Here is a 72,089-nt window from a genome sequence, read left to right as displayed (position 1 = left end):
CACATTTAAAAAAATCATAGCGTGAAAACCGTGGGTTCGATCCGCGTGCCGCTCGAAGGCGATTACAGGGGAGATGCAGCCCTTTCCAAAGAGCCATGAACAGACTTTCTACACCCAATGAGACAAGAGATATTAAGCCGCAAATACGTCCTACGCGCGTCTTTTCTACGCCGCGCACCACATTTAAAAAATCGTAGCGTAAGAACGGTGGGTCCGATCCGCGTGCCGCTTAAAGGCGATTACAGGGGAGATGCAAACCTTTCCAAAGAGCCATGAAAAGACTTTCTACTCCCAAGGAGACAAGAGATATTAAGCCGCAATGACGTCCGACGCGCGCATTTTCTCCGACGCGCAACACATTTAAAAAAATCATAGCGTGAAAACCGTGGGTTCCATCCGCGTGCCGCTCGAAGGCGATTACAGGGGAGATGCAGCCCTTTCCAAAGAGCCATGAACAGACTTTCTACTCCCAATGAGACAAGAGATATTAAGCCGAAATTACGTCCGACGCGCGCATTTCCTCCGCCGCGCACCACATTTAAAAAAATCATAGCGTGAAAACCGTGGGTTCGATCCGCGTGCCGCTCGAAGGCGATTACAGGGGAGATGCAGCCCTTTCCAAAGAGGCATGAACAGACTTCCTACTCCCAAGGAGCCCAAAGATATTAAGCCGCAAATACGTCCTACGCGCGTCTTTTCTACGCCGCGCACCACATTTAAAAAATCGTATCGGAAGAACGGTGGGTCCAATCCGCGTGCCGCTTAAAGGCGATTACAAGGGAGATGCAAACCTTTCCAAAGAGCCATGAAAAGACTTTCTACTCCCAAGGAGACAATAGATATTAAGCCGAAATGACGTCCGACGCGCGCATTTTCTCCGCCGCGCACCACATTTCAAAAAATCATAGCGTGAAAACCGTGGGTTCGATCCGCGTGCCGCTCGAAGGCGATTACAGCGGAGATGCAGCCCTTTCCAAAGAGCCATGAACAGACTTTCTACACCCAATGAGACAAGAGATATTAAGCCGCAAATACGTCCGGCGCGCGTCTTTTCTCCGCAGCTCACCACATTTAAAAAAATCATAGCGTGAAAACCGTGGGTTCGATATAGTATACATACAGAGTATATAGTTTGACCAAAAGATCGTGCTGATCTTTGATCTCCTGGTTCTTCATCTCCAGCGCCACTTTCAGACTCATAATGTCCTCCTCTATGGGCTGGTATAACACAGACACGAATCATCACTACAGCCAGTACAATGGAAAGGTGGGAATGTGTACTGAATGTGTACTGACGTTATAAGTGAGAGGTGGTGGTACTGGTGGATGTGTACTGACACTATAAGGGATCTCTACCTGCAGTGACAGTCTGAGCTTCTCAAGTTCTTCCTCCAGAGATTTCTTCTCCTGTTCACAGGCCATTTTCATATCTGCCAGAGCATGTATCATTACTGCTGGATATAACACAGATTGTATATACTACATAATTACTACTGAATATATAAAATATAATATATATAGTACTATACATATATTAGTATCACTTTTATTGGAGCCTAAAGGCTAACATTCATTATTAGTTATATTAGTATTATTGCATTTCCATAGTACTTACTCTTGATGGACCTGTTATGCTCCTCCTCCTCCTGCTGTTTCTGCAGGAGCTCTGTCTCCTCTTGCTGCTTGTGTTTCAGCATCTCCTGAAGAACCTGCAGCTCTTTCTGCTTCTGCAACCTCAACTCCTTCAGCTGCTCCAACAAATTGTTCTCCAACTCCTCCTTCTCACACTGCAAACACTCCAATCGGGCCACAGGCCCCACTAGTGACACAGAACCACACACACACACACACACACACACACACAGAGAGAGATAAACATGTATAAATGTATAAGAATTTGTGGATAAAATTATTATGAGATTATTTATAATCAAACGACTACACTACACAACCACATCTTCCTTTTATTTACATATTATACAGATATTTAGAGATATTTACATTTTATTTACCCGCGTGCGTCTCTCTTCTCCAAGGTAGCGGAGAGATATGAAAGGATAAAAGGGGAAAAGAATAAAATGCACGTCAGTTTTAAATTCGCAGGCTACCTGCGCTGAATGCGTGGAAAACGAGCACGTGACGGAAAGGCTTCCGTACCCGATGGGTCCAAATCACATGCCCAGCAAAGTAGCCTTAAACCTGGACACACAATGGAGACCATTTGACCCTTTAAAATCATACTACAACCAGACTTCCAGGCCCGAGAGGTCACACAGTCATGCCCAGCAAAGTAGCTCTGGGCCTGGGCACACTTCACGCAGTTTGACCGTTTAAATAAAACTAGAAACAGACTTCCTGGCCCAAGAGGTCACACAGTCATGCCCAGCAAGGTTGCTTTAAACGTGGGCACACTTCAGACCGTTTCACTCTTTAAATCATTCAATGCACCACATTTCAAGGCCCAAGAGGTCACAGAATCATGCCCATCAAAGTAGCTCTGGGCCTGGGCACACTTTACGGAGTTTGACCCTTTAAATAATACTACAACCAGACACATACAGGTGCGCACATATACACAGATACACATTCTGTTTAATTTCTTCACATCTGCAGACTAGAGTAAGCTGAGGGTATAGTGTTAAACCAGGAGCTACATAAACAGAATATAGTATATATAAAGAGGATATAGTGTTAAACCAGGTACTACATACAGAGTATATAGTATACATACAGAGTATATAGTTTGACCAAAAGATCGTGCTGATCTTTGATCTCCTGGTTCTTCATCTCCAGCGCCACTTTCATACTCATAATGTCCTCCTCTATGGGCTGGTATAACCCACACATACGAATCATCACTACAGCCAGTACAATGGAAAGGTGGGAATGTGTACTGAATGTGTACTGACGTTATAAGTGAAAGGTGGAGGTACTGGTGGATGTGTACTGACACTATAAGGGATCTCTACCTGCAGTGACAGTCTGAGCTTCTCAAGTTCTTCCTCCAGAGATTTCTTCTCCTGTTCACAGGCCATTTTCATATCTGCCAGAGCAAGTATCATTACTGCTGGATATAACATAGATTGTATATACTACATAATTACTACTGAATATATAAAATATAATATATATAGTACTATACATATATTAGTATCACTTTTATTGGAGCCTAAAGGCTAGCATTCATTATTAGTTATGTTAGTATTATTGCATTTCCATAGTACTTACTCTTGATGGACCTGTTATGCTCCTCCTCCTCCTGCTGTTTCTGCAGGAGCTCTGTCTCCTCATGCTGCTTGTGTTTCAGCATCTCCTGAAGAACCTGCAGCTACTTCTGCTTCTGCAACCTCAACTCCTTCAGCTGCTCCAACAAACTGTTCTCCAACTCCTCCTTCTCACACCGCAAACACTCCAATCGGGCCACAGGCCCCACTAGTGACACAGAACCACACACACACACACACACACAAAGAGAGAGATAAACATGTATAAATGTATAAGAATTTGTGGATAAAATTATTATGAGATTATTTATAATCAAACGACTACACTACACAACCACATCTTCCTTTTATTTACATATTATACAGATATTTAGAGATATTTACATTTTATTTACCCGCGTGCGTCTCTCTTCTCCAAGGTAGCGGAGAGATATGAAAGGATAAAAGGGGAAAAGAATAAAATGCACGTCGGTTTTAAATTCGCAGGCTACCTGCGCTGAAGGCGTGGAAAACGAGCACGTGACGGAAAGGCTTCCGTACCCGATGGGTCCAAATCACATGCCCAGCAAACTAGCCTTAAACCTGGACAAACAATGGAGACCATTTGACCCTTTAAAATCATACTAAAACCAGACTTCCAGGCCCAAGAGGTCACACAGTCATGCCCAGCAAAGTAGCTCTGGGCCTGGGCACACTTCACGCAGTTTGACCCTTTAAATAATACTACAACCAGACACATACAGGTGGGCACATATACACAGATACACATTCTGTTTAATTTCTTCACATCTGCAGACTAGAGTAAGCTGAGGGTATAGTGTTCAAGCAGGTACTACATAAACAGTATATAGTATATATACAGAGGATATAGTGTTAAACCAGGTACTACATACAGAGTATATAGTATACATACAGAGTATATAGTTTGACCAAAAGATCGTGCTGATCTTTGATCTCCTGGTTCTTCATCTCCAGCGCCACTTTCAGACTCATAATGTCCTCCTCTATGGGCTGGTATAACACACACACGAATCATCACTACAGCCAGTACAATGGAAAGGTGGGAATGTGTACTGAATGTGTACTGACGTTATAAGTGAAAGGTGGAGGTACTGGTGGATGTGTACTGACACTATAAGGGATCTCTACCTGCAGTGACAGTCTGAGCTTCTCAAGTTCTTCCTCCAGAGATTTCTTCTCCTGTTCACAGGCCATTTTCATATCTGCCAGAGCAAGTATCATTACTGCTGGATATAACATAGATTGTATATACTACATAATTACTACTGAATATATAAAATATAATATATATAGTACTATACATATATTAGTATCACTTTTATTGGAGCCTAAAGGCTAGCATTCATTATTAGTTATGTTAGTATTATTGCATTTCCATAGTACTTACTCTTGATGGACCTGTTATGCTCCTCCTCCTCCTGCTGTTTCTGCAGGAGCTCTGTCTCCTCATGCTGCTTGTGTTTCAGCATCTCCTGAAGAACCTGCAGCTCCTTCTGCTTCTGCAACCTCAACTCCTTCAGCTGCTCCAACAAACTGTTCTCCAACTCCTCCTTCTCACACCGCAAACACTCCAATCGGGCCACAGGCCCCACTAGTGACACAGAACCACACACACACACACACACACAAAGAGAGAGATAAACATGTATAAATGTATAAGAATTTGTGGATAAAATTATTATGAGATTATTTATAATCAAACAACTACACTACACAACCACATCTTCCTTTTATTTACATATTATACAGATATTTAGAGATATTTACATTTTATTTACCCGCGTGCGTCTCTCTTCTCCAAGGTAGCGGAGAGATATGAAAGGATAAAAGGGGAAAAGAATAAAATGCACGTCGGTTTTAAATTCGCAGGCTACCTGCGCTGAAGGCGTGGAAAACGAGCACGTGACGGAAAGGCTTCCGTACCCGATGGGTCCAAATCACATGCCCAGCAAACTAGCCTTAAACCTGGACAAACAATGGAGACCATTTGACCCTTTAAAATCATACTAAAACCAGACTTCCAGGCCCAAGAGGTCACACAGTCATGCCCAGCAAAGTAGCTCTGGGCCTGGGCACACTTCACGCAGTTTGACCCTTTAAATAATACTACAACCAGACACATACAGGTGGGCACATATACACAGATACACATTCTGTTTAATTTCTTCACATCTGCAGACTAGAGTAAGCTGAGGGTATAGTGTTCAAGCAGGTACTACATAAACAGTATATAGTATATATACAGAGGATATAGTGTTAAACCAGGTACTACATACAGAGTATATAGTATACATACAGAGTATATAGTTTGACCAAAAGATCGTGCTGATCTTTGATCTCCTGGTTCTTCATCTCCAGCGCCACTTTCAGACTCATAATGTCCTCCTCTATGGGCTGGTATAACCCACACACACGAATCATCACTACAGCCAGTACAATGGAAAGGTGGGAATGTGTACTGAATGTGTACTGACTTTATAAGTGAAAGGTGGAGGTACTGGTGGATGTGTACTGACACTAGAAGGGATCTCTACCTGCAGTGACAGTCTGAGCTTCTCAAGTTCTTCCTCCAGAGATTTCTTCTCCTGTTCACAGGCCATTTTCATATCTGCCAGAGCAAGTATCATTACTCCTGGATATAACACAGATTGTATATACTACATAATTACTACTGAATATATAAAATATAATATATATAGTACTATACATATATTAGTATCACTATTATTGTAGCCTAAAGGCTAACATTCATTATTAGTTATGTTAGTATTATTGCATTTCCATAGTACTTACTCTTGATGGACCTGTTATGCTCCTCCTCCTCCTGCTGTTTCTGCAGGAGCTCTGTCTCCTCCTGCTGCTTGTGTTTCAGCATCTCCTGAAGAACCTGCAGCTCCTTCTGCTTCTGCAACCTCAACTCCTTCAGTTGCTCCAACAAACTGTTCTCCAACTCCTCTTTCTCACTCCGCAAACACTCCAATCGGGCCACAGGCCCCACTAGTGACACAGAACCACACACACACACACACACACACACACACACACACACACACACACACACACACACACACACACACACACAAAGAGAGAGATAAACATGTATAAATGTATAAGAATTTGTGGATAAAATTATTATGAGATTATTCATAATCAAACGACTACACTACACAACCACTTCTTCCTTTTATTTACATATTATACAGATATTTACAGATATTTACATTTTATTTACCCGCGTGCGTCTCTCTTCTCCAAGGTAGCGGAGAGATATGAAAGGATAAAAGGGGAAAAGAATAAAATGCACGTCGGTTTTAAATTCGCAGGCTACCTGCGCTGAAGGCGTGGAAAACGAGCACGTGACGGAAAGGCTTCCGTACCCGATGGGTCCAAATCACATGCCCAGCAAACTAGCCTTAAACCTGGACAAACAATGGAGACCATTTGACCCTTTAAAATCATACTAAAACCAGACTTCCAGGCCCAAGAGGTCACACAGTCATGCCCAGCAAAGTAGCTCTGGGCCTGGGCACACTTCACGCAGTTTGACCCTTTAAATAATACTACAACCAGACACATACAGGTGGGCACATATACACAGATACACATTCTGTTTAATTTCTTCACATCTGCAGACTAGAGTAAGCTGAGGGTATAGTGTTCAAGCAGGTACTACATAAACAGTATATAGTATATATACAGAGGATATAGTGTTAAACCAGGTACTACATACAGAGTATATAGTATACATACAGAGTATATAGTTTGACCAAAAGATCGTGCTGATCTTTGATCTCCTGGTTCTTCATCTCCAGCGCCACTTTCAGACTCATAATGTCCTCCTCTATGGGCTGGTATAACCCACACACACGAATCATCACTACAGCCAGTACAATGGAAAGGTGGGAATGTGTACTGAATGTGTACTGACTTTATAAGTGAAAGGTGGAGGTACTGGTGGATGTGTACTGACACTAGAAGGGATCTCTACCTGCAGTGACAGTCTGAGCTTCTCAAGTTCTTCCTCCAGAGATTTCTTCTCCTGTTCACAGGCCATTTTCATATCTGCCAGAGCAAGTATCATTACTCCTGGATATAACACAGATTGTATATACTACATAATTACTACTGAATATATAAAATATAATATATATAGTACTATACATATATTAGTATCACTTTTATTGTAGCCTAAAGGCTAACATTCATTATTAGTTATGTTAGTATTATTGCATTTCCATAGTACTTACTCTTGATGGACCTGTTATGCTCCTCCTCCTCCTGCTGTTTCTGCAGGAGCTCTGTCTCCTCCTGCTGCTTGTGTTTCAGCATCTCCTGAAGAACCTGCAGCTCCTTCTGCTTCTGCAACCTCAACTCCTTCAGTTGCTCCAACAAACTGTTCTCCAACTCCTCTTTCTCACTCCGCAAACACTCCAATCGGGCCACAGGCCCCACTAGTGACACAGAACCACACACACACACACACACACACACACACACACACACACACACACACACACACACACACACACACACAAAGAGAGAGATAAACATGTATAAATGTATAAGAATTTGTGGATAAAATTATTATGAGATTATTCATAATCAAACGACTACACTACACAACCACTTCTTCCTTTTATTTACATATTATACAGATATTTACAGATATTTACATTTTATTTACCCGCGTGCGTCTCTCTTCTCCAAGGTAGCGGAGAGATATGAAAGGATAAAAGGGGAAAAGAATAAAATGCACGTCGGTTTTAAATTCGCAGGCTACCTGCGCTGAAGGCGTGGAAAACGAGCACGTGACGGAAAGGCTTCCGTACCCGATGGGTCCAAATCACATGCCCAGCAAAGTAGCCTTAAACCTGGACACACAATGGAGACCATTTGACCCTTTAAAATCATACTACAACCAGACTTCCAGGCCCAAGAGGTCACACAGTCATGCCCAGCAAAGTAGCTCTGGGCCTGGGCACACTTCACGCAGTTTGACCCTTTAAATAATACTACAACCAGACTTCCAGGCACAAGAGGTCACACAGTCATGCACAGCAAAGTAGCTCTGGGCCTGGGCACACTTCATTCACTTTGTACCTTTAAATCATACTACTACTACTACCAGACTTCCAGGCCCAAGAGGTCACACAGTCATGCATAGCAAAGTAGCTCTGGGCCTGGGCACACTTCATTCACTTTGTACCTTTAAATCATACTACTAGTACTACCAGACTTCCAGGCTCAAGAGGTCAAACACAGTCATGCACAGCAAAGTAGATCTGGGCATGGGCACACTTCAATCAATTTGTGCCTTTAAATCATACTACTACTACCAGACTTCCAGGGCCAAGAGTTCACACAGTCATGCACAGCAAAGTAGCTCCGGGCCTGGGTACACTTCACGCAGTTTGACCATTTAAATAAAACTAGAAACAGACTTCCTGGCCCAAGAGGTCACACAGTCATGCCCATCAAAGTAGCTCTGGGCCTGGGCACACTTCACGCAGTTTGACCCTTTAAATAATATTACAACCAGACACATACAGGTGCGCACATATACACATTCTTTTTAATTTCTTCACATCTGCAGACTAGAGTAAGCTGAGGGTATAGTGTTAAACCATGTACTACATAAACAGTATATAGTATATATACAGAGGATATAATGTTAAACCAGGTACTACATACAGAGTATATAGTTTGACCAAAAGTTCGTGCTGATCTTTGATCTCCTGGTTCTTCATCTCCAGCGCCACTTTCAGACTCAATGTCCTCCTCTATGGGCTGGTATAACACACACACGAATCATCACTACAGCCAGTACAATGGAAAGGTGGGAATGTGTACCAAATGTGTACTGACGTTATAAGTGAAAGGTGGAGGTACTGGTGGATGTGTACTGACACTATAAGGGATCTCTACCTGCAGTGACAGTCTGAGCTTCTCAAGTTCTTCCTCCAGAGATTTCTTCTCCTGTTCACAGGCCATTTTCATATCTGCCAGAGCAAGTATCATTACTGCTGGACATAACACAGATTGTATATACTACATAATTACTACTGAATATATAAAATATAATATATATAGTACTATACATATATTAGTATCACTTTTATTGGAGCCTAAAGGCTAACATTCATTATTAGTTATGTTAGTATTATTGCATTTCCATAGTACTTACTCTTGATGGACCTGTTATGCTCCTCCTCCTCCTGCTGTTTCTGCAGGAGCTCTGTCTCCTCTTGCTGCTTGTGTTTCAGCATCTCCTGAAGAACCTGCAGCTCCTTCTGCTTCTGCAACCTCAACTCCTTCGGCTGCTCCAACATATTGTTCTCCAACTCCTCCTTCTCACACCGCAAACACTCCAATCGGGCCACATGCCCCACTAGTGACACAGAACCACACACACACACACACACACACACACACAGACACACACACACACACAGAGAGAGAGATAAACATGTATAAATGTATAAGAATTTGTGGATAAAATTACTATGAGATTATTTATAATCAAACGACTACACTACACAACCACTTCTTCCTTTTATTTACATATTATACAGATATTTAGAGATATTTACATTTTATTTACAAGCGTGCGTCTCTCTTCTCCAAGGTAGCGGAGAGATATGAAAGGATAAAAGGGGAAAAGAATAAAATGCACGTCGGTTTTAAATTCGCAGGCTACCTGCGCTGAAGGCGTGGAAAACGAGCACGTGACGGAAAGGCTTCCGTACCCGATGGGTCCAAATCACATGCCCAGCAAAGTAGCCTTAAACCTGGACACACAATGGAGACCATTTGACCCTTTAAAATCATACTACAACCAGACTTCCAGGCCCAAGAGGTCACACAGTCATGCCCAGCAAAGTAGCTCTGGGCCTGGGCACACTTCACGCAGTTTGACCGTTTAAATAAAACTAAACCAGACACATACAGGTGCGCACATATACACAGATACACATTCTGTTTAATTTCTTCACATCTGCAGACTAGAGTAAGCTGAGGGTATAGTGTTAAACCAGGTACTACATAAACAGTATATAGTATATATACAGAGGATATAGTGTTAAACCAGGTACTACATACAGAGTATATAGTATACATACAGAGTATATAGTTTGACCAAAAGATCGTGCTGATCTTTGATCTCCTGGTTCTTCATCTCCAGCGCCACTTTCAGACTCATAATGTCCTCCTCTATGGGCTGGTATAACCCACACACACGAATCATCACTACAGCCAGTACAATGGAAAGGTGGGAATGTGTACTGAATGTGTACTGACGTTATAAGTGAAAGGTGGAGCTACTGGTGGATGTGTACTGACACTATAAGGGATCTCTACCTGCAGTGACAGTCTGAGCTTCTCAAGTTCTTCCTCCAGAGATTTCTTCTCCTGTTCACAGGCCATTTTCATATCTGCCAGAGCAAGTATCATTACTGCTGGATATAACACAGATTGTATATACTACATAATTACTACTGAATATATAAAATATAATATATATAGTACTATACATATATTAGAATCACTTTTATTGGAGCCTAAAGGCTAACATTCATTATTAGTTATGTTAGTATTATTGCATTTCCATAGTACTTACTCTTGATGGACCTGTTATGCTCCTCCTCCTCCTACTGTTTCTGCAGGAGCTCTGTCTCCTCCTGCTGCTTGTGTTTCAGCATCTCCTGAAGAACCTGCAGCTCCTTCTGCTTCTGCAACCTCAACTCCTTCAGCTGCTCCAACAAACTGTTCTCCAACTCCTCCTTCTCACACCGCAAACACTCCAATCGGGCCACAGGCCACACTAGTGACACAGAACCACACACACACACAGACACACACAGACACACACAGACACACACACACACACAAAGAGAGAGATAAACATGTATAAATGTATAAGAATTTGTGGATAAAATTATTATGAGATTATTTATAATGAAACGACTACACTACACAACCACTTCTTCCTTTTATTTACATATTATACAGATATTTAGAGATATTTACATTTTATTTACAAGCGTGCGTCTCTCTTCTCCAAGGTAGCGGAGAGATATGAAAGGATAAAAGGGGAAAAGAATAAAATGCACGTCGGTTTTAAATTCGCAGGCTACCTGCGCTGAAGGCGTGGAAAACGAGCACGTGACGGAAAGGCTTCCGTACCCGATGGGTCCAAATCACATGCCCAGCAAAGTAGCCTTAAACCTGGACACACAATGGAGACCATTTGACCCTTTAAAATCATACTACAACCAGACTTCCAGGCCCAAGAGGTCACACAGTCATGCCCAGCAAAGTAGCTCTGGGCCTGGGCACACTTCACGCAGTTTGACCGTTTAAATAAAACTAAACCAGACACATACAGTTGCGCACATATACACAGATACACATTCTGTTTAATTTCTTCACATCTGCAGACTAGAGTAAGCTGAGGGTATAGTGTTAAACCAGGTACTACATAAACAGTATATAGTATATATACAGAGGATATAGTGTTAAACCAGGTACTACATACAGAGTATATAGTATACATACAGAGTATATAGTTTGACCAAAAGATCGTGCTGATCTTTGATCTCCTGGTTCTTCATCTCCAGCGCCACTTTCAGACTCATAATGTCCTCCTCTATGGGCTGGTATAACACACACACGAATCATCACTACAGCCAGTACAATGGAAAGGTGGGAATGTGTACTAAATGTGCACTGACGTTATAATTGAAAGGTGGAGGTACTGGTGGATGTGTACTGACACTATAAGGGATCTCTACCTGCAGTGACAGACTGAGCTTCTCAAGTTCTTCCTCCAGAGATTTCTTCTCCTGTTCACAGGCCATTTTCATATCTGCCAGAGCAAGTATCATTACTGCTGGATATAACACAGATTGTATATACTACATAATTACTACTGAATATATAAAATATAATATATATAGTACTATACATATATTAGTATCACTTTTATTGGAGCCTAAAGGCTAACATTCATTATTAGTTATGTTAGTATTATTGCATTTCCATAGTACTTACTCTTGATGGACCTGTTATGCTCCTCCTCCTCCTGCTGTTTCTGCAGGAGCTCTGTCTCCACCTGCTGCTTGTGTTTCAGCATCTCCTGAAGAACCTGCAGCTCCTTCTGCTTCTGCAACCTCAACTCCTTCAGCTGCTCCAACAAACTGTTCTCCAACTCCTCCTTCTCATACCGCAAACACTCCAATCGGGCCACAGGCCCCACTAGTGACACAGAACCACACACACACACACACACACACACACACACACAAACACACACACACACACACACACACACACACACACACAAAGAGAGAGATAAACATGTATAAATGTATAAGAATTTGTGGATAAAATTATTATGAGATTATTTATAATCAAACGACTACACTACACAACCACTTCTTCCTTTTATTTACATATTATACAGATATTTAGAGATATTTACATTTTATTTACCCGCGTGCGTCTCTCTTCTCCAAGGTAGCGGAGAGATATGAAAGGATAAAAGGTGAAAAGAATAAAATGCACGTCGGTTTTAAATTCGCAGGCTACTTGCGCTGAAGGCGTGGAAAACGAGCACGTGACGGAAAGGCTTCCGTACCCGATGGGTCCAAATCACATGCCCAGCAAAGTAGCCTTAAACCTGGACACACAATGGAGACCATTTGACCCTTTAAAATCATACTACAACCAGACTTCCAGGCCCAAGAGGTCACACAGTCATGCCCAGCAAAGTACCTCTGGGCCTGGGCACACTTCACGCAGTTTTACCGTTTAAATAAAACTAGAAACAGACACATACAGGTGCGCACATATACACAGATACACATTCTGTTTAATTTCTTCACATCTGCAGACTAGAGTAAGCTGAGGGTATAGTGTTAAACCAGGTACTGCATAAACAGTATATAGTATATAAACAGAGGATATAATGTTAAACCAGGTACTACATACAGAGTATATAGTTTGACCAAAAGATCGTGCTGATCTTTGATCTCCTGGTTCTTCATCTCCAGCGCCACTTTCAGACTCAAAGTCCTCCTCTATGGGCTGGTATAACACACACACGAATCATCACTACAGCCAGTACAATGGAAAGATGGGAATGTGTACTGAATGTGTACTGACGTTATAAGTGAAAGGTGGAGGTACTGCTGGATGTGTACTGACACTATAAGGGATCTCTACCTGCAGTGACAGTCTGAGCTTCTCAAGTTCTTCCTCCAGAGATTTCTTCTCCTGTTCACAGGCCATTTTCATATCTGCCAGAGCAAGTATCATTACTGCTGGATATAACACAGATTGTATATACTACATAATTACTACTGAATATATAAAATATAATATATATAGTACTATACATATATTAGTATCACTTTTATTGGAGCCTAAAGGCTAACATTCATTATTAGTTATGTTAGTATTATTGCATTTCCATAGTACTTACTCTTGATGGACCTGTTATGCTCCTCCTCCTCCTGCTGTTTCTGCAGGAGCTCTGTCTCCTCCTGCTGCTTGTGTTTCAGCATCTCCTGAAGAACCTGCAGCTCCTTCTGCTTCTGCAACCTCAAATCCTTCAGCTGCTCCAACAAACTGTTCTCCAACTCCTCCTTCTCACACCGCAAACACTCCAATCGGGGCACAGGCCCCACTAGTGACACAGAACTATACACACACACAGACACAAACACACACACACACACACACAGAAAGAGATAAACATTTATAAATGTATAAGAATTTGTGGATAAAATTATTATGAGATTATTTATAATCAAACGACTACACTACACAACCACTTCTTCCTTTTATTTACATATTATACAGATATTTACAGATATTTACATTTTATTTACCCACGTGCGTCTCTCTTCTCCAACGTAGCGAAGAGATATGAAAGGATAAAAGGGGGAAAGAATAAAATGCACGTCGGTTTTAAATTCGCAGGCTACCGGCGCTGAAGGCGTGGAAAACGAAGACGTGACGGAAAGGCTTCCGTACCCGATGGGTCCAAATCACATGCCCAGCAAAGTAGCCTTAAACCTGGACACACAATGGAGACCATTTGACCCTTTAAAATCATACTACAACCAGACTTCCAGGCCCAAGAGGTCACACAGTCATGCCCAGCAAAGGTGCTCTGGGCCTGGGCACACCATCACATTTGACCCTTTAAATCATACTACAACCAGACTTCCTGGCCCAAGAGGTCTCACAGTCATGCCCAGCAAAGTAACTCTGGGCCTGGGCACACTTCACGCAGTTTGACCGTTTAAATAAAACTAGAAACAGACTTCCTGGCCCAAGAGGTCACACAGTCATGCCCAGCAAGGTTGCTTTAAACTTGGGCACACTTCAGACCGTTTCACTCATTAAATCATTCAAAGCACCACATTTCAAGGCCCAAGAGGTCACAGAATCATGCCCATCAAATTAGCTCTGGGCCTGGGCACACTTCACGCAGTTTGACCCTTTAAACCCACTTGTGGTGGAAATTCAGCAAACCAGGAGTCAGATGTGGATAAGAAGATTTTATTGAGTTATTAGTTTCAAAAAATGAGCGTGCCTATTTCCTTCGCTCCCCTTTGGGTGATTTCCCTCCCCTTATATAATAGCCGTAGCGTTCGAGAGAACGAGGGAGGGTTTGCTTCTGTTGAGACCAGATAACTCCTTGGAAGGAGTGTATTTCTTCAAGGACGTTCTCTAGGGAACGTCCTGTTCTTCTAATCTTATGCTAAGCTTTCTCACGCTTTACAATGATAGAGAAAGAAACACAACAATATTTCCTTCACACTTCCCCCCTTTGATTCTTTGTCAATCATCAACATCATCTAGACTTTAATTTTCAATGAATAGTGCCTGGAGGTCATTAAATTCCTCAGAATCCTCATCCACCCCCTCTGGCAGTTCTTGCAACAGTTGATACTGTACACGAGTAAGATTAGTCACCCAGGTGACACAACAATTCATAATACATGGCAGGAAACACATAACCATCAATACGACAATGAGCACAGGAAAAAGCACCGTCATTGCCCAGTGTCCCCACGGGCCCAGGGCCGAGGTGAACCATGAGAACCATGAATTGTCTGCTGGGGACGGCTCCTGGATGTCCTGTTTCATATGTGTAATCAGGTCTGTTATATTATCATAATAATCTGGGATGTGAAAACAACATGATACATTTATCTTCTTACACACCTCACCTTCCTCGGCTAGGAGCAAATCTAAGGCCATTCTATTCTGCAGGACTACTTGGCGAATCTGGTGCAATTCTTGGTTTAGGAGTGTAAAAATCGTCTCAGTCCTATTGGCCAGAGTTAGGACTTGCCACGCTAAACCGTTAATCTTATTCAAGGCTGCAGTGGTGCCTCCTCCCAGAAATATAGACCAACCTATTGCCGATGCAGGGGTGGTCCATGGGTCGGCCAGGGTATAGCCATTGTATTTAGCGGGGTGCTGCTTGCCAGTGCCTCGTTTATGTATGGTGTGTGCATGTGCCCCACGTAGTTTGAAAATAGACACTGGCGGGGTTAGGAGTACTGGTGTGCAACATCCTGACCACTGGAACTCATAGTTCTTTCCAGTTTTCTTCCAATTACCCACCCAGCCGGGTATTTTCATCGAGCTTATGATTTCTCTAGATAAATTATAGAGCTGTCCTGTTAGCCTATCTAGTTCACATGTAGTCTTATTGGTCATCTGGGTCGCCATGTCGTGGGTGATGGGTATGGGCGTCCATGGCACCTGAAAGGGGTGACACACTAGGCAAGACTGGTTTGGCTTGGCAGTGGTTGCCGTCACCACTGCCATTGCACAAGCGATATTGCCTTTGCATCTTTCCTCTGGCAGGAGTTGTCGTCCCGCGATCGGGGCGAGAGTAGTGAGTAGGATAGTGACAAACAGAGAATTCATCATGAGTCCTCAGGTCGTTCTGGCGCCTTCTTGCAATGAGTGTGGTGTATCCACGTTGCTCGTCCGTCGGTTTTGACGGCGGTGTTAGTCGTCAGCAGCACTTGGAATGGTCCTCTCCACCTGGGCTGGTTCCACCGCTTCCTTCTGAAGTCCTTTATCAGCACCCAATCACCTGGTTGGTGGGTGTGGAGTGGAGTATCCGTCACCTCGGGAAGAACTGCCTTCACCTGCTTAGACACATGGGAGAGAGATTTGTGCAGAGACACACAATACTGCAAAAGTGATTCATTGGTCAGGTTAGTATCCCAGTCCGGCGGACCCACCCCCGTGTTGGGAGGCTGTCCAAACACTATTTCAAAAGCTGATAACCCTGTTCGTGCCTGTGGTCTGGTTCGACATTGCCACAGGACGAGGGGAAGGCATTTTACCCAATTCATGCCTGTTTCCTGCGTTACTTTAGCTAGACCTCCTTTAATGGTGCCGTTTGTCCGTTCTATTGCCCCTGCACTAGCAGGGTGGTAACTGCAGTGTTTTCTCATATCTACCCCTAGGTATTTAGTCAAAGCTTTTAGTCCTTCGTGTACGAAGGGTGTCCCATTGTCACTGGTCACTCGTTGTGGTAACCCCCACAGGGGAATAATTTCTCTCAATAGCGCTTTTGCTACTGCCTCACTATCTTGTTTTCCCGTTGGGAAGGCCTCCACCCACTTACTAAACATGCACACACACACAAGCATGTATCTCTTTCCTTCAGCTGGTGTCAGTTCTACGAAATCTATTTGCCAATGTTGAAAAGGCTCACTAGGCGGCGGGTGTCCGGCGGGTGCGTGTTTGGTATGATTGTCTCCGTGTGGTGTGTTTTGTGCACATACCAAGCATCGGGAACAAATTTTTTTTTTTTGGGTATGTGTGTTTATTCCTGGTACATACCAATGTCTTGTTATGCTCTCCACTATCCCCCCTTTGCTCATGTGACTTCTCCCATGAGCAATCTCAATTGGTCCTTTCATATAAGAAGTGGGGAGACATGGTTTGTTCAAATGATTTATTGGGATCTGGAATGCCTAAAGCAGGTATGACCTGTAATAACTGCTTCAGTGCTGTAAAGGCCGCTTCAGCTTCTGGCGCCCATTCTAACTGAGAGGAATTCGATCCCTTGGTCCGTATTATATTTCTGAGTGGCCCCTCATGCTCTGCATAAGATGGTATGAATGTTCTACAATAGGAACACGTGCCTAAGAAGGACAGCAGTTGTTTTTTCGTCGTGGGTCTTGGTATAGTCAAGATGGCATTCACTCGGTCTTTAGTCAGCATGCGCGTTTGTTCAGTGATGTCATGTCCTAAAAAATGCACTTGCTGCTTACAAAACTGTAATTTGGATTTGGATGCCTTGTGGCCTTCCTCTGCTAAATGATGTAGCAGTGCCACCGTGGCTTGTTTACACGCTTCTCGTGTTCTCCCACAAATTAAAAGATCATCAACGTATTGCAGCAAGGCTGTTCCTTCGAGGAGCTCTAAAGCTTCTAGGCTTCAGTGTAAGGCGGCATTGTAAATGGTTGGTGATTCACAATACCCCTGACACAGTCTTGGAAATATGTATGGCTTTCCTTCAAAAGTGAAAGCAAACCAAAATTGGCTATCCTTGTGCACAGGTACGCTAAAGAAAGCATTGGCCAAATCAACTACACTGAACCACTTACTGTCTGGTGGGATCTGAGAGAGAATGGTGTGCGGGTTTGGAACTTCTGGGGCTCTAGGGTGTACTGCCGCGTTGACAGCCTGCAAATCCTGCACAAATCTCCATTCATCTCTCCCTGGCTTCTTAACTGGGAAAATTGGAGTACGTACTGGTGAATCTGGGCATGGTATGATAACTCCTGCTTGTTTTAAAGGTTGGAACACTGGCCCAATACCCTCCGCTGCCTCTGGTTTTAGAGGGTATTGGTGCTGGTGTGGTCTATAATCAGATTTTGGGGTGATGTGGACGGGCTCACATCCTTTTATTAAGCCCACATCATTTTTTCCCTGTGCCCATAACCCTGCAGGAACTGTTTTCAATTCCTCCTCCTCTTCCTCTGAGAGGGTAACAGAGGCTGCCATAATTACTATATTAGGACTTACAAGCTCAACCCCCCTTTTACAATTTAGCCTATACGGGGTTGGCATTTTCCACACATCTATGCTTGGGCTGTACATGACTTTACACTGGGGTTCTTTTATCCAATCAGTTGTGCTCAACATGCGTTTTGTCCACAACCCTACTCTCTGCCAGTCTGGGTCAACATGTGCGCTAGCCAGCGACACATGAGGTGCTGCATGTGAGATTGAATATAAAGATTTCTGTTTAGCTGAGAGCTGCACCACTCCCGCAGCCCACTCGCAGTCCCACGCTATAGCTGTGATAATCAGACTGTCACTGCCCCCTAAGTCAAATTTTTGTTCAAAATCAACATCAGATCCCTCATGGACCTTCATTGTACAGTGAATAGAGTCACTTTGTTTAACCGTCAGCTCACCAGGTAGTGTATTAGTAACTTCAGTCATAAAATGTGTTAGTACTTCCCCAGCAGTGCACTGCAATTCATACACGTACAAAGGGACTCCTGCCTCTAGCTGGACTCCCTGTGTAGGTGTTTCCCACATAACAAATAACCCCTCTGGGTTGCTGCTAATTGTGCACCCAAGTTTACACATTAAATCTCTAGCTAACAAATTAATTGGACAGGTTTCTGACACCAAAAAGCTGTGTTTGAATTGGCTGTTTCCTAAACTACATTGGAGAGGCTCGGACATCCTTTCATCAATGGGATGACCTCCCACTCCAATTGCTGTTATCCCATATCCTGGTCTCATTCTACATTCTATTAATCCTTCTTTTAACACTAAGTGGGTGGCACCACTGTCAACCAAAAACCTAACATTTTTTCCCTCTACTTTCACAGTTACCTCGGGGAGGCCTCTTTGCCCTTTACTAATCTGCTGTAATAGTTGGTCATTTAAATTTGTCACTTCCCTTTTGCCGTCTTCACTCAGTGGTCCGCTGCTGTCCTGCCTCTCCACCGCCCGTCATGGATTGTGGGATTCTGATCTGTGCCCCCGTCATATGAGTTATCCTCCTCCGGACAGTTTCTGGCAAAATGTCTAAGCTTTCCACAGTTGTAGCATTCCTGTTCTTTCATCCAATCAATTTTCCCTCCTTTTCCTCTTCCTCTGCCTCTTCCGCATCATCAACAACCGTCTCAGTTCAGCCTGTGTTGGTCTGCAGGACTGCACGAATGCCATCAGTTCTTGTCCGAAGCGTCGTCCGCCGATGTCACCTGGCTTGCTCAGGCCGTCGGCCGCTTTCATGATGTCGTCTGTAGTCCAGTGACGGTGGACCATAATCACTCCCTCAGGTCCTGACACTTCCACCATCGGGAACTGTGGGGCATAGCCTCTGTCAGGCCCTGCGGATGGCTTTATAGTGGCGTGACTTCGAGTGTGATGAGCCACTGGTGAGGTTATTGTCTCCAGTTGCCGTCTTGGTTCGTCATATGGAGACGGCTTTGATGTTAGCGATGAAGTCCCTGGTTCGGGATAAGGAGGTGGGTTTCCTGATGCTTGTGGTTGTTGAATCAGCTGGGGGCTCTCGGCGGGGCGGCATCGAGGCCAGGATCAGCTAAGGAAACACACTGAGACACTTCATTATTACATTTCTTTTGCCCTTCCTGTTTCTTCTGCCTTTTCTCAGCTTCTTCTAACCACATTTTTGCCTTTTCTAGCATATCCTCGCTGTTTTTGTCAAAATATTTCCGTGCTTTCTTATCAGCTTCTCTAGGTTTGACCTCGACTCTCTTAATTAATTTTAACAGGTATGCAACACTCAGCGTCCCTGAGGTATTAAACCCATAATGTTTAATCCAAAACGGGACATGTTTGTTTACATGTTCCCCATAATCTTTACTCATTTGAAAGAATAGGCTACTGGAGAGCTTGTCCTTACCGAACTCATACTCCTTACTATTGCCCGCACCCATTTTTTTTTTTTTTTTACTTTTGGATTCAGGCAACAAACGAACAAAGGAAACTTACCTACTCTCTACAATTTTCCTATTTTTTATCTTATTATCCACACCATCTACCCCCGATATGGATTAGTTCCGCTCCAGCAAATCGTGCTATTATACTGAGTCCACTCCTTTCCCTGCGGGGTGTTCTGTCGGCCCGGGCCTATTTCTTACACTAGTACGTCTACTCAGTGTGCCTATTCTCTTAGGCTGGCGGAGTCCCAGACTCCGGAGTCCTCTAGACCCTATTTTTAAGCCCTAGTATCTCATATACTATGCTACTTTACAGACCCACCCCAGGGTAGACTCAGGCGGATCACTATGTCACTTTCTTCTAGGATTAAATAACTGAACTTCACCACTTACTCTCTGTTCGTTAGATCAGGCAGAGCACACCACCGGAGTCAAGCGGGACGTCACTCCCTGGTTAGGTACTTTCCCGTATTCTTGTGGGTTTCCCTCTTCCTCCAGCTCAGTTTTCTCTCTGAGGCGCGTCCTCGAAGTTTATTCACCGCCGCTCCGCATGGTGCCTCTCGCTGATCCTGCCGACAACGCCAAATTCTATGGTGGAAATTCAGCAAACAAGGAGTCAGATGTGGATAAGAAGATTTTATTGAGTTATTAGTTTCAAAAAATGAGCGTGCCTATTTGCTTCGCTCCCCTTTGGGTGATTTCCCTCCCCTTATATAATAGCCGTAGCGTTCGAGAGAACGAGGGAGGGTTTGCTTCTGCTGAGACCAGATAACACCTTGGAAGGAGTGTATTTCTTCAAGGACGTTCTCTAGGGAACGTCCTGTTCTTCTAATATTATGCTAAGCTTTCTCACGCTTTACAATGATAGAGAAAGAAACACAACAATATTTCCTTCACAGGGTATAGTGTTAAACCAGGTACTACATAAACAGTATATAGTATATATACAGAGGATATAATGTTAAACGAGCTACTACATACAGAGTAAATAGTTTGACCAAAAGATCGTGCTGATCTTTGATCTCCTGGTTCTTCATCTCCAGCGCCACTTTCAGACTCAATGTCCTCCTCTATGGGCTGGTATAACACACACACGAATCATCACTAAAGCCAGTACAATGGAAAGGTGGGAATGTGTACTGAATGTGTACTGACGTTATAAGTGAAAGGTGGAGGTACTGGTGGATGTGTACTGACACTATAAGGGATCTCTACCTGCAGTGACAGTCTGAGCTTCTCAAGTTCTTCCTCCAGAGATTTCTTCTCCTGTTCACAGGCCATTTTCATATTTGCCAGAGCAAGTATCATTACTGCTGGATATAACACAGATTGTATATACTACATAATTACTACTGAATATATAAAATATAATATATATAGTACTATACATATATTAGTATCACTTTTATTGGAGCCTAAAGGCTAACATTCATTATTAGTTATGTTAGTATTATTGCATTTCCATAGTACTTACTCTTGATGGACCTGTTATGCTCCTCCTCCTCCTGCTGTTTCTGCAGGAGCTCTGTCTCCTCTTGCTGCTTGTGTTTCAGCATCTCCTGAAGAACCTGCAGCTCTTTCTGCTTCTGCAACCTCAACTCCTTCAGCTGCTCCAACAAATTGTTCTCCAACTCCTCCTTCTCACACCGCAAACACTCCAATCGGGCCACAGGCCCCACTAGTGACACAGAACCACACACACACACACACAGACACACACACACACACACAGAGAGAGAGATAAACATGTATAAATGTATAAGAATTTGTGGATAAAATTACTATGAAATTATTTATAATCAAACGACTACACTATACAACCACATCTTCCTTTTATTTACATATTATACAGACATTTAGAGATATTTACATTTTATTTACCCGCGTGCGTCTCTCTTCTCCAAGGTAGCGGAGAGATATGAAAGGATAAAAGGGGAAAAGAATAAAATGCACGTCGGTTTTAAATTCGCAGGCTACCTGCGCTGAAGGCGTGGAAAACGAGCAAGTGACGGAAAGGCTTCCGTACCCGATGGGTCCAAATCACATGCCCAGCAAAGTAGCCTTAAACCTGGACACACAATGGAGACCATTTGACCCTTTAAAATCATACTACAACCAGACTTCCAGGCCCAAGAGGTCACACAGTCATTCCCAGCAAAGTAGCTCTGGGCCTGGGCACACTTCACGCAGTTTGACCCTTTAAATAATACTACAACCAGACACATACAGGTGGGCACATATACACAGATACACATTCTGTTTAATTTCTTCACATCTGCAGACTAGAGTAAGCTGAGGGTATAGTGTTCAACCAGGTACTACATAAACAGTATATAGTATATATACAGAGGATATAGTGTTAAACCAGGTACTACATACAGAGTATATAGTATACATACAGAGTATATAGTTTGACCAAAAGATCGTGCTGATCTTTGATCTCCTGGTTCTTCATCTCCAGCGCCACTTTCAGACTCATAATGTCCTCCTCTATGGGCTGGTATAACCCACACACACGAATCATCACTACAGCCAGTACAATGGAAAGGTGGGAATGTGTACTGAATGTGTACTGACTTTATAAGTGAAAGGTGGAGGTACTGGAGGATGTGTACTGACACTAGAAGGGATCTCTACCTGCAGTGACAGTCTGAGCTTCTCAAGTTCTTCCTCCAGAGATTTCTTCTCCTGTTCACAGGCCATTTTCATATCTGCCAGAGCAAGTATCATTACTGCTGGATATAACACAGATTGTATATACTACATAATTACTACTGAATATCTAAAATATAATATATATAGTACAATACATATATTAGTATCACTTTTATTGGAGCCTAAAGGCTAACATTCATTATTAGTTATGTTAGTATTATTGCATTTCCATAGTACTTACTCTTGATGGACCTGTTATGCTCCTCCTCCTCCTGCTGTTTCTGCAGGAGCTCTGTCTCCTCCTGCTGCTTGTGTTTCAGCATCTCCTGAAGAACCTGCAGCTCCTTCTGCTTCTGCAACCTCAACTCCTTCAGCTGCTCCAACAAACTGTTCTCCAACTCCTTCTTCTCACACCGCAAACACTCCAATCGGGCCACAGGCACCACTAGTGACACAGAACCACACACACACACACACACACACACACATACACACACACACACAAAGAGAGAGATAAACATGTATAAATGTATAAGAATTTGTGGATAAAATTATTATGAGATTATTTATAATCAAACGACTACACTACACAACCACATCTTCCTTTTATTTACAAATTATACAGATATTTAGAGATATTTACATTTTATTTACCCGCGTGCGTCTCTCTTCTCCAAGGTAGCGGAGAGATATGAAAGGATAAAAGGGGAAAAGAATAAAATGCACGTCGGTTTTAAATTCGCAGGCTACCTGCGCTGAAGGCGTGGAAAACGAGCACGTGACGGAAAGGCTTCCGTACCCGAAGGGTCCAAATCACATGCCCAGCAAAGTAGCCTTAAACCTGGACACACAATGGAGACCATTTGACCCTTTAAATAATACTACAACCAGACACATACAGGTGCGCACATATACACAGATACACATTCTGTTTAAATTTCTTCACATCTGCAGACTAGAGTAAGCTGAGGGTATAGTGTTAAACCAGGTACTACATAAACAGTATATAGTATATATACAGAGGATATAGTGTTAAACCAGGTACTACATACAGAGTATATAGTATATATACAGAGTATATAGTTTGACCAAAAGATCGTGCTGATCTTTGATCTCCTGGTTCTTCATCTCCAGCGCCACTTTCAGACTCATAAAGTCCTCCTCTATGGGCTGGTATAACACACACACGAATCATCACTACAGCCAGTACAATGGAAAGGTGGGAATGTGTACTGAATGTGTACTGACGTTATAAGTGAAAGGTGGAGGTACTGGTGGATGTGTACTGACACTATAAGGGATCTCTACCTGCAGTGACAGTCTGAGCTTCTCAAGTTCTTCCTTCAGAGATTTCTTCTCCTGTTCACAGGCCATTTTCATATCTGCCAGAGCAAGTATCATTACTCCTGGATATAACACAGATTGTATATACTACATAATTACTACTGAATATATAAAATATAATATATATAGTACTATACATATATTAGTATCACTTTTATTGGAGCCTAAAGGCTAACATTCATTATTAGTTATGTTAGTATTATTGCATTTCCATAGTACATACTCTTGATGGACCTGTTATGCTCCTCCTCCTCCTGCTGTTTCTGCAGGAGCTCTGTCTCCTCCTGCTGCTTGTGTTTCAGCATCTCCTTAAGAACCTGCAGCTCCTTCTGCTTCTGCAACCTCAACTCCTTCGGCTGCTCCAACAAACTGTTCTCCAACTCCTCCTTCTCACACCGCAAACACTCCAATCGGACCACAGGCCCCACTAGTGACACAGAACCACACACACACACACACACACACACACACACAAAGAGAGAGATAAACATGTATAAATGTATAAGAATTTGTGGATAAAATTATTATGAGATTATTCATAATCAAACGACTACACTACACAACCACTTCTTCCTTTTATTTACATATTATACAGATATTTACATTTTATTTACCCGCGTGCGTTTCTCTTCTCCAAGGTAGCGGAGAGATATGAAAGGATAAAAGGGGAAAAGAATAAAATGCACGTCGGTTTTAAATTCGCAGGCTACCTGCGCTGAAGGCGTGGAAAACGAGCACGTGACGGAAAGGCTTCCGTACCCCATGGGTCCAAATCACATGCCCAGCAAAGTAGCCTTAAACCTGCACACACAATGGAGACCATTTGACCCTTTAAAATCATACTACAACCAGACTTCCAGGCCCAAGAGGTCACACAGTCATGCCCAGCAAAGTAGCTCTGGGCCTGGGCACACTTCACGCAGTTTGACCCTTTAAATAATACTACAACCAGACTTCCAGGCACAAGAGGTCACACAGTCATGCACAGCAAAGTAGCTCTGGGCCTGGGCACACTTCATTCACTTTGTACCTTTAAATCATACTACTACTACTACCAGACTTCCAGGCCCAAGAGGTCACACAGTCATGCACAGCAAAGTAGCTCTGGGCCTGGGCACACTTCATTCACTTTGTACCTTTAAATCATACTACTACTACTACCAGACTTCCAGGCCCAAGAGGTCACACAGTCATGCACAGCAAAGTAGCTCTGGGCCTGGGCACACTTCACGCAGTTTGACCATTTAAATAAAACTAGAAACAGACTTCCTGGCCCAAGAGGTCACACAGTCATGCCCATCAAAGTAGCTCTGGGCCTGGGCACACTTCACGCAGTTTGACCCTTTAAATAATACTACAACCAGACACATACAGGTGCGCACATATTCACATTCTTTTTAATTTCTTCACATCTGCAGACTAGAGTAAGCTGAGGGTATAGTGTTAAACCACGTACTACATAAACAGTATATAGTATATATACAGAGGATATAATGTTAAACCAGGTACTACATACAGAGTATATAGTTTGACCAAAAGTTCGTGCTGATCTTTGATCTCCTGGTTCTTCATCTCCAGCGCCACTTTCAGACTCAATGTCCTCCTCTATGGGCTGGTATAACACACACACGAATCATCACTACAGCCAGTACAATGGAAAGGTGGGAATGTGTACCGAATGTGTACTGACGTTATAAGTGAAAGGTGGAGGTACTGGTGGATGTGTACTGACACTATAAGGGATCTCTACCTGCAGTGACAGTCTGAGCTTCTCAAGTTCTTCCTCCAGAGATTTCTTCTCCTGTTCACAGGCCATTTTCATATCTGCCAGAGCAAGTATCATTACTGCTGGACATAACACAGATTGTATATACTACATAATTACTACTGAATATATAAAATATAATATATATAGTACTATACATATATTAGTATCACTTTTATTGGAGCCTAAAGGCTAACATTCATTATTAGTTATGTTAGTATTATTGCATTTCCATAGTACTTACTCTTGATGGACCTGTTATGCTCCTCCTCCTCCTGCTGTTTCTGCAGGAGCTCTGTCTCCTTCTGCTGCTTGTGTTTCAGCATCTCCTGAAGAACCTGCAGCTCCTTCTGCTTCTGCAACCTCACATCCTTCAGCTGCTCCAACAAACTGTTCTCCAACTCCTCCTTCTCACACCGCAAACACTCCAATCGGGCCACAGGCACCACTAGTGACACAGAACCACACACACACACAGACACACACACACACACACACACAGAGAGAGAGATAAACATGTATAAATGTATAAGAATTTGTGGATAAAATTATTATGAGATTATTTATAATCAAACGACTACACTACACAACCACTTCTTCCTTTTATTTACATATTATACAGATATTTACAGATATTTACATTTTATTTACCCGCGTGCGTCTCTCTTCTCCAAGGTAGCGGAGAGATATGAAAGGATAAAAGGGGAAAAGAATAAAATGCACGTCGGTTTTAAATTCGCAGGCTACCTGCGCTGAAGGCGTGGAAAACGAGCACGTGACGGAAAGGCTTCCGTACCCGATGGGTCCAAATCACATGCCCAGCAAAGTAGCCTTAAACCTGCACACACAATGGAGACCATTTGACCCTTTAAAATCATACTACAACCAGACTTCCAGGCCCAAGAGGTCACACAGTCATGCCCAGCAAAGTAGCTCTGGGCCTGGGCACACTTCACGCAGTTTGACCCTTTAAATAATACTACAACCAGACTTCCAGGCACAAGAGGTCACACAATCATGCACAGCAAAGTAGCTCTGGGCCTGGGCACACTTCATTCACTTTGTACCTTTAAATCATACTACTACTACTACCAGACTTCCAGGCCCAAGAGGTCACACAGTCATGCACAGCAAAGTAGCTCTGGGCCTGGGCACACTTCATTCACTTTGTACCTTTAAATCATACTACTACTACTACCAGACTTCCAGGCCCAAGAGGTCAAACACAGTCATGCACAGCAAAGTAGCTCTGGGCCTGGGCACACTTCAATCACTTTGTGCCTTTAAATCATACTACTACTACCAGACTTCCAGGGCCAAGAGGTCACACAGTCATGCACAGCAAAGTAGCTCTGGGCCTGGGCCACTTCACGCAGTTTGACCATTTAAATAAAACTAGAAACAGACTTCCTGGCCCAAGAGGTCACACAGTCATGCCCAGCAAGGTTGCTTTAAACGTGGGCACACTTCAGACCATTTCACTCTTTAAATCATTCAAAGCACCACATTTCAAGGCCCAAGAGGTCACAGAATCATGCCCATCAAAGGAGCTCTGGGCCTGGGCACACTTTACGCAGTTTGACCCTTTAAATAATACTACAACCAGACTTCCTGGCCCAAGAGGTCACAGAGTCATGCCTGGGTCTGGGCACACTTCACGCAGTTTGACCCTTTAAATAATACTACAACCAGACACATACAGGTGCGCACATATACACAGATACACATTCTGTTTAATTTCTTCACATCTGCAGACTAGAGTAAGCTGAGGGTATAGTGTTAAACCAGGTACTACATAAACAGTATATAATATATATACAGAGGATATAATGTTAAACCAGGTACTACATACAGAGTATATAGTTTTACCAAAAGATCGTGCTGATCTTTGATCTCCTGGTTCTTCATCTCCAGCACCACTTTCAGACTCATGTCCTCCTCTATGGGCTGGTATAACACACACACACACACACACACACAAATTAGCAAGCCATATAGTGTAGAAATAGATAGATGTTATTCAGGGACCTCATTTATAAAACTTTGTGGATTCCAAAGTGAAAGTGTGTGTATTCTGCACAAATAACAGGAAATGGCATATACCCCCCAAAAACTTAGATTTCTAAAGCCTCGAGTATGAATTATTGGGAGATAGAGGCGACAATGCAGCGCTAAAGACAAAAAAGGAATTTTAACCACAGGTATGAGTGCCAGCACCAGCAACCGCAGGTGTGAGTGGCATTATATTTACATTTACCCTCCACATCCTTTGTGTCTGTGTATTCGTCCTCGATGCGTCCAGCACACCAGCTCCAGAAACGCCTCATTTTTCCTCTGTCCTCTTCAGTGTCTTTCCACAGACTGATCTGTAAAGGTGTTCATGGGATTCCCCTCACGTGTGACATCGGGCCACAGGACATATGGGGTTCTAAAGTTCCAAGAGCGTAGATGAGTTGTTTTTCTTTGAATTTCCTAATTTCATTGCTGCCATAGCAACAACTGGCAATGCAAACAGACATGTCATTAATGCAGTGACTCTACCTCAACCTGGATTGATCAACCATGTACGGCTCACCGGAGACTGTGATACGTATAACATCCCAAAGTGTACTTAATTCTGAGCAAAATCTAACTAGCCTCATTACTGCTGAACTATGAGGGGCCATTTAGGGAGAAATCAGGGAAACACTACTTGTACATACATATGAAACATTTTCACATAAATAGCCTACTACTTACATGTGTGTATAATAATTTAAACTCGCATATACACGCACTTGCCCACTCAATCTCTGGTGCGTAAACAAAGAGTTGCACTATGCTTATGTTGGTATGGGGGTGTCTGTGTGTATATAACAATTTTCAGTGCGCCCGGAAGTCATTTCATTGTCATTTCAAGGCAGATATTTAACATGTGTACAGTGCGTATAATAGACAGAGGAAGACTGTTGAACTATTAATATTAGGAAGGTTATTGACATCTGTGTAATGAGTAGTGCTTCTCTTAATGACAACTGTAACTGTTTTCCCATATAGAATTGTGTGCCTTATATTGTTTGGAGGAACTTTTTCTTCTCATTTAGAAATATGTGGACTAAGTGCTCAGATTGTCTTATTACTTATTATGCTCAGTCTCACCATTTTTGGCAGATTTCACCATGTTATTACGAACGTGGATAGGTTATCTTATAATTATAAGCAGTGTGAGATGTGAAGCTAAGCGAAGCACATGTGCAGAATTTCTAACAATAGCCTGTTTTGTATAGCCTGGCTAACTGACCAATCAGTGAAATTAAATGTGGTTGCTGAGCCTGTTGCAGCTGGGTCAATTTAATTTGATTTCATTGTGTTTAATTTTAAACTCAGCTGCGTGCCATGAGACACAAGTTAATCTGAGCATTTTTTGTTCTAACGCCGACTTAACCTAGCCATGTTTTACAGTTATCTTGAAATAATTGAGGTTCATCGCTAGAGGGTGCTGTTCATCTTTTTTTTTTCTTTTCTTCTATTATTGATCAGGAAAAAACGATAAAATAGAGAATTTGTGGATAAAATTATTATGAGATTATTTATAATCAAACGACTACACTACACAACCACTTCTTCCTTTTATTTACATATTATACAGATATTTACATTTTATTTACCCGCGTGCGTCTCTATTCTCCAAGGTAGCGGAGAGACATGAAAGGATAAAAGGGGAAAAGAATAAAATGCACGTCGGTTTTAAATTCGCAGGCTACCTGCGCTGAAGGCGTGGAAAACGAGCACGTGACGGAAAGGCTTCCGTACCCGATGGGTCCAAATCACATGCCCAGCAAAGTAGCCTTAAACCTGGACACACAATGGAGACCATTTGACCCTTTAAAATCATACTACAACCAGACTTCCAGGCCCAAGAGGTCACACAGTCATGCCCAGCAAAGTAGCTCTGGGCCTGGGCACACTTCACGCAGTTTGACCCTTTAAATAATACTACAACCAGACACATACAGGTGCGCACATATACACATTCTTTTTAATTTCTTCACATCTGCAGACTAGAGTAAGCTGAGGGTATAGTGTTAAACCATGTACTACATAAAAAGTATATAGTATATATACAGAGGATATAATGTTAAACCAGGTACTACATACAGAGTATATAGTTTGACCAAAAGTTCGTGCTGATCTTTGATCTCCTGGTTCTTCATCTCCAGCGCCACTTTCAGACTCATAATGTCCTCCTCTATGGGCTGGTATAACCCACACACACGAATCATCACTACAGCCAGTACAATGGAAAGGTGGGAATGTGTACTGAATGTGTACTGACTTTATAAGTGAAAGGTGGAGGTACTGGTGGATGTGTACTGACACTATAAGGGATCTCTACCTGCAGTGACAGTCTGAGCTTCTCAAGTTCTTCCTTCAGAGATTTCTTCTCCTGTTCACAGGCCATTTTCATATCTGCCAGAGCAAGTATCATTACTCCTGGATATAACACAGATTGTATATACTACATAATTACTACTGAATATATAAAATATAATATATATAGTACTATACATATATTAGTATCACTTTTATTGGAGCCTAAAGGCTAACATTCATTATTAGTTATGTTAGTATTATTGCATTTCCATAGTACTTACTCTTGATGGACCTGTTATGCTCCTCCTCCGCCTGCTGTTTCTGCAGGAGCTCTGTCTCCTCCTGCTGCTTGTGTTTCAGCATCTCCTGAAGAACCTGCAGCTCCTTCTGCTTCTGCAACCTCAACTCCTTCGGCTGCTCCAACAAACTGTTCTCCAACTCCTCCTTCTCACACCGCAAACACTCCAATCGGACCACAGGCCCCACTAGTGACACAGAACCACACACACACACAGACACACACACACACACACACACACACACACACACAGAGATAAACATGTATAAATGTATAAGAATTTGTGGATAAAATTATTATGAGATTATTCATAATCAAACGACTACACTACCCAACCACTTCTTCCTTTTATTTACATATTATACAGATATTTAGAGATATTTACATTTTATTTACCCGCGTGCGTCTCTCTTCTCCAAGGTAGCGGAGAGATATGAAGGGATAAAAGGGGAAAAGAATAAAATGCACGTCGGTTTTAAATTCCCAGGCTACCTGCGCTGAAGGCGTGGAAAACGAGCACGTGACGGAAAGGCTTCCGTACCCGATGGGTCCAAATCACATGCCCAGCAAAGTAGCCTTAAACCTGGACACACAATGGAGACCATTTGACCCTTTAAAATCATACTACAACCAGACTTCCAGGCCCAAGAGGTCACACAGTCATGCCCAGCAAAGTAGCTCTGGGTCTGGGCACACTTCACGCAGTTTGACCGTTTAAATAAAACTAGAAACAGACTTCCTGGCCCAAGAGGTCACAGTCATACCCAGCAAAGTACGTTTAAACCTGGAAACAAATCAGATCCTTTCTGTCATTCAAAGGAATGGGCCTGCAACTCACAACCACATCCCCAGTGAAGCGCACCGTCACCCAGCCACACTACCCCACCTTGCCCGTCCTGGAACAACCACACCTCCAGGGCACCACATGCCAATCTCTCATGCCCAGCAAACTGCAACCTCACGCAGCCAGGCCACACACTGTCTCCACTTGTACCGTCCAGGGACGAACTCCTCCACAAACCTGGTGTTCACGCGCACACACGCAATTACAACGAATTGGTGGAGAACTTTGAAACAAACGTGCTGACTTTGAATACTCACATCTAGGCTGGGCCAGGTCCAAATGGCCTGCAGCTCGGTGCGCATTAACTGCTTGACTGTCCGTCACGAACGCCACCTGCCAAGCGTTCGTTCCGTCCCTGGCGGATTTTAAAAAATCGTAGCGTGAGAACGATGGGTCCGATCCGCGTGCCGCTTAAAGTCGATTACAGGGGAGATGCAACCCTTTCCAAAGAGCCATGAAAAGACTTTCTACTCCCAAGGAGACAAGAGATATTAAGCCGCAATGACGTCCGACGCGCGCATTTTCTCCGACGCGCACCACATTTAAAAAAATCATAGCGTGAAAACCGTGGGTTCGATCCGCGTGCCGCTCGAAGGCGATTACAGGGGAGATGCAGCCCTTTCCAAAGAGCCATGAAAAGACTTTCTACTCCCAAGGAGACAAGAGATATTAAGCCGAAATGACGTCCGACTCGCGCATTTCCTCCGCCGCGCACACATTTAAAAAAATCATAGCGTGAAAACCGTGGGTTCGATCCGCGTGCCGCTCGAAGGCGATTACAGTGGAGATGCAGCCCTTTCCAAAGAGCCATGAACAGACTTTCTACACCCAATGAGACAAGAGATATTAAGCCGCAAATACGTCCGGCGCGCGTCTTTTCTCCGCCGCGAAACACATTTAAAAAAAATCGTAGCGTGAAAAACGTGGGTTCGATCCGCGTGCCGCTCGAAGGCGATTACAGGGGAGATGCATCCCTTTCAAAAGAGCCATGAACAGACTTTCTACTCCCAAGGAGACCAGAAATATTAACATATAAAGCGTTACGCTCCAGTCGGATGAACGAGAAACGCTTGTACAATTGCAACGAATTGGAGGAGAAAGTTTAAACAAACGCGCTGACTTTGAACGCTCACATCTAGGCCGGGCCAACTCCAAATGGCGTGCAACTCGGTGTGCATCACCTCCATGACTGTCCCTAACGAACGCCACCTGCCACGCTTTCGGCCTATCCCTGGCGGCATTAAAAAATCGTAGCGTGATAACGATGGTTCCGATCCGCGTGCCGCGCGAAGGCGATTACAGGGGAGATGCAGCCCTTTCCAAAGAGCCATGAACAGACTTTCTACTCCCAATGAGACAAGAGATATCAAGCCGCAAATACGTCCGGCGCGCGTCTATTCTCCGCCGCGCAACACATTTAAAAAAAATCGTAGCGTGAAAACCGTGGGTTCGATCCGCGTACCGCTTAAAGGCGATTACAGGGGAGATGCAGCCCTTTCCAAAGAGCCATGAAAAGACTTTCTACTCCCAAGGAGACAATAGATATTAAGCCGAAATGACGTCCGACGCGCGCATTTTCTCCGCCGCGCACCACATTTAAAAAAATCATAGCGTGAAAACCGTGGGTTCGATCCGCGTGCCGCTCGAAGGCGATTACAGCGGAGATGCAGCCCTTTCCAAAGAGCCATGAAAAGACTTTCTACTCCCAAGGAGACAAGAGATATTAAGCCGAAATGACGTCCGACGCGCGCATTTCCTCCGCCGCGCACCACATTTAAAAAAATCATAGCGTGAAAACCGTGGGTTCGATCCGCGTGCCGCTCGAAGGCGATTACAGGGGAGATGCAGCCCTTTCCAAAGAGCCATGAACAGACTTTCTACACCCAATGAGACAAGAGATATTAAGCCGCAAATACGTCCGGCGCGCGTCTTTTCTCCGCCGCGCAACACATTTAAAAAAAATCGTAGCGTGAAAACCGTGGGTTCGATCCGCGTGCCGCTCGAAGACGATTACAGGGGAGATGCAGCCCTTTCCAAAGAGCCATGAACAGACTTTCTACTCCCAATGAGACAAGAGATATCAAGCCGCAAATACGTCCGGCGCGCGTCTATTCTCCGCCGCGCAACACATTTAAAAAAAATCGTAGCGTGAAAAACGTGGGTTCGATCCGCGTGCCGCTCGAAGGCGATTACAGGGGAGATGCATCCCTTTCAAAAGAGCCATGAACAGACTTTCTACTCCCAAGGAGACCAGAAATATTAACATATAAAGCGTTACGCTCCAGTCGGATGAACGAGAAACGCTTGTACAATTGCAACGAATTGGAGGAGAAAGTTTAAACAAACGCGCTGACTTTGAACGCTCACATCTAGGCCGGGCCAACTCCAAATGGCGTGCAACTCGGTGCGCATCACCTCCATGACTGTCCCTAACGAACGCCACCTGCCACGCTTTCGGCCCGTCCCTGGCGGCATTAAAAAATCGTAGCGTGATAACGATGGTTCCGATGCGCGTGCCGCTCGAAGGCGATTACAGGGGAGATACAGCCCTTTCCAAAGAGCCATGAACAGACTTTCTACTCCCAAGGAGACAAGAGATATTACGCGCATTTTCTCCGACGCGCACCACGTTTAAAAAATCGTAGCGTGAGAACGGTGGGTCCGATCCGCGTGCCGCTTAAAGCCGATTACAGGGGAGATGCATCCCTTTCCAAAGAGCCATGAACAGACTTTCTACTCCCAAGGAGACCAGAAATATTAACATATAAAGCGTTACGCTCCAGTCGGATGAACGAGAAACGCTTGTACAACTGCAACGAATTGGAGGAGAAAGTTTAAACAAACGCGCTGACTTTGAACGCTCACATCTAGGCCGGGCCAACTTCAAATGGCGTGCAACTCGGTGTGCATCACCTCCATGACTGTCCCTAACGAACGCCACCTGCCACGCTTTCGGCCTATCCCTGGCGGCATTAAAAAATCGTAGCGTGATAACGATGGTTCCGATGCGCGTGCCGCTCGAAGGCGATTACAGGGGAGATACAGCCCTTTCCAAAGAGCCATGAACAGACTTTCTACTCCCAAGGAGACAAGAGATATTAAGCCGAAATGACGTCCGACGCGCGCATTTCCTCCGCCGCGCACCACATTTAAAAAAATCATAGCGTGAAAACCGTGGGTTCGATCCGCGTGCCGCTCGAAGGCGATTACAGGGGAGATGCAGCCCTTTCCAAAGAGGCATGAACAGACTTCCTACTCCCAAGGAGCCCAAAGATATTAAGCCGCAAATACGTCCTACGCGCGTCTTTTCTACGCCGCGCACCACATTTAAAAAATCGTATCGGAAGAACGGTGGGTCCAATCCGCGTGCCGCTTAAAGGCGATTACAAGGGAGATGCAAACCTTTCCAAAGAGCCATGAAAAGACTTTCTACTCCCAAGGAGACAATAGATATTAAGCCGAAATGACGTCCGACGCGCGCATTTTCTCCGCCGCGCACCACATTTAAAAAAATCATAGCGTGAAAACCGTGGGTTCGATCCGCGTGCCGCTCGAAGGCGATTACAGCGGAGATGCAGCCCTTTCCAAAGAGCCATGAAAAGACTTTCTACTCCCAAGGAGACAAGAGATATTAAGCCGAAATGACGTCCGACGCGCGCATTTCCTCCGCCGCGCACCACATTTAAAAAAATCATAGCGTGAAAACCGTGGGTTCGATCCGCGTGCCGCTCGAAGGCGATTACAGGGGAGATGCAGCCCTTTCCAAAGAGCCATGAACAGACTTGCTACACCCAATGAGACAAGAGATATTAAGCCGCAAATACGTCCGGCGCGCGTCTTTTCTCCGCCGCGCAACACATTTAAAAAAAATCGTAGCGTGAAAACCGTGGGTTCGATCCGCGTGCCGCTCGAAGACGATTACAGGGGAGATGCATCCCTTTCCAAAGAGCCATGAACAGACTTTCTACTCCCAAGGAGACCAGAGATATTAACAGATAAAGCGTTACGCTCCAGTCGGATGAGCGAGAAACGCTTGTACAATTGCAACGAATTGGAGGAGAAAGTTTAAACAAACGCGCTGACTTTGAAGGCTCACATCTAGGCCGGGCCAGGTCCAAATGGCCTGCAACTCGGTCCGCATCACGTCCATGACTTTTCCTAACGAACGCCACCTGCCAAGCTTTCGGCCCGTCCCTGTCGGCATTAAAAAATCGTAGCGTGATAACGATGGTTCCGATCCGCGTGCCGCGCGAAGGCGATTACAGGGGAGATGCAGCCCTTTCCAAAGAACCATGAAAAGACTTTCTACTCCCAAGGAGACAAGAGATATTAAGCCGCAATGACGTCCGACGCGCGCATTTTCTCCGCCGCGCAGCACATTTAAAAAAATCATAGTGTGAAAACCGTGGGTTCGATCCACGTGCCGCTCGAAGGCGATTACAGGGGAGATGCAGCCCTTTCCAAAGAGCCATGAACAGACTTCCTACTCCCAAGGAGCCCAAAGATATTAAGCCGCAAATACGTCCTACGCGCGTCTTTTCCACGCCGCGCACCACATTTAAAAAATCGTATCGGAAGAACGGTGGGTCCAATCCGCGTGCCGCTTAAAGGCGATTACAAGGGAGATGCAAACCTTTCCAAAGAGCCATGAAAAGACTTTCTACTCCCAAGGAGACAATAGATATTAAGCCGAAATGACGTCCGACGCGCGCATTTTCTCCGACGCGCACCACATTTAAAAAAATCATAGCGTGAAAACCGTGGGTTCGATCCGCGTGCCGCTCGAAGGCGATTACAGCGGAGATGCAGCCCTTTCCAAAGAGCCATGAAAAGACTTTCTACTCCCAAGGAAACAAGAGATATTAAGCCGAAATGACGTCCGACGTGCGCATTTCCTCCGCCGCGCACCACATTTAAAAAAATCATAGCGTGAAAACCGTGGGTTCGATCCGCGTGCCGCTCGAAGGCGATTACAGGGGAGATGCAGCCCTTTCCAAAGAGCCATGAACAGACTTTCTACACCCAATGAGACAAGAGATATTAAGCCGCAAATACGTCCGGCGCGCGTCTTTTCTCCGCCGCGCAACACATTTAAAAAAAATCGTAGCGTGAAAAACGTGGGTTCGATCCGCGTGCCGCTCGAAGGCGATTACAGGGGAGATGCATCCCTTTCACAAGAGCCATGAACAGACTTTCTACTCCCAAGGAGACCAGAAATATTACCATATAAAGCGTTACGCTCCAGTCGGATGAACGAGAAACGCTTGTACAACTGCAACGAATTGGAGGAGAAAGTTTAAACAAACGCGCTGACTTTGAACGCTCACATCTAGGCCGGGCCAACTCCAAATGGCGTGCAACTCGGTGTGCATCACCTCCATGACTGTCCCTAACGAACGCCACCTGCCACGCTTTCGGCCTATCCCTGGCGGCATTAAAAAATCGTAGCGTGATAACGATGGTTCCGATGCGCGTGCCGCTCGAAGGCGATTACAGGGGAGATACAGCCCTTTCCAAAGAGCCATGAACAGACTTTCTACTCCCAAGGAGACAAGAGATATTACGCGCATTTTCTCCGACGCGCACCACGTTTAAAAAATCGTAGCGTGAGAACGGTGGGTCCGATCCGCGTGCCGCTTAAAGGCGATTACAGGGGAGATGCAACCCTTTCCAAAGAACCATGAAAAGACTTTCTACTCCCAAGGAGACAAGAGATATCAAGCCGCAATGACGTCCGACGCGCGCATTTTCTCCGCCGCGCAGCACATTTAAAAAAATCATAGCGTGAAAACCGTGGGTTCGATCCGCGTGCCGCTCGAAGGCGATTACAGGGGAGATGCATCCCTTTCCAAAGAGCCATGAACAGACTTTCTACTCCCAAGGAGACCAGAGATATTAACAGATAAAGCGTTACCCTCCAGTCGGATGAGCGAGAAACGCTTGTACAATTGCAACGAATTGGAGGAGAAAGTTTAAACAAACGCGCTGACTTTGAAGGCTCACATCTAGGCCGGGCCAGGTCCAAATGGCCTGCAACTCGGTCCGCATCACGTCCATGACTTTTCCTAACGAACGCCACCTGCCAAGCTTTCGGCCCGTCCCTGTCGGCATTAAAAAATCGTAGCGTGATAACGATGGTTCCGATCCGCGTGCCGCGCGAAGGCGATTACAGGGGAGATGCAGCCCTTTCCAAAGAACCATGAAAAGACTTTCTACTCCCAAGGAGACAAGAGATATTAAGCCGCAATGACGTCCGACGCGCGCATTTTCTCCGCCGCGCAACACATTTAAAAAAAATCGTAGCGTGAAAAACGTGGGTTCGATCCGCGTGCCGCTCGAAGGCGATTACACGGGAGATGCATCCCTTTCACAAGAGCCATGAACAGACTTTCTACTCCCAAGGAGACCAGAAATATTACCATATAAAGCGTTACGCTCCAGTCGGATGAACGAGAAACGCTTGTACAACTGCAACGAATTGGAGGAGAAAGTTTAAACAAACGCGCTGACTTTGAACGCTCACATCTAGGCCGGGCCAACTCCAAATGGCGTGCAACTCGGTGTGCATCACCTCCATGACTGTCCCTAACGAACGCCACCTGCCACGCTTTCGGCCTATCCCTGGCGGCATTAAAAAATCGTAGCGTGATAACGATGGTTCCGATGCGCGTGCCGCTCGAAGGCGATTACAGGGGAGATACAGCCCTTTCCAAAGAGCCATGAACAGACTTTCTACTCCCAAGGAGACAAGAGATATTACGCGCATTTTCTCCGACGCGCACCACGTTTAAAAAATCGTAGCGTGAGAACGGTGGGTCCGATCCGCGTGCCGCTTAAAGGCGATTACAGGGGAGATGCAACCCTTTCCAAAGAACCATGAAAAGACTTTCTACTCCCAAGGAGACAAGAGATATTAAGCCGCAATGACGTCCGACGCGCGCATTTTCTCCGCCGCGCAGCACATTTAAAAAAATCATAGCGTGAAAACCGTGGGTTCGATCCGCGTGCCGCTCGAAGGCGATTACAGGGGAGATGCATCCCTTTCCAAAGAGCCATGAACAGACTTTCTACTCCCAAGGAGACCAGAGATATTAACAGATAAAGCGTTACGCTCCAGTCGGATGAGCGAGAAACGCTTGTACAATTGCAACGAATTGGAGGAGAAAGTTTAAACAAACGCGCTGACTTTGAAGGCTCACATCTAGGCCGGGCCAGGTCCAAATGGCCTGCAACTCGGTCCGCATCACGTCCATGACTTTTCCTAACGAACGCCACCTGCCAAGCTTTCGGCCCGTCCCTGTCGGCATTAAAAAATCGTAGCGTGATAACGATGGTTCCGATCCGCGTGCCGCGCGAAGGCGATTACAGGGGAGATGCAGCCCTTTCCAAAGAACCATGAAAAGACTTTCTACTCCCAAGGAGACAAGAGATATTAAGCCGCAATGACGTCCGACGCGCGCATTTTCTCCGCCGCGCAGCACATTTAAAAAAATCATAGTGTGAAAACCGTGGGTTCGATCCACGTGCCGCTCGAAGGCGATTACAGGGGAGATGCAGCCCTTTCCAAAGAGCCATGAACAGACTTCCTACTCCCAAGGAGCCCAAAGATATTAAGCCGCAAATACGTCCTACGCGCGTCTTTTCCACGCCGCGCACCACATTTAAAAAATCGTATCGGAAGAACGGTGGGTCCAATCCGCGTGCCGCTTAAAGGCGATTACAAGGGAGATGCAAACCTTTCCAAAGAGCCATGAAAAGACTTTCTACTCCCAAGGAGACAATAGATATTAAGCCGAAATGACGTCCGACGCGCGCATTTTCTCCGACGCGCACCACATTTAAAAAAATCATAGCGTGAAAACCGTGGGTTCGATCCGCGTGCCGCTCGAAGGCGATTACAGCGGAGATGCAGCCCTTTCCAAAGAGCCATGAAAAGACTTTCTACTCCCAAGGAGACAAGAGATATTAAGCCGAAATGACGTCCGACGTGCGCATTTCCTCCGCCGCGCACCACATTTAAAAAAATCATAGCGTGAAAACCGTGGGTTCGATCCGCGTGCCGCTCGAAGGCGATTACAGGGGAGATGCAGCCCTTTCCAAAGAGCCATGAACAGACTTTCTACACCCAATGAGACAAGAGATATTAAGCCGCAAATACGTCCGGCGCGCGTCTTTTCTCCGCCGCGCAACACATTTAAAAAAAATCGTAGCGTGAAAAACGTGGGTTCGATCCGCGTGCCGCTCGAAGGCGATTACAGGGGAGATGCATCCCTTTCAAAAGAGCCATGAACAGACTTTCTACTCCCAAGGAGACCAGAAATATTAACATATAAAGCGTTACGCTCCAGTCGGATGAACGAGAAACGCTTGTACAACTGCAACGAATTGGAGGAGAAAGTTTAAACAAACGCGCTGACTTTGAACGCTCACATCTAGGCCGGGCCAACTCCAAATGGCGTGCAACTCGGTGTGCATCACCTCCATGACTGTCCCTAACGAACGCCACCTGCCACGCTTTCGGCCTATCCCTGGCGGCATTAAAAAATCGTAGCGTGATAACGATGGTTCCGATGCGCGTGCCGCTCGAAGGCGATTACAGGGGAGATACAGCCCTTTCCAAAGAGCCATGAACAGACTTTCTACTCCCAAGGAGACAAGAGATATTACGCGCATTTTCTCCGACGCGCACCACGTTTAAAAAATCGTAGCGTGAGAACGGTGGGTCCGATCCGCGTGCCGCTTAAAGGCGATTAGAGGGGAGATGCAACCCTTTCCAAAGAACCATGAAAAGACTTTCTACTCCCAAGGAGACAAGAGATATTAAGCCGCAATGACGTCCGACGCGCGCATTTTCTCCGACGCGCAGCACATTTAAAAAAATCATAGCGTGAAAACCGTGGGTTCGATCCGCGTGCCGCTCGAAGGCGATTACAGGGGAGATGCAGCCCTTTCCAAAGAGCCATGAACAGACTTTCTACTCCCAATGAGACAAGAGATATCAAGCCGCAAATACGTCCGGCGCGCGTCTATTCTCCGCCGCGCAACACATTTAAAAAAAATCGTAACGTGAAAACCGTGGGTTCGATCCGCGTGCCGCTTAAAGGCGATTACAGGGGAGATGCAGCCCTTTCCAAAGAGCCATGAAAAGACTTTCTACTCCCAAGGAGACAAGAGATATTAAGCCGAAATGACGTCCTACGCGCGTCTTTTCTCCGCCGCGCACCACATTTAAAAAAATCATAGCGTGAAAACCGTGGGTTCGATCCGCGTGCCGCTCGAAGGCGATTACAGCGGAGATGCAGCCCTTTCCAAAGAGCCATGAAAAGACTTTCTACTCCCAAGGAGACAAGAGATATTAAGCCGAAATGACGTCCGACGCGCGCATTTCCTCCGCCGCGCACCACATTTAAAAAAATCATAGCGTGAAAACCGTGGGTTCGATCCGCGTGCCGCTCGAAGGCGATTACAGGGGAGATGCAGCCCTTTCCAAAGAGCCATGAACAGACTTTCTACACCCAATGAGACAAGAGATATTAAGCCGCAAATACGTCCGGCGCGCGTCTTTTCTCCGCCGCGTAACACATTTAAAAAAAATCGTAGCGTGAAAACCGTGGGATCGATCCGCGTGCCGCTCGAAGACGATTACAGGGGAGATGCAGCCCTTTCCAAAGAGCCATGAACAGACTTTCTACTCCCAATGAGACAAGAGATATCAAGCCGCAAATACGTCCGGCGCGCGTCTATTCTCCGCCGCGCAACACATTTAAAAAAAATCGTAGCGTGAAAACTGTGGGTTCGATCCGCGTGCCGCTTAAAGGCGATTACAGGGGAGATGCATCCCTTTCCAAAGAGCCATGAACAGACTTTCTACTCCCAAGGAGACCAGAGATATTAACAGATAAAGCGTTACGCTCCAGTCGGATGAGCGAGAAACGCTTGTACAATTGCAACGAATTGGAGGAGAAAGTTTAAACAAACGCGCTGACTTTGAAGGCTCACATCTAGGCCGGGCCAGGTCCAAATGGCCTGCAACTCGGTCCGCATCACGTCCATGACTTTTCCTAACGAACGCCACCTGCCAAGCTTTCGGCCCGTCCCTGTCGGCATTAAAAAATCGTAGCGTGATAACGATGGTTCCGATCCGCGTACCGCGCGAAGGCGATTACAGGGGAGATGCAGCCCTTTCCAAAGAACCATGAAAAGACTTTCTACTCCCAAGGAGACAAGAGATATTAAGCCGCAATGAGGTCCGACGCGCGCATTTTCTCCGCCGCGCAGCACATTTAAAAAAATCATAGTGTGAAAACCGTGGGTTCGATCCACGTGCCGCTCGAAGGCGATTACAGGGGAGATGCAGCCCTTTCCAAAGAGCCATGAACAGACTTCCTACTCCCAAGGAGCCCAAAGATATTAAGCCGCAAATACGTCCTACGCGCGTCTTTTCCACGCCGCGCACCACATTTAAAAAATCGTATCGGAAGAACGGTGGGTCCAATCCGCGTGCCGCTTAAAGGCGATTACAAGGGAGATGCAAACCTTTCCAAAGAGCCATGAAAAGACTTTCTACTCCCAAGGAGACAATAGATATTAAGCCGAAATGACGTCCGACGCGCGCATTTTCTCCGACGCGCACCACATTTAAAAAAATCATAGCGTGAAAACCGTGGGTTCGATCCGCGTGCCGCTCGAAGGCGATTACAGCGGAGATGCAGCCCTTTCCAAAGAGCCATGAAAAGACTTTCTACTCCCAAGGAGACAAGAGATATTAAGCCGAAATGACGTCCGACGTGCGCATTTCCTCCGCCGCGCACCACATTTAAAAAAATCATAGCGTGAAAACCGTGGGTTCGATCCGCGTGCCGCTCGAAGGCGATTACAGGGGAGATGCAGCCCTTTCCAAAGAGCCATGAACAGACTTTCTACACCCAATGAGACAAGAGATATTAAGCCGCAAATACGTCCGGCGCGCGTCTTTTCTCCGCCGCGCAACACATTTAAAAAAAATCGTAGCGTGAAAAACGTGGGTTCGATCCGCGTGCCGCTCGAAGGCGATTACAGGGGAGATGCATCCCTTTCAAAAGAGCCATGAACAGACTTTCTACTCCCAAGGAGACCAGAAATATTACCATATAAAGCGTTACGCTCCAGTCGGATGAACGAGAAACGCTTGTACAACTGCAACGAATTGGAGGAGAAAGTTTAAACAAACGCGCTGACTTTGAACGCTCACATCTAGGCCGGGCCAACTCCAAATGGCGTGCAACTCGGTGTGCATCACCTCCATGACTGTCCCTAACGAACGCCACCTGCCACGCTTTCGGCCTATCCCTGGCGGCATTAAAAAATCGTAGCGTGATAACGATGGTTCCGATGCGCGTGCCGCTCGAAGGCGATTACAGGGGAGATACAGCCCTTTCCAAAGAGCCATGAACAGACTTTCTACTCCCAAGGAGACAAGAGATATTACGCGCATATTCTCCGACGCGCACCACGTTTAAAAAATCGTAGCGTGAGAACGGTGGATCCGATCCGGGTGCCGCTTAAAGGCGATTACAGGGGAGATGCAGCCCTTTCCAAAGAGCCATGAACAGACTTCCTACTCCCAAGGAGACAAGAGATATTAAGCCGCAAATACGTCCGGCGCGCGTCTTTTCTCCGCCGCGCAACACATTTAAAAAAAATCGTAGCGTGAAAAACGTGGGTTCGATCCGCGTGCCGCTCGAAGGCGATTACAGGGGAGATGCATCCCTTTCAAAAGAGCCATGAACAGACTTTCTACTCCCAAGGAGACCAGAAATATTAACATATAAAGCGTTACGCTCCAGTCGGATGAACGAGAAACGCTTGTACAATTGCAACGAATTGGAGGAGAAAGTTTAAACAAACGCGCTGACTTTGAACGCTCACATCTAGGCCGGGCCAACTCCAAATGGCGTGCAACTCGGTGTGCATCACCTCCATGACTGTCCCTAACCAACGCCACCTGCCACGCTTTCGGCCTATCCCTGGCGGCATTAAAAAATCGTAGCGTGATAACGATGGTTCCGATGCGCGTGCCGCTCGAAGGCGATTACAGGGGAGATACAGCCCTTTCCAAAGAGCCATGAAAAGACTTTCTACTCCCAAGGAGACAAGAGATATTAAGCCGCAATGACGTCCGACGCGCGCATTTTCTCCGCCGCGCAGCACATTTAAAAAAATCATAGCGTGAAAACCGTGGGTTCGATCCGCGTGCCGCTCGAAGGCGATTACAGGGGAGATGGAGCCCTTTCCAAAGAGGCATGAACAGACTTCCTACTCCCAAGGAGCCCAAAGATATTAAGCCGCAAATACGTCCTACGCGCGTCTTTTCTACGCCGCGCACCACATTTAAAAAATCGTAGCGTAAGAACGGTGGGTCCGATCCGCGTGCCGCTTAAAGGCGATTACAGGGGAGATGCAAACCTTTCCAAAGAGCCATGAAAAGACTTTCTATTCCCAAGGAGACAAGAGATATTAAGCCGAAATGACGTCCTACGCGCGTCTTTTCTACGCCGCGCACCACATTTAAAAAAAATTGTAGCGTGAAAAACGTGGGTTCGATCCGCGTGCCGCTCGAAGGCGATTACAGGGGAGATACAGCCCTTTCCAAAGAGCCATGAACAGACTTTCTACTCCCAAGGAGACAAGAGATATTACGCGCATTTTCTCCGACGCGCACCACGTTTAAAAAATCGTAGCGTGAGAACGGTGGGTCCGATCCGCGTGCCGCTTAAAGGCGATTACAGGGGAGATGCATCCCTTTCCAAAGAGCCATGAACAAACTTTCTACTCCCAAGGAGACCAGAGATATTAACAGATAAAGCGTTACGCTCCAGTCGGATGAGCGAGAAACGCTTGTACAATTGCAACGAATTGGAGGAGAAAGTTTAAACAAACGCGCTGACTTTGAAGGCTCACATCTAGGCCGGGCCAGCTCCAAATGGCCTGCAACTCGGTCCGCATCACGTCCATGACTTTTCCTAACGAACGCCACCTGCCAAGCTTTCGGCCCGTCCCTGTCGGCATTAAAAAATCGTAGCGTGATAACGATGGTTCCGATCCGCGTGCCGCGCGAAGGCGATTACAGGGGAGATGCAGCCCTTTCCAAAGAACCATGAAAAGACTTTCTACTCCCAAGGAGACAAGAGATATTAAGCCGCAATGACGTCCGACGCGCGCATTTTCTCCGCCGCGCAGCACATTTAAAAAAATCATAGCGTGAAAACCGTGGGTTCGATCCGCGTGCCGCTCGAAGGCGATTACAGGGGAGATGGAGCCCTTTCCAAAGAGGCATGAACAGACTTCCTACTACCAAGGAGCCCAAAGATATTAAGCCGCAAATACGTCCTACGCGCGTCTTTTCTACGCCGCGCACCACATTTAAAAAATCGTAGCGTAAGAACGGTGGGTCCGATCCGCGTGCCGCTTAAAGGCGATTACAGGGAAGATGCAAACCTTTCCAAAGAGCCATGAACAGACTTTCTACTCCCAATGAGACAAGAGATATTAAGCCGCAAATACGTCCAGCGCGCGTCTTTTCTCCGCCGCGCAACACATTTAAAAAAAATCGTAGCGTGAAAAACGTGGGTTCGATCCGCGTGCCGCTCGAAGGCGATTACAGGGGAGATGCATCCCTTTCAAAAGAGCCATGAACAGACTTCCTACTCCCAAGGAGCCCAAAGATATTAAGCCGCAAATACGTCCTACGCAAGTCTTTTCTACGCCGCGCACCACATTTAAAAAATCGTATCGGAAGAACGGTGGGTCCAATCCGCGTGCCGCTTAAAGGCGATTACAAGGGAGATGCAAACCTTTCCAAAGAGCCATGAAAAGACTTTCTACTCCCAAGGAGACAATAGATATTAAGCCGAAATGACGTCCGACGCGCGCATTTTCTCCGACGCGCACCACATTTAAAAAAATCATAGCGTGAAAACCGTGGGTTCGATCCGCGTGCCGCTCGAAGGCGATTACAGCGGAGATGCAGCCCTTTCCAAAGAGCCATGAAAAGACTTTCTACTCCCAAGGAGACAAGAGATATTAAGCCGAAATGACGTCCGACGTGCGCATTTCCTCCGCCGCGCACCACATTTAAAAAAATCATAGCGTGAAAACCGTGGGTTCGATCCGCGTGCCGCTCGAAGGCGATTACAGGGGAGATGCAGCCCTTTCCAAAGAGCCATGAACAGACTTTCTACTCCCAAGGAGACAAGAGATATTACGAGCATTTTCTCCGACGCGCACCACGTTTAAAAAATCGTAGCGTGAGAACGGTGGATCCGATCCGGGTGCCGCTTAAAGGCGATTACAGGGGAGATGCAGCCCTTCCTAAGAGCCATGAACAGACTTTCTACTCCCAATGAGACAAGAGATATTAAGCCGCAATGACGTCCGACGCGCGCATTTTCTCCGCCGCGCAACACATTTAAAAAAAATCGTAGCGTGAAAAACGTGGGTTCGATCCGCGTGCCGCTCGAAGGCGATTACAGGGGAGATGCATCCCTTTCAAAAGAGCCATGAACAGACTTTCTACTCCCAAGGAGACCAGAGATATTAACAGATAAAGCGTTACGCTCCAGTCGGATGAGCGAGAAACGCTTGTACAATTGCAACGAATTGGAGGAGAAAGTTTAAACAAACGCGCTGACTTTGAACGCTCACATCTAGGCCGGGCCAACTCCAAATGGCGTGCAACTCGGTGTGCATCACCTCCATGACTGTCCCTAACCAACGCCACCTGCCACGCTTTCGGCCTATCCCTGGCGGCATTAAAAAATCGTAGCGTGATAACGATGGTTCCGATGCACGTGCCGCTCGAAGGCGATTACAGGGGAGATACAGCCCTTTCCAAAGAGCCATGAACAGACTTTCTACTCCCAAGGAGACAAGAGATATTACGCGCATTTTCTCCGACGCGCACCACGTTTAAAAAATCGTAGCGTGAGAACGGTGGGTCCGATCCGCGTGCCGCTTAAAAGCGATTACAGGGGAGATGCATCCCTTTCCAAAGAGCCATGAACAGACTTTCTACTCCCAAGGAGCCCAAAGATATTAAGCCGCAATGACGTCCGACGCGCGCATTTTCTCCGCCGCGCACCACATTTAAAAAAATCATAGCGTGAAAACCGTGGGTTCGATCCGCGTGCCGCTCGAAGGCGATTACAGGGGAGATGCAGCCCTTTCCAAAGAGCCATGAACAGACTTCCTACTCCCAAGGAGACAAGAGATATTAAGCCGCAATGACGTCCGACGCGCGCATTTTCTCCGCCGCGCACCACATTTAAAAATTCTTAGCGTGAGAACGGTGGGTCCGATCCGCGTGCCGCTTAAAGGCGATTACAGGGGAGATGCAGCCCTTTCCAAAGAGCCATGAAAAGACTTTCTACTCCCAAGGAGACAAGAGATATTAAGCCGAAATGACGTCCGACGCGCGCATTTCCTCCGCCGCGCACCACATTTAAAAAAATCATAGCGTGAAAACCGTGGGTTCGATCCGCGTGCCGCTCGAAGGCGATTACAGGGGAGATGCAGCCCTTTCCAAAGAGGCATGAACAGACTTCCTACTCCCAAGGAGCCCAAAGATATTAAGCCGCAAATACGTCCTACGCGCGTCTTTTCTACGCCGCGCACCACATTTAAAAAATCGTATCGTAAGAACGGTGGGTCCAATCCGCGTGCCGCTTAAAGGCGATTACAAGGGAGATGCAAACCTTTCCAAAGAGCCATGAACAGACTTTCTACTCCCAAGGAGACAAGAGATATTAAGCCGCAATGACGTCCGACGCGCGCATTTTCTCCGACGCGCACCACGTTTAAAAAATCGTAGCGTGAGAACGGTGGGTCCGATCCGCGTGCCGCTTAAAGGCGATTACAGGGGAGATGCATTCCTTTCCAAAGACCATGAACAGACTTTCTACTCGCAAGGAGACCAGAGATATTAACAGATAAAGCGTTACGCTCCAGTCGGATGAGCGAGAAACGCTTGTACAATTGCAACGAATTGGAGGAGAAAGTTTAAACAAACGCGCTGACTTTGAACGCTCACATCTAGGCCGGGCCAGGTCCAAATGGCCTGCAACTCGGTGCACATCACCTCCATGACGGTCCCTAACGAACGCCACATGCCACGCTTTCGGCCCGTCCCTGGCGGCATTAAAAAATCGTAGCGTGATAACGATGGTTCCGATGTGCGTGCCGCGCGAAGGCGATTACAGGGGAGATGCAGCCCTTTCCAAAGAGCCATGAACAGACTTTCTACTCCCAAGGAGCCCAAAAATATTAAGCCGCAAATACGTCCTACGCGCGTCTTTTCTACGCCGCGCACCACATTTAAAAAATCGTAGCGTAAGAACGGTGGGTCCGATCCGCATGCCGCTTAAAGGCGATTACAGGGGAGATGCAACCCTTTCCAAAGAGCCATGAAAAGACTTTCTACTCCCAATGAGACAAGAGATATTAAGCCGCAATGACGTCCGACGCGCGCATTTTCTCCGCCGCGCAACACATTTAAAAAAATCATAGCGTGAAAACCGTGGGTTCGATCCGCGTGCCGCTCGAAGGCGATTACAGGGGAGATGCAGCCCTTTCCAAAGAGCCATGAACAGACTTCCTACTCCCAAGGAGACAAGAGATATTAAGCCGCAATGACGTCCGACGCGCGCATTTTCTCCGCCGCGCACCACATTTAAAAAATCGTAGCGTGAGAACGGTGGGTCCGATCCGCATGCCGCTTAAAGGCGATTACAGGGGAGATGCAGCCCTTTCCAAAGAGCCATGAAAAGACTTTCTACTCCCAAGGAGACAAGAGATATTAAGCCGAAATGACGTCCGACGCGCGCATTTTCTCCGCCGCGCAGCACATTTAAAAAAATCATAGCGTGAAAACCGTGGGTTCGATCCGCGTGCCGCTTAAAGGCGATTACAGGGGAGATGCAGCCCTTTCCAAAGAGCCATGAACAGACTTTCTACTCCCAAGGAGACCAGAGATATTAACAGATAAAGCGTTACGCTCCAGTCGGATGAGCGAGAAACGCTTGTACAATTGCAACGAATTGGAGGAGAAAGTTTAAACAAACGCGCTGACTTTGAACGCTCACATCTAGGCCGGGCCAGGTCCAAATGGCCTGCAACTCGGTGCACATCACCTCCATGACGGTCCCTAACGAACGCCACATGCCACGCTTTCGGCCCGTCCCTGGCGGCATTAAAAAATCGTAGCGTGATAACGATGGTTCCGATGTGCGTGCCGCGCGAAGGCGATTACAGGGGAGATGCAGCCCTTTCCAAAGAGCCATGAACAGACTTTCTACTCCCAAGGAGCCCAAAAATATTAAGCCGCAAATACGTCCTACGCGCGTCTTTTCTACGCCGCGCACCACATTTAAAAAATCGTAGCGTAAGAACGGTGGGTCCGATCCGCATGCCGCTTAAAGGCGATTACAGGGGAGATGCAACCCTTTCCAAAGAGCCATGAAAAGACTTTCTACTCCCAAGGAGACAAGAGATATTAAGCCGCAATGACGTCCGACGCGCGCATTTTCTCCGCCGCGCAACACATTTAAAAAAATCATAGCGTGAAAACCGTGGGTTCGATCCGCGTGCCGCTCGAAGGCGATTACAGGGGAGATGCAGCCCTTTCCAAAGAGCCATGAACAGACTTCCTACTCCCAAGGAGACAAGAGATATTAAGCCGCAATGACGTCCGACGCGCGCATTTTCTCCGCCGCGCACCACATTTAAAAAATCTTAGCGTGAGAACGGTGGGTCCGATCCGCATGCCGCTTAAAGGCGATTACAGGGGAGATGCAGCCCTTTCCAAAGAGCCATGAAAAGACTTTCTACTCCCAAGGAGACAAGAGATATTAAGCCGAAATGACGTCCGACGCGCGCATTTTCTCCGCCGCGCAGCACATTTAAAAAAATCATAGCGTGAAAACCGTGGGTTCGATCCGCGTGCCGCTTAAAGGCGATTACAGGGGAGATGCAGCCCTTTCCAAAGAGCCATGAACAGACTTTCTACTCCCAAGGAGACCAGAGATATTAACAGATAAAGCGTTACGCTCCAGTCGGATGAGCGAGAAACGCTTGTACAATTGCAACGAATTGGAGGAGAAAGTTTAAACAAACGCGCTGATTTGAACGCTCACATCTAGGCCGGGCCAGGACCAAATGGCCTGCAGCTCGTTGCGCATCACCTCCATGACGGTCCCTAACGAACGCCACCTGCCACGCTTTCGGCCCGTCCCTGGCGGCATTAAAAAATCGTAGCGTGATAACGATGGTTCCGATCCGCGTGCCGCTCGAAGGCGATAACAGTGGAGATGCAGCCCTTTCCAAAGAGCCATGAAGAGACTTTCTACTCCCAAGGAGCCCAAAGATATTAAGCCGCAAATAAGTCCTACGCGAGTCTTTTCTACGCCGCGCACCACATTTAAAAAATCGTATCGTAAGAACGGTGGGTCCGATCCGCGTGCCGCTTAAAGGCGATTACAGGGGAGATGCAGCCCTTTCCAAAGAGCCATGAACAGACTTTCTACTCCCAAGGAGACAAGAGATATTAAGCCACAATGACGTCCGACGCGCGCATTTTCTCCGACACGCACAACGTTTAAAAAATCGTAGCGTGAGAACGGTGGGTCCGATCCGCGTGCCGCTTAAAAGCGATTACAGGGGAGATGCATCCCTTTCCAAAGAGCCATGAAAAGACTTTCTACTCCCAAGGAGACAAGAGATATTAAGCCGCAATGACGTCCGACGCGCGCATTTTCTCCGCCGCGCAGCACATTTAAAAAAATCATAGTGTGAAAACCGTGGGTTCGATCCACGTGCCGCTCGAAGGCGATTACAGGGGAGATGCAGCCCTTTCCAAAGAGCCATGAACAGACTTCCTACTCCCAAGGAGCCCAAAGATATTAAGCCGCAAATACGTCCTACGCGCGACTTTTCCACGCCGCGCACCACATTTAAAAAATCGTATCGGAAGAACGGTGGGTCCAATCCGCGTGCCGCTTAAAGGCGATTACAAGGGAGATGCAAACCTTTCCAAAGAGCCATGAAAAGACTTTCTACTCCCAAGGAGACAATAGATATTAAGCCGAAATGACGTCCGACGCGCGCATTTTCTCCGACGCGCACCACATTTAAAAAAATCATAGCGTGAAAACCGTGGGTCCGATCCGCGTGCCGCTTAAAGGCGATTACAGGGGAGATGCATTCCTTTCCAAAGAGCCATGAACAGACTTTCTACTCCCAATGAGACAAGAGATATCAAGCCGCAAATACGTCCGGCGCGCGTCTATTCTCCGCCGCGCAACACATTTAAAAAAAATCGTAACGTGAAAACCGTGGGTTCGATCCGCGTGCCGCTTAAAGGCGATTACAGGGGAGATGCAGCCCTTTCCAAAGAGCCATGAAAAGACTTTCTACTCCCAAGGAGACAAGAGATATTAAGCCGAAATGACGTCCTACGCGCGTCTTTTCTACGCCGCGCACCACAATTAAAAAATCGTACCGGAAGAACGGTGGGTCCAATCCGCGTGCCGCTTAAAGGCGATTACAAGGGAGATGCAAACCTTTCCAAAGAGCCATGAACAGACTTTCTACACCCAATGAGACAAGAGATATTAAGCCGCAAATACGTCCGACGCGCGCATTTTCACCGACGCGCAACACATTTAAAAAAATCATAGCGTGAAAACCGTGGGTTCGATCCGCGTGCCGCTCGAAGGCGATTACAGGGGAGATGCAGCCCTTTCCAAAGAGCCATGAACAGACTTTCTACTCCCAATGAGACAAGAGATATCAAGCCGCAAATACGTCCGGCGCGCGTCTATTCTCCGCCGCGCAACACATTTAAAAAAAATCGTAACGTGAAAACCGTGGGTTCGATCCGCGTGCCGCTTAAAGGCTATTACAGGGGAGATGCAGCCCTTTCCAAAGAGCCATGAAAAGACTTTCTACTCCCAAGGAGACAAGAGATATTAAGCCGAAATGACGTCCGACGCGCGCATTTCCTCCGCCGCGCACCACATTTAAAAAAATCATAGCGTGAAAACCGTGGGTTCGATCCGCGTGCCGCTCGAAGGCGATTACAGGGGAGATGCAGACCTTTCCAAAGAGGCATGAACAGACTTCCTACTCCCAAGGAGCCCAAAGATATTAAGCCGCAAATACGTCCTACGCGCGTCTTTTCTCCGCCGCGCACCACATTTAAAAAAATCATAGCGTGAAAACCGTGGGTTCGATCCGCGTGCCGCTCGAAGGCGATTACAGCGGAGATGCAGCCCTTTCCAAAGAGCCATGAAAAGACTTTCTACTCCCAAGGAGACAAGAGATATTAAGCCGAAATGACGTCCGACGCGCGCATTTCCTCCGCCGCGCACCACATTTAAAAAAATCATAGCGTGAAAACCGTGGGTTCGATCCGCGTGCCGCTCGAAGGCGATTACAGGGGAGATGCAGCCCTTTCCAAAGAGCCATGAACAGACTTTCTACACCCAATGAGACAAGAGATATTAAGCCGCAAATACGTCCGGCGCGCGTCTTTTCTCCGCCGCGCAACACATTTAAAAAAAATCGTAGCGTGAAAACCGTGGGTTCGATCCGCGTGCCGCTCGAAGACGATTACAGGGGAGATGCAGCCCTTTCCAAAGAGCCATGAACAGACTTTCTACTCCCAATGAGACAAGAGATATCAAGCCGCAAATACGTCCGGCGCGCGTCTATTCTCCGCCGCGCAACACATTTAAAAAAAATCGTAGCGTGAAAACTGTGGGTTCGATCCGCGTGCCGCTTAAAGGCGATTACAGGGGAGATGCATCCCTTTCCAAAGAGCCATGAACAGACTTTCTACTCCCAAGGAGACCAGAGATATTAACAGATAAAGCGTTACGCTCCAGTCGGATGAGCGAGAAACGCTTGTACAATTGCAACGAATTGGAGGAGAAAGTTTAAACAAACGCGCTGACTTTGAAGGCTCACATCTAGGCCGGGCCAGGTCCAAATGGCCTGCAACTCGGTCCGCATCACGTCCATGACTTTTCCTAACGAACGCCACCTGCCAAGCTTTCGGCCCGTCCCTGTCGGCATTAAAAAATCGTAGCGTGATAACGATGGTTCCGATCCGCGTGCCGCGCGAAGGCGATTACAGGGGAGATGCAGCCCTTTCCAAAGAACCATGAAAAGACTTTCTACTCCCAAGGACACAAGAGATATTAAGCCGCAATGAGGTCCGACGCGCGCATTTTCTCCGCCGCGCAGCACATTTAAAAAAATCATAGTGTGAAAACCGTGGGTTCGATCCACGTGCCGCTCGAAGGCGATTACAGGGGAGATGCAGCCCTTTCCAAAGAGCCATGAACAGACTTCCTACTCCCAAGGAGCCCAAAGATATTAAGCCGCAAATACGTCCTACGCGCGTCTTTTCCACGCCGCGCACCACATTTAAAAAATCGTATCGGAAGAACGGTGGGTCCAATCCGCGTGCCGCTTACAGGCGATTACAAGGGAGATGCAAACCTTTCCAAAGAGCCATGAAAAGACTTTCTACTCCCAAGGAGACAAGAGATATTAAGCCGAAATGACGTCCGACGTGCGCATTTCCTCCGCCGCGCACCACATTTAAAAAAATCATAGCGTGAACACCGTGGGTTCGATCCGCGTGCCGCTCGAAGGCGATTACAGGGGAGATGCAGCCCTTTCCAAAGAGCCATGAACAGACTTTCTACTCCCAAGGAGACCAGAAATATTACCATATAAAGCGTTACGCTCCAGTCGGATGAACGAGAAACGCTTGTACAACTGCAACGAATTGGAGGAGAAAGTTTAAACAAACGCGCTGACTTTGAACGCTCACATCTAGGCCGGGCCAACTCCAAATGGCGTGCAACTCGGTGTGCATCACCTCCATGACTGTCCCTAACGAACGCCACCTGCCACGCTTTCGGCCTATCCCTGGCGGCATTAAAAAATCGTAGCGTGATAACGATGGTTCCGATGCGCGTGCCGCTCGAAGGCGATTACAGGGGAGATACAGCCCTTTCCAAAGAGCCATGAACAGACTTTCTACTCCCAAGGAGACAAGAGATATTACGCGCATTTTCTCCGACGCGCACCACGTTTAAAAAATCGTAGCGTGAGAACGGTGGGTCCGATCCGCGTGCCGCTTAAAGGCGATTACAGGGGAGATGCAACCCTTTCCAAAGAACCATGAAAAGACTTTCTACTCCCAAGGAGACAAGAGATATTAAGCCGCAATGACGTCCGACGCGCGCATTTTCTCCGCCGCGCAGCACATTTAAAAAAATCATAGCGTGAAAACCGTGGGTTCGATCCGCGTGCCGCTCGAAGGCGATTACAGGGGAGATGGAGCCCTTTCCAAAGAGGCATGAACAGACTTCCTACTCCCAAGGAGCCCAAAGATATTAAGCCGCAAATACGTCCTACGCGTGTCTTTTCTACGCCGCGCACCACATTTAAAAAATCGTAGCGTAAGAACGGTGGGTCCGATCCGCGTGCCGCTTAAAGGCGATTACAGCGGAGATGCAAACCTTTCCAAAGAGCCATGAAAAGACTTTCTACTCCCAAGGAGACAAGAGATATTAAGCCGCAATGACGTCCGACGCGCGCATTTTCTCCGACGCGCAACACATTTAAAAAAATCATAGCGTGAAAACCGTGGGTTCGATCCGAGTGCCGCTCGAAGGCGATTACAGGGGAGATGCAGCCCTTTCCAAAGAGCCATGAACAGACTTTCTACTCCCAATGAGACAAGAGATATCAAGCCGCAAATACGTCCGGCGCGCGTCTATTCTCCGCCGCGCAACACATTTAAAAAAAATCGTAACGTGAAAACCGTGGGTTCGATCCGCGTGCCGCTTAAAGGCGATTACAGGGGAGATGCAGCCCTTTCCAAAGAGCCATGAAAAGACTTTCTACTCCCAAGGAGACAAGAGATATTAAGCCGAAATGACGTCCTACGCGCGTCTTTTCTACGCCGCGCACCACATTTAAAAAATCGTATCGGAAGAACGGTAGGTCCAATCCGCGTGCCGCTTAAAGGCGATTACAAGGGAGATGCAAACCTTTCCAAAGAGCCATGAACAGACTTTCTACACCCAATGAGACAAGAGATATTAAGCCGCAAATACGTCCGGCGCGCGTCTTTTCTCCGCCGCGCAACACATTTAAAAAAAATTGTAGCGTGAAAAACGTGGGTTCGATCCGCGTGCCGCTCGAAGGCGATTACAGGGGAGATACAGCCCTTTCCAAAGAGCCATGAACAGACTTTCTACTCCCAAGGAGACAAGAGATATTACGCGCATTTTCTCCGACGCGCACCACGTTTAAAAAATCGTAGCGTGAGAACGGTGGGTCCGATCCGCGTGCCGCTTAAAGGCGATTACAGGGGAGATGCATCCCTTTCCAAAGAGCCATGAACAAACTTTCTACTCCCAAGGAGACCAGAGATATTAACAGATAAAGCGTTACGCTCCAGTCGGATGAGCGAGAAACGCTTGTACAATTGCAACGAATTGGAGGAGAAAGTTTAAACAAACGCGCTGACTTTGAAGGCTCACATCTAGGCCGGGCCAGGTCCAAATGGCCTGCAACTCGGTCCGCATCACGTCCATGACTTTTCCTAACGAACGCCACCTGCCAAGCTTTCGGCCCGTCCCTGTCGGCATTAAAAAATCGTAGCGTGATAACGATGGTTCCGATCCGCGTGCCGCGCGAAGGCGATTACAGGGGAGATGCAGCCCTTTCCAAAGAACCATGAAAAGACTTTCTACTCCCAAGGAGACAAGAGATATTAAGCCGCAATGACGTCCGACGCGCGCATTTTCTCCGCCGGGCAGCACATTTAAAAAAATCATAGCGTGAAAACCGTGGGTTCGATCCGCGTGCCGCTCGAAGGCGATTACAGGGGAGATGGAGCCCTTTCCAAAGAGGCATGAACAGACTTCCTACTACCAAGGAGCCCAAAGATATTAAGCCGCAAATACGTCCTACGCGCGTCTTTTCTACGCCGCGCACCACATTTAAAAAATCGTAGCGTAAGAACGGTGGGTCCGATCCGCGTGCCGCTTAAAGGCGATTACAGGGAAGATGCAAACCTTTCCAAAGAGCCATGAACAGACTTTCTACTCCCAATGAGACAAGAGATATTAAGCCGCAAATACGTCCAGCGCGCGTCTTTTCTCCGCCGCGCAACACATTTAAAAAAAATCGTAGCGTGAAAAACGTGGGTTCGATCCGCGTGCCGCTCGAAGGCGATTACAGGGGAGATGCATCCCTTTCAAAAGAGCCATGAACAGACTTCCTACTCCCAAGGAGCCCAAAGATATTAAGCCGCAAATACGTCCTACGCAAGTCTTTTCTACGCCGCGCACCACATTTAAAAAATCGTATCGGAAGAACGGTGGGTCCAATCCGCGTGCCGCTTAAAGGCGATTACAAGGGAGATGCAAACCTTTCCAAAGAGCCATGAAAAGACTTTCTACTCCCAAGGAGACAATAGATATTAAGCCGAAATGACGTCCGACGCGCGCATTTTCTCCGACGCGCACCACATTTAAAAAAATCATAGCGTGAAAACCGTGGGTTCGATCCGCGTGCCGCTCGAAGGCGATTACAGCGGAGATGCAGCCCTTTCCAAAGAGCCATGAAAAGACTTTCTACTCCCAAGGAGACAAGAGATATTAAGCCGAAATGACGTCCGACGTGCGCATTTCCTCCGCCGCGCACCACATTTAAAAAAATCATAGCGTGAAAACCGTGGGTTCGATCCGCGTGCCGCTCGAAGGCGATTACAGGGGAGATGCAGCCCTTTCCAAAGAGCCATGAACAGACTTTCTACTCCCAAGGAGACAAGAGATATTACGAGCATTTTCTCCGACGCGCACCACGTTTAAAAAATCGTAGCGTGAGAACGGTGGATCCGATCCGGGTGCCGCTTAAAGGCGATTACAGGGGAGATGCAGCCCTTTCCAAAGAGCCATGAACAGACTTCCTACTCCCAAGGAGACAAGAGATATTAAGCCGCAAATACGTCCGGCGCGCGTCTTTTCTCCGCCGCGCAACACATTTAAAAAAAATCGTAGCGTGAAAAACGTGGGTTCGATCCGCGTGCCGCTCGAAGGCGATTACAGGGGAGATGCATCCCTTTCAAAAGAGCCATGAACAGACTTTCTACTCCCAAGGAGACCAGAAATATTAACATATAAAGCGTTACGCTCCAGTCGGATGAACGAGAAACGCTTGTACAATTGCAACGAATTGGAGGAGAAAGTTTAAACAAACGCGCTGACTTTGAACGCTCACAGCTAGGCCGGGCCAACTCCAAATGGCGTGCAACTCGGTGTGCATCACCTCCATGACTGTCCCTAACCAACGCCACCTGCCACGCTTTCGGCCTATCCCTGGCGGCATTAAAAAATCGTAGCGTGATAACGATGGTTCCGATGCGCGTGCCGCTCGAAGGCGATTACAGGGGAGATACAGCCCTTTCCAAAGAGCCATGAACAGACTTTCTACTCCCAAGGAGACAAGAGATATTACGCGCATTTTCTCCGACGCGCACCACGTTTAAAAAATCGTAGCGTGAGAACGGTGGGTCCGATCCGCGTGCCGCTTAAAGGCGATTACAGGGGAGATGCAACCCTTTCCAAAGAACCATGAAAAGACTTTCTACTCCCAAGGAGACAAGAGATATTAAGCCGCAATGACGTCCGACGCGCGCATTTTCTCCGCCGCGCAGCACATTTAAAAAAATCATAGCGTGAAAACCGTGGGTTCGATCCGCGTGCCGCTCGAAGGCGATTACAGGGGAGATGGAGCCCTTTCCAAAGAGGCATGAACAGACTTCCTACTCCCAAGGAGCCCAAAGATATTAAGCCGCAAATACGTCCTACGCGCGTCTTTTCTACGCCGCGCACCACATTTAAAAAATCGTAGCGTAAGAACGGTGGGTCCGATCCGCGTGCCGCTTAAAGGCGATTACAGGGGAGATGCAAACCTTTCCAAAGAGCCATGAAAAGACTTTCTATTCCCAAGGAGACAAGAGATATTAAGCCGCAATGACGTCCGACGCGCGCATTTTCTCCGCCGCGCAGCACATTTAAAAAAATCATAGCGTGAAAACCGTGGGTTCGATCCGCGTGCCGCTCGAAGCCGATTACAGGGGAGATGGAGCCCTTTCCAAAGAGGCATGAACAGACTTCCTACTCCCAAGGAGCCCAAAGATATTAAGCCGCAAATACGTCCTACGCGCGTCTTTTCTACGCCGCGCACCACATTTAAAAAATCGTAGCGTAAGAACGGTGGGTCCGATCCGCGTGCCGCTTAAAGGCGATTACAGGGAAGATGCAAACCTTTCCAAAGAGCCATGAACAGACTTTCTACTCCCAATGAGACAAGAGATATCAAGCCGCAAATACGTCCGGCGCGCGTCTATTCTCCGCCGCGCAACACATTTAAAAAAAATCGTAGCGTGAAAACCGTGGGTTCGATCCACGTGCCGCTTAAAGTCGATTACAGGGGAGATGCAGCCCTTTCCAAAGAGCCATGAAAAGACTTTCTACTCCCAAGGAGACAAGAGATATTAAGCCGAAATGACGTCCGACGCGCGCATTTCCTCCGCCGCGCACCACATTTAAAAAAATCATAGCGTGAAAACCGTGGGTTCGATCCGCGTGCCGCTCGAAGGCGATTACAGGGGAGATGCAGCCCTTTCCAAAGAGGCATGAACAGACTTCCTACTCCCAAGGAGCCCAAAGATATTAAGCCGCAAATACGTCCTACGCGCGTCTTTTCTACGCCGCGCACCACATTTAAAAAATCGTATCGGAAGAACGGTGGGTCCAATCCGCGTGCCGCTTAAAGGCGATTACAAGGGAGATGCAAACCTTTCCAAAGAGCCATGAAAAGACTTTCTACTCCCAAGGAGACAATAGATATTAAGCCGAAATGACGTCCGACGCGCGCATTTTCTCCGCCGCGCACCACATTTAAAAAAATCATAGCGTGAAAACCGTGGGTTCGATCCGCGTGCCGCTCGAAGGAGATTACAGCGGAGATGCAGCCCTTTCCAAAGAGCCATGAAAAGACTTTCTACTCCCAAGGAGACAAGAGATATTAAGCCGAAATGACGTCCGACGCGCGCATTTCCTCCGCCGCGCACCACATTTAAAAAAATCATAGCGTGAAAACCGTGGGTTCGATCCGCGTGCCGCTCGAAGGCGATTACAGGGGAGATGCAGCCCTTTCCAAAGAGCCATGAACAGACTTTCTACACCCAATGAGACAAGAGATATTAAGCCGCAAATACGTCCGGCGCGCGTCTTTTCTCCGCCGCGCAACACATTTAAAAAAAATCGTAGCGTGAAAAACGTGGGTTCGATCCACGTGCCGCTCGAAGGCGATTACAGGGGAGATGCATCCCTTTCAAAAGAGCCATGAACAGACTTTCTACTCCCAAGGAGACCAGAAATATTAACATATAAATCGTTACGCTCCAGTCGGATGAACGAGAAACGCTTGTACAATTGCAACGAATTGGAGGAGAAAGTTTAAACAAACGCGCTGACTTTGAACGCTCACATCTAGGCCGGGCCAACTCCAAATGGCGTGCAACCCGGTGTGCATCACCTCCATGACTGTCCCTAACGAACGCCACCTGCCACACTTTCGGCCTATCCCTGGCGGCATTAAAAAATCGTAGCGTGATAACGATGGTTCCGATGCGCGTGCCGCTCGAAGGCGATTACAGGGGAGATACAGCCCTTTCCAAAGAGCCATGAACAGACTTTCTACTCCCAAGGAGACAAGAGATATTAAGCCACAATGACGTCCGACGCGCGCATTTTCTCCGACACGCACCACGTTTAAAAAATCGTAGCGTGAGAACGGTGGGTCCGATCCGCGTGCCGCTTAAAAGCGATTACAGGGGAGATGCATCCCTTTCTAAAGAGCCATGAACAGACTTTCTACTCCCAAGGAGCCCAAAGATATTAAGCCGCAATGACGTCCGACGCGCGCATTTTCTCCGCCGCGCACCACATTTAAAAAAATCATAGCGTGAAAACCGTGGGTTCGATCCGCGTGCCGCTCGAAGGCGATTACAGGGGAGATGCAGCCCTTTCCAAAGAGCCATGAACAGACTTCCTACTCCCAAGGAGACAAGAGATATTAAGCCGCAATGACGTCCGACGCGCGCATTTTCTCCGCCGCGCACCACATTTAAAAATTCTTAGCGTGAGAACGGTGGGTCCGATCCGCGTGCCGCTTAAAGGCGATTACAGGGGAGATGCAGCCCTTTCCAACGAGCCATGAAAAGACTTTCTACTCCCAAGGAGACAAGAGATATTAAGCCGAAATGACGTCCGACGCGCGCATTTCCTCCGCCGCGCACCACATTTAAAAAAATCATAGCGTGAAAACCGTGGGTTCGATCCGCGTGCCGCTCGAAGGCGATTACAGGGGAGATGCAGCCCTTTCCAAAGAGGCATGAACAGACTTCCTACTCCCAAGGAGCCCAAAGATATTAAGCCGCAAATACGTCCTACGCGCGTCTTTTCTACGCCGCGCACCACATTTAAAAAATCGTATCGTAAGAACGGTGGGTCCAATCCGCGTGCCGCTTAAAGGCGATTACAAGGGAGATGCAAACCTTTCCAAAGAGCCATGAACAGACTTTCTACTCCCAAGGAGACAAGAGATATTAAGCCGCAATGACGTCCGACGCGCGCATTTTCTCCGACGCGCACCACGTTTAAAAAATCGTAGCGTGAGAACGGTGGGTCCGATCCGCGTGCCGCTTAAAGGCGATTACAGGGGAGATGCATTCCTTTCCAAAGACCATGAACAGACTTTCTACTCGCAAGGAGACCAGAGATATTAACAGATAAAGCGTTACGCTCCAGTCGGATGAGCGAGAAACGCTTGTACAATTGCAACGAATTGGAGGAGAAAGTTTAAACAAACGCGCTGACTTTGAACGCTCACATCTAGGCCGGGCCAGGTCCAAATGGCCTGCAACTCGGTGCACATCACCTCCATGACGGTCCCTAACGAACGCCACATGCCACGCTTTCGGCCCGTCCCTGGCGGCATTAAAAAATCGTAGCGTGATAACGATGGTTCCGATGCGCGTGCCGCGCGAAGGCGATTACAGGGGAGATGCAGCCCTTTCCAAAGAGCCATGAACAGACTTTCTACTCCCAAGGAGCCCAAAAATATTAAGCCGCAAATACGTCCTACGCGCGTCTTTTCTACGCCGCGCACCACATTTAAAAAATCGTAGCGTAAGAACGGTGGGTCCGATCCGCATGCCGCTTAAAGACGATTACAGGGGAGATGCAACCCTTTCCAAAGAGCCATGAAAAGACTTTCTACTCCCAAGGAGACAAGAGATATTAAGCCGCAATGACGTCCGACGCGCGCATTTTCTCCGCCGCGCACCACATTTAAAAAAATCATAGCGTGAAAACCGTGGGTTCGATCCGCGTGCCGCTCGAAGGCGATTACAGGGGAGATGCAGCCCTTTCCAAAGAGCCATGAACAGACTTCCTACTCCCAAGGAGACAAGAGATATTAAGCCGCAATGACGTCCGACGCGCGCATTTTCTCCGCCGCGCACCACATTTAAAAAATAGTAGCGTGAGAACGGTGGGTCCGATCCGCATGCCGCTTAAAGGCGATTACAGGGGAGATGCAGCCCTTTCCAAAGAGCCATGAAAAGACTTTCTACTCCCAAGGAGACAAGAGATATTAAGCCGAAATGACGTCCGACGCGCGCATTTTCTCCGCCGCGCAGCACATTTAAAAAAATCATAGCGTGAAAACCGTGGGTTCGATCCGCGTGCCGCTTAAAGGCGATTACAGGGGAGATGCAGCCCTTTCCAAAGAGCCATGAACAGACTTTCTACTCCCAAGGAGACCAGAGATATTAACAGATAAAGCGTTACGCTCCAGTCGGATGAGCGAGAAACGCTTGTACAATTGCAACGAATTGGAGGAGAAAGTTTAAACAAACGCGCTGATTTGAACGCTCACATCTAGGCCGGGCCAGGACCAAATGGCCTGCAACTCGTTGCGCATCACCTCCATGACGGTCCCTAACGAACGCCACCTGCCACGCTTTCGGCCCGTCCCTGGCGGCATTAAAAAATCGTAGCGTGATAACGATGGTTCCGATCCGCGTGCCGCTCGAAGGCGATAACAGTGGAGATGCAGCCCTTTCCAAAGAGCCATGAACAGACTTTCTACTCCCAAGGAGCCCAAAGATATTAAGCCGCAAATAAGTCCTACGCGAGTCTTTTCTACGCCGCGCACCACATTTAAAAAATCGTATCGTAAGAACGGTGGGTCCGATCCGCGTGCCGCTTAAAGGCGATTACAGGGGAGATGCAGCCCTTTCCAAAGAGCCATGAACAGACTTTCTACTCCCAAGGAGACAAGAGATATTAAGCCACAATGACGTCCGACGCGCGCATTTTCTCCGACACGCACAACGTTTAAAAAATCGTAGCGTGAGAACGGTGGGTCCGATCCGCGTGCCGCTTAAAAGCGATTACAGGGGAGATGCATCCCTTTCCAAAGAGCCATGAAAAGACTTTCTATTCCCAAGGAGACAAGAGATATTAAGCCGCAATGACGTCCGACGCGCGCATTTTCTCCGCCGCGCAGCACATTTAAAAAATTCATAGCGTGAAAACCGTGGGTTCGATCCGCGTGCCGCTCGAAGGCGATTACAGGGGAGATGCAGCCCTTTCCAAAGAGGCATGAACAGACTTCCTACTCCCAAGGAGCCCAAAGATATTAAGCCGCAAATACGTCCTACGCGCGTCTTTTCTACGCCGCGCACCACATTTAAAAAATCGTATCGTAAGAACGGTGGGTCCAATCCGCGTGCCGCTTAAAGGCGATTACAAGGGAGATGCAAACCTTTCCAAAGAGCCATGAACAGACTTTCTACTCCCAAGGAGACAAGAGATATTAAGCCGCAATGACGTCCGACGCGCGCATTTTCTCCGACGCGCACCACGTTTAAAAAATCGTAGCGTGAGAACGGTGGGTCCGATCCGCGTGCCGCTTAAAGGCGATTACAGGGGAGATGCATTCCTTTCCAAAGAGCCATGAACAGACTTTCTACTCCCAAGGAGACCAGAGATATTAACAGATAAAGCGTTACGCTCCAGTCGGATGAGCGAGAAACGCTTGTACAATTGCAACGAATTGGACGAGAAAGTTTAAACAAACGCGCTGACTTTGAACGCTCACATCTAGGCCGGGCCAGGTCCAAATGGCCTGCAACTCGGTGCGCATCACCTCCATGACGGTCCCTAACGAACGCCACCTGCCACGCTTTCGGCCCGTCCCTGGCGGCTTTAAAAAATCGTAGCGTGATAACCGTGGGTCCAATCCGCTTGAAGCTCGAAGGCGATTAGAGGGGAGATGCAGCCCTTTCCAAAGAGCCATGAACAGACTTTCTACTCCCAAGGAGCCCAAAAATATTAAGCCGCAAATACGTCCTACGCGCGTCTTTTCTACGCCGCGCACCACATTTAAAAAATCGTAGCGTAAGAACGGTGGGTCCGATCCGCATGCCGCTTAAAGGCGATTACAGGGGAGATGCAACCCTTTCCAAAGAGCCATGAAAAGACTTTCTACTCCCAAGGAGACAAGAGATATTAAGCCGCAATGACGTCCGACGCGCGCATTTTCTCCGCCGCGCACCACATTTAAAAAAATCATAGCGTGAAAACCGTGGGTTCGATCCGCGTGCCGCTCGAAGGCGATTACAGGGGAGATGCAGCCCTTTCCAAAGAGGCATGAACAGACTTCCTACTCCCAAGGAGCCCAAAGATATTAAGCCGCAAATACGTCCTACGCGCGTCTTTTCTACGCCGCGCACCACATTTAAAAAATCGTATCGGAAGAACGGTGGGTCCAATCCGCGTGCCGCTTAAAGGCGATTACAAGGGAGATGCAAACCTTTCCAAAGAGCCATGAAAAGACTTTCTACTCCCAAGGAGACAATAGATATTAAGCCGAAATGACGTCCGACGCGCGCATTTTCTCCGCCGCGCACCACATTTAAAAAAATCATAGCGTGAAAACCGTGGGTTCGATCCGCGTGCCGCTCGAAGGAGATTACAGCGGAGATGCAGCCCTTTCCAAAGAGCCATGAAAAGACTTTCTACTCCCAAGGAGACAAGAGATATTAAGCCGAAATGACGTCCGACGCGCGCATTTCCTCCGCCGCGCACCACATTTAAAAAAATCATAGCGTGAAAACCGTGGGTTCGATCCGCGTGCCGCTCGAAGGCGATTACAGGGGAGATGCAGCCCTTTCCAAAGAGCCATGAACAGACTTTCTACACCCAATGAGACAAGAGATATTAAGCCGCAAATACGTCCGGCGCGCGTCTTTTCTCCGCCGCGCAACACATTTAAAAAAAATCGTAGCGTGAAAAACGTGGGTTCGATCCACGTGCCGCTCGAAGGCGATTACAGGGGAGATGCATCCCTTTCAAAAGAGCCATGAACAGACTTTCTACTCCCAAGGAGACCAGAAATATTAACATATAAATCGTTACGCTCCAGTCGGATGAACGAGAAACGCTTGTACAATTGCAACGAATTGGAGGAGAAAGTTTAAACAAACGCGCTGACTTTGAACGCTCACATCTAGGCCGGGCCAACTCCAAATGGCGTGCAACCCGGTGTGCATCACCTCCATGACTGTCCCTAACGAACGCCACCTGCCACACTTTCGGCCTATCCCTGGCGGCATTAAAAAATCGTAGCGTGATAACGATGGTTCCGATGCGCGTGCCGCTCGAAGGCGATTACAGGGGAGATACAGCCCTTTCCAAAGAGCCATGAACAGACTTTCTACTCGCAAGGAGACAAGAGATATTAAGCCGCAATGACGTCCGACGCGCGCATTTTCTCCGACACGCACCACGTTTAAAAAATCGTAGCGTGAGAACGGTGGGTCCGATCCGCGTGCCGCTTAAAAGCGATTACAGGGGAGATGCATCCCTTTCCAAAGAGCCATGAACAGACTTTCTACTCCCAAGGAGCCCAAAGATATTAAGCCGCAATGACGTCCGACGCGCGCATTTTCTCCGCCGCGCACCACATTTAAAAAAATCATAGCGTGAAAACCGTGGGTTCGATCCGCGTGCCGCTCGAAGGCGATTACAGGGGAGATGCAGCCCTTTCCAAAGAGCCATGAACAGACTTCCTACTCCCAAGGAGACAAGAGATATTAAGCCGCAATGACGTCCGACGCGCGCATTTTCTCCGCCGCGCACCACATTTAAAAATTCTTAGCGTGAGAACGGTGGGTCCGATCCGCGTGCCGCTTAAAGGCGATTACAGGGGAGATGCAGCCCTTTCCAACGAGCCATGAAAAGACTTTCTACTCCCAAGGAGACAAGAGATATTAAGCCGAAATGACGTCCGACGCGCGCATTTCCTCCGCCGCGCACCACATTTAAAAAAATCATAGCGTGAAAACCGTGGGTTCGATCCGCGTGCCGCTCGAAGGCGATTACAGGGGAGATGCAGCCCTTTCCAAAGAGGCATGAACAGACTTCCTACTCCCAAGGAGCCCAAAGATATTAAGCCGCAAATACGTCCTACGCGCGTCTTTTCTACGCCGCGCACCACATTTAAAAAATCGTATCGTAAGAACGGTGGGTCCAATCCGCGTGCCGCTTAACGGCGATTACAAGGGAGATGCAAACCTTTCCAAAGAGCCATGAACAGACTTTCTACTCCCAAGGAGACAAGAGATATTAAGCCGCAATGACGTCCGACGCGCGCATTTTCTCCGACGCGCACCACGTTTAAAAAATCGTAGCGTGAGAACGGTGGGTCCGATCCGCGTGCCGCTTAAAGGCGATTACAGGGGAGATGCATTCCTTTCCAAAGACCATGAACAGACTTTCTACTCGCAAGGAGACCAGAGATATTAACAGATAAAGCGTTACGCTCCAGTCGGATGAGCGAGAAACGCTTGTACAATTGCAACGAATTGGAGGAGAAAGTTTAAACAAACGCGCTGACTTTGAACGCTCACATCTAGGCCGGGCCAGGTCCAAATGGCCTGCAACTCGGTGCACATCACCTCCATGACGGTCCCTAACGAACGCCACATGCCACGCTTTCGGCCCGTCCCTGGCGGCATTAAAAAATCGTAGCGTGATAACGATGGTTCCGATGCGCGTGCCGCGCGAAGGCGATTACAGGGGAGATGCAGCCCTTTCCAAAGAGCCATGAACAGACTTTCTACTCCCAAGGAGCCCAAAAATATTAAGCCGCAAATACGTCCTACGCGCGTCTTTTCTACGCCGCGCACCACATTTAAAAAATCGTAGCGTAAGAACGGTGGGTCCGATCCGCATGCCGCTTAAAGGCGATTACAGGGGAGATGCAACCCTTTCCAAAGAGCCATGAAAAGACTTTCTACTCCCAAGGAGACAAGAGATATTAAGCCGCAATGACGTCCGACGCGCGCATTTTCTCCGCCGCGCACCACATTTAAAAAAATCATAGCGTGAAAACCGTGGGTTCGATCCGCGTGCCGCTCGAAGGCGATTACAGGGGAGATGCAGCCCTTTCCAAAGAGCCATGAACAGACTTCCTACTCCCAAGGAGACAAGAGATATTAAGCCGCAATGACGTCCGACGCGCGCATTTTCTCCGCCGCGCACCACATTTAAAAAATAGTAGCGTGAGAACGGTGGGTCCGATCCGCATGCCGCTTAAAGGCGATTACAGGGGAGATGCAGCCCTTTCCAAAGAGCCATGAAAAGACTTTCTACTCCCAAGGAGACAAGAGATATTAAGCCGAAATGACGTCCGACGCGCGCATTTTCTCCGCCGCGCAGCACATTTAAAAAAATCATAGCGTGAAAACCGTGGGTTCGATCCGCGTGCCGCTTAAAGGCGATTACAGGGGAGATGCAGCCCTTTCCAAAGAGCCATGAACAGACTTTCTACTCCCAAGGAGACCAGAGATATTAACAGATAAAGCGTTACGCTCCAGTCGGATGAGCGAGAAACGCTTGTACAATTGCAACGAATTGGAGGAGAAAGTTTAAACAAACGCGCTGATTTGAACGCTCACATCTAGGCCGGGCCAGGACCAAATGGCCTGCAACTCGTTGCGCATCACCTCCATGACGGTCCCTAACGAACGCCACCTGCCACGCTTTCGGCCCGTCCCTGGCGGCATTAAAAAATCGTAGCGTGATAACGATGGTTCCGATCCGCGTGCCGCTCGAAGGCGATAACAGTGGAGATGCAGCCCTTTCCAAAGAGCCATGAACAGACTTTCTACTCCCAAGGAGCCCAAAGATATTAAGCCGCAAATAAGTCCTACGCGAGTCTTTTCTACGCCGCGCACCACATTTAAAAAATCGTATCGTAAGAACGGTGGGTCCGATCCGCGTGCCGCTTAAAGGCGATTACAGGGGAGATGCAGCCCTTTCCAAAGAGCCATGAACAGACTTTCTACTCCCAAGGAGACAAGAGATATTAAGCCACAATGACGTCCGACGCGCGCATTTTCTCCGACACGCACAACGTTTAAAAAATCGTAGCGTGAGAACGGTGGGTCCGATCCGCGTGCCGCTTAAAAGCGATTACAGGGGAGATGCATCCCTTTCCAAAGAGCCATGAAAAGACTTTCTATTCCCAAGGAGACAAGAGATATTAAGCCGCAATGACGTCCGACGCGCGCATTTTCTCCGCCGCGCAGCACATTTAAAAAATTCATAGCGTGAAAACCGTGGGTTCGATCCGCGTGCCGCTCGAAGGCGATTACAGGGGAGATGCAGCCCTTTCCAAAGAGGCATGAACAGACTTCCTACTCCCAAGGAGCCCAAAGATATTAAGCCGCAAATACGTCCTACGCGCGTCTTTTCTACGCCGCGCACCACATTTAAAAAATCGTATCGTAAGAACGGTGGGTCCAATCCGCGTGCCGCTTAAAGGCGATTACAAGGGAGATGCAAACCTTTCCAAAGAGCCATGAACAGACTTTCTACTCCCAAGGAGACAAGAGATATTAAGCCGCAATGACGTCCGACGCGCGCATTTTCTCCGACGCGCACCACGTTTAAAAAATCGTAGCGTGAGAACGGTGGGTCCGATCCGCGTGCCGCTTAAAGGCGATTACAGGGGAGATGCATTCCTTTCCAAAGAGCCATGAACAGACTTTCTACTCCCAAGGAGACCAGAGATATTAACAGATAAAGCGTTACGCTCCAGTCGGATGAGCGAGAAACGCTTGTACAATTGCAACGAATTGGACGAGAAAGTTTAAACAAACGCGCTGACTTTGAACGCTCACATCTAGGCCGGGCCAGGTCCAAATGGCCTGCAACTCGGTGCGCATCACCTCCATGACGGTCCCTAACGAACGCCACCTGCCACGCTTTCGGCCCGTCCCTGGCGGCTTTAAAAAATCGTAGCGTGATAACCGTGGGTCCAATCCGCTTGAAGCTCGAAGGCGATTAGAGGGGAGATGCAGCCCTTTCCAAAGAGCCATGAACAGACTTTCTACTCCCAAGGAGCCCAAAAATATTAAGCCGCAAATACGTCCTACGCGCGTCTTTTCTACGCCGCGCACCACATTTAAAAAATCGTAGCGTAAGAACGGTGGGTCCGATCCGCATGCCGCTTAAAGGCGATTACAGGGGAGATGCAACCCTTTCCAAAGAGCCATGAAAAGACTTTCTACTCCCAAGGAGACAAGAGATATTAAGCCGCAATGACGTCCGACGCGCGCATTTTCTCCGCCGCGCACCACATTTAAAAAAATCATAGCGTGAAAACCGTGGGTTCGATCCGCGTGCCGCTCGAAGGCGATTACAGGGGAGATGCAGCCCTTTCCAAAGAGCCATGAACAGACTTCCTACTCCCAAGGAGACAAGAGATATTAAGCCGCAATGACGTCCGACGCGCGCATTTTCTCCGCCGCGCACCACATTTAAAAAATCGTAGCGTGAGAACGGTGGGTCCGATCCGCATGCCGCTTAAAGGCGATTACAGGGGAGATGCAGCCCTTTCCAAAGAGCCATGAAAAGACTTTCTACTCCCAAGGAGACAAGAGATATTAAGCCGAAATGACGTCCGACGCGCGCATTTTCTCCGCCGCGCAGCACATTTAAAAAAATCATAGCGTGAAAACCGTGGGTTCGATCCGCGTGCCGCTTAAAGGCGATTACAGGGGAGATGCAGCCCTTTCCAAAGAGCCATGAACAGACTTTCTACTCCCAAGGAGACCAGAGATATTAACAGATAAAGCGTTACGCTCCAGTCGGATGAGCGAGAAACGCTTGTACAATTGCAACGAATTGGAGGAGAAAGTTTAAACAAACGCGCTGATTTGAACGCTCACATCTAGGCCGGGCCAGGACCAAATGGCCTGCAACTCGTTGCGCATCACCTCCATGACGGTCCCTAACGAACGCCACCTGCCACGCTTTCGGCCCGTCCCTGGCGGCATTAAAAAATCGTAGCGTGATAACGATGGTTCCGATCCGCGTGCCGCTCGAAGGCGATAACAGTGGAGATGCAGCCCTTTCCAAAGAGCCATGAACAGACTTTCTACTCCCAAGGAGCCCAAAGATATTAAGCCGCAAATAAGTCCTACGCGAGTCTTTTCTACGCCGCGCACCACATTTAAAAAATCGTATCGTAAGAACGGTGGGTCCGATCCGCGTGCCGCTTAAAGGCGATTACAGGGGAGATGCAGCCCTTTCCAAAGAGCCATGAACAGACTTTCTACTCCCAAGGAGACAAGAGATATTAAGCCACAATGACGTCCGACGCGCGCATTTTCTCCGACACGCACAACGTTTAAAAAATCGTAGCGTGAGAACGGTGGGTCCGATCCGCGTGCAGCTTAAAAGCGATTACAGGGGAGATGCATCCCTTTCCAAAGAGCCATGAAAAGACTTTCTATTCCCAAGGAGACAAGAGATATTAAGCCGCAATGACGTCCGACGCGCGCATTTTCTCCGCCGCGCAGCACATTTAAAAAATTCATAGCGTGAAAACCGTGGGTTCGATCCGCGTGCCGCTCGAAGGCGATTACAGGGGAGATGCAGCCCTTTCCAAAGAGGCATGAACAGACTTCCTACTCCCAAGGAGCCCAAAGATATTAAGCCGCAAATACGTCCTACGCGCGTCTTTTCTACGCCGCGCACCACATTTAAAAAATCGTATCGTAAGAACGGTGGGTCCAATCCGCGTGCCGCTTAACGGCGATTACAAGGGAGATGCAAACCTTTCCAAAGAGCCATGAACAGACTTTCTACTCCCAAGGAGACAAGAGATATTAAGCCGCAATGACGTCCGACGCGCGCATTTTCTCCGACGCGCACCACGTTTAAAAAATCGTAGCGTGAGAACGGTGGGTCCGATCCGCGTGCCGCTTAAAGGCGATTACAGGGGAGATGCATTCCTTTCCAAAGACCATGAACAGACTTTCTACTCGCAAGGAGACCAGAGATATTAACAGATAAAGCGTTACGCTCCAGTCGGATGAGCGAGAAACGCTTGTACAATTGCAACGAATTGGAGGAGAAAGTTTAAACAAACGCGCTGACTTTGAACGCTCACATCTAGGCCGGGCCAGGTCCAAATGGCCTGCAACTCGGTGCACATCACCTCCATGACGGTCCCTAACGAACGCCACATGCCACGCTTTCGGCCCGTCCCTGGCGGCATTAAAAAATCGTAGCGTGATAACGATGGTTCCGATGCGCGTGCCGCGCGAAGGCGATTACAGGGGAGATGCAGCCCTTTCCAAAGAGCCATGAACAGACTTTCTACTCCCAAGGAGCCCAAAAATATTAAGCCGCAAATACGTCCTACGCGCGTCTTTTCTACGCCGCGCACCACATTTAAAAAATCGTAGCGTAAGAACGGTGGGTCCGATCCGCATGCCGCTTAAAGGCGATTACAGGGGAGATGCAACCCTTTCCAAAGAGCCATGAAAAGACTTTCTACTCCCAAGGAGACAAGAGATATTAAGCCGCAATGACGTCCGACGCGCGCATTTTCTCCGCCGCGCACCACATTTAAAAAAATCATAGCGTGAAAACCGTGGGTTCGATCCGCGTGCCGCTCGAAGGCGATTACAGGGGAGATGCAGCCCTTTCCAAAGAGCCATGAACAGACTTCCTACTCCCAAGGAGACAAGAGATATTAAGCCGCAATGACGTCCGACGCGCGCATTTTCTCCGCCGCGCACCACATTTAAAAAATAGTAGCGTGAGAACGGTGGGTCCGATCCGCATGCCGCTTAAAGGCGATTACAGGGGAGATGCAGCCCTTTCCAAAGAGCCATGAAAAGACTTTCTACTCCCAAGGAGACAAGAGATATTAAGCCGAAATGACGTCCGACGCGCGCATTTTCTCCGCCGCGCAGCACATTTAAAAAAATCATAGCGTGAAAACCGTGGGTTCGATCCGCGTGCCGCTTAAAGGCGATTACAGGGGAGATGCAGCCCTTTCCAAAGAGCCATGAACAGACTTTCTACTCCCAAGGAGACCAGAGATATTAACAGATAAAGCGTTACGCTCCAGTCGGATGAGCGAGAAACGCTTGTACAATTGCAACGAATTGGAGGAGAAAGTTTAAACAAACGCGCTGATTTGAACGCTCACATCTAGGCCGGGCCAGGACCAAATGGCCTGCAACTCGTTGCGCATCACCTCCATGACGGTCCCTAACGAACGCCACCTGCCACGCTTTCGGCCCGTCCCTGGCGGCATTAAAAAATCGTAGCGTGATAACGATGGTTCCGATCCGCGTGCCGCTCGAAGGCGATAACAGTGGAGATGCAGCCCTTTCCAAAGAGCCATGAACAGACTTTCTACTCCCAAGGAGCCCAAAGATATTAAGCCGCAAATAAGTCCTACGCGAGTCTTTTCTACGCCGCGCACCACATTTAAAAAATCGTATCGTAAGAACGGTGGGTCCGATCCGCGTGCCGCTTAAAGGCGATTACAGGGGAGATGCAGCCCTTTCCAAAGAGCCATGAACAGACTTTCTACTCCCAAGGAGACAAGAGATATTAAGCCACAATGACGTCCGACGCGCGCATTTTCTCCGACACGCACAACGTTTAAAAAATCGTAGCGTGAGAACGGTGGGTCCGATCCGCGTGCCGCTTAAAAGCGATTACAGGGGAGATGCATCCCTTTCCAAAGAGCCATGAAAAGACTTTCTATTCCCAAGGAGACAAGAGATATTAAGCCGCAATGACGTCCGACGCGCGCATTTTCTCCGCCGCGCAGCACATTTAAAAAATTCATAGCGTGAAAACCGTGGGTTCGATCCGCGTGCCGCTCGAAGGCGATTACAGGGGAGATGCAGCCCTTTCCAAAGAGGCATGAACAGACTTCCTACTCCCAAGGAGCCCAAAGATATTAAGCCGCAAATACGTCCTACGCGCGTCTTTTCTACGCCGCGCACCACATTTAAAAAATCGTATCGTAAGAACGGTGGGTCCAATCCGCGTGCCGCTTAAAGGCGATTACAAGGGAGATGCAAACCTTTCCAAAGAGC

The sequence above is a fragment of the Electrophorus electricus genome, chromosome 9 (assembly GCF_041902795.1).
Source record: "Electrophorus electricus isolate QZ-2024a chromosome 9, ASM4190279v1, whole genome shotgun sequence".
NCBI lineage: Eukaryota > Metazoa > Chordata > Actinopteri > Gymnotiformes > Gymnotidae > Electrophorus > Electrophorus electricus.
Note: the sequence above shows the minus strand (reverse complement) of the source record.